This window comes from Sabethes cyaneus, chromosome 3 (assembly GCF_943734655.1).
Source record: "Sabethes cyaneus chromosome 3, idSabCyanKW18_F2, whole genome shotgun sequence".
NCBI classification, from domain to species: Eukaryota; Metazoa; Arthropoda; class Insecta; order Diptera; family Culicidae; genus Sabethes; species Sabethes cyaneus.
In genome coordinates, this window is record NC_071355.1 from 79,602,815 (window position 1) to 79,663,762 (window position 60,948).

Genomic DNA, 60,948 nt, shown 5'->3' on the forward strand with positions numbered 1-60,948 from the left:
AAAGTAAAGTAAAGTAAAGTAAAGTAAAGTAAAGTAAAGTAAAGTAAAGTAAAGTAAAGTAAAGTAAAGTAAAGTAAAGTAAAGTAAAGTAATGTAAAGTATAGTAAAGTAAAGTAAAGTAAAGTAAAGTAAAGTAAAGTAAAGTAAAGTAAAGTAAAGTAAAGTAAAGTAAAGTAAAGTAAAGTAAAGTAAAGTAAAGTAAAGTAAAGTAAAGTAAAGTAAAGTAAAGTAAAGTAAAGTAAAGTAAAGTAAAGTAAAGTAAAGTAAAGTAAAGTAAAGTAAAGTAAAGTAAAGTAAAGTAAAGTAAAGTAAAGTAAAGTAAAGTAAAGTAAAGTAAAGTAAAGTAAAGTAAAGTAAAGTAAAGTAAAGTAAAGTAAAGTAAAGTAAAGTAAAGTAAAGTAAAGTAAAGTAAAGTAAAGTAAAGTAAAGTAAAGTAAAGTAAAGTAAAGTAAAGTAAAGTAAAGTAAAGTAAAGTAAAGTAAAGTAAAGTAAAGTAAAGTAAAGTAAAGTAAAGTAAAGTAAAGTAAAGTAAAGTAAAGTAAAATAAAATAAAATAAAATAAACTAAAGTAAAGAAAAGATAAATTCGCTCGCTAGTTAATGATCTCGTAAGACATCTGTAGTTGAGGAAATTCCTTTAAAAGTTTTCATCATCGGGGCAACCGTATAAATCGACAACTTAACAAGGAGAAGTATCTTCAGAAGACAATTTTGTCATTCATTCGAGCACACAAAGGTTCCGTTTGGTTCTGGCCCGATTTGGTCAGTTACCATTACAACCGGTATATCGTAGAATGGCATTGCATAACAATATTTATTTTATTGAGAAGAAGTAGGGTACGGGAGGCTGTTTTCAGCAGGTTTCTAAATTCAGCCTATTTGCCTTTTCTTTCGCCTATAAAAATACTTTGCCGACACACAAATTTAATATGTTATAACTATTTTCTCAAGACTGTAAGTAATCTACTATTTTTTATTCAAAGAACGTCAAAACCACCTGTTCTTCCACTAAAACTAGGCCATAGGCCGGAAAAATAGATGCCATCGCTTAATGGGCTGTTGGCCACACTGGCCTTTCCGCACCTTCCATCAACCCATTGGTCGCGGATGCTGGAGAAATGTTGACAGTATCTTTCAACGTGCTAACTCTAATCTGTAATCCTAACTAACTGGTAACCTACGCTTACCATAAATTCTATGCTCAAAGCATTCATACAGAAGCCGCTACGACTGGACCTAAACGCTATCTAGATAGTCTATATAGAAACGATAAAGGATTATAAGGCAAACTAAACGTGAGTAAGACATTTAACCTATAAACTGTACAAGATTACTCAGATTATTATACATCTATTGGAAATTATTATTATTACTATAAGTTAAATATGTATATCATTCATAGGCAAATTATATTCTCCCTCTACATTGGATCGTGCGTTTTATTCGCTTCCGGCGGAGAATTATAATTTTGGATATCGCCGTTGAATTAAATTCAACAAAATATAATTTGCGTTTATCGGTGACTATTGGTTCGGTTAATAATGTCCGGTCGCGGTCCGAAGTCAAACGGCAAAGCTAGTAAGAGTGGTCGGTCGGAAGCCAATGATAAGTTGGTTGATAACGGTGTCAATTCTGGTGATAAAAGTGGTGCTGTGGCTATGCGGGATGAACCGGAAGAAATTATCGAAGGGCAATCATGCAAGAGCTGCAGAAATCCAGATACGGAGAATATGGTGCAATGCGATACGTGTGACGGATGGCATCACTACGACTGCGTTGGAGTTACCGATGAAGTTGCGAACGAGAGCTGGAGTTGTACCAACTGCAAAACATCAAAATGGATCCAGCAAACAAAGTCAACATCAAACGATAACTCAACGGCGCATGTTGTCGGCAGGAATCAGCACGTCCGCAATCGTGCTTCCTCGGTAAAGGAGGGCACCGCAACTCAACACCTATCAAAAAAAGAGAGAATCGAATCTGCTCATTCAGACCCGGTAGCAGTATCCGATTCAAAGCGGCAGACGCGGCGGAATTTTCAGAAAGAGCAGCTTCTCGTACCGCAAGTAGAGGGTGTACCAGCCATCGAGTTGGAGAAGGCGCAATCAGAGATCTCGTGTACCTCATCTAAAAGGTCAGCGCGAGCCCGTGCTAAGTTGCAGTTGCAAAAACTACAGGAAGAGCAGGACTTTGAAAAGCAGCAAGCGGAGCGTCGACGTGTGGCAGAGCAACAAGAGGCGGAGAAGCATAAACAATTTTTAAATAAAAAGTATAGGATCCTGGAAGAACTGGCTAGTACCAAAGGATCGAGTCGCTGTTCCAATGGCAGTTTCTCTAAAAGTCGCGTAGAGGATTGGGTGTCCGCGGGGCATGCCCAAATAAATCCTGCCCAGGAGATGCAACCTGAACAATCTCAAATACAACGAGAGCCAGTGCAACAGCAGAATCGCATACGCTTCCAACCCGGGAAACCTCGTCAACGTGAAGAAATGCGTACCCCACTCCCTCCGTTAAATTCGGAAATAGGTTGTCGGTCGACCGAGGAGTGTTCACGATGCTTTAATCCCACCATACAACCACAGTCCACACAAATTCAGCCGAACCGGGCACAAATGCCCCCCATGAATTCAACGGCCCTGGGTAATCGACCCAGTAACACAGTAGGCCACGTCAATAGTACGATGGACGAAGATGCTCTGTTACACCATCTAAGCATTACCGATGAACAGCGGGAGGAGCAAGATCCGTTCCAGCTTTCTCGCTCCCAAATTGCCGCAAGGCAAGCAGTCTCAAGAGACTTACCCACGTTCTCCGGAAACCCGGAAGACTGGCCCATCTTCTTATCCATGCTAAATAGCACGACTGCTATGTGTGGATTTACAGAAGAGGAAAACATTGTGCGACTACAAAAGAGCCTGAAAGGGAAAGCATATGAAGCCGTCAAGTGCAGGTTAATGCATCCCGGGAATTTCAACGGAATAGTCGACACACTAAAAATGTTGTATGGGCAGCCGGAAATCATCGTACATTCGTTGATTGAAAAAATCAGTTGTCTGCCTGCTGTTCGTGAGGAGAAACTCGAGACTCTAGTCGATTTTGCAGTAAATGTACAGAACTTTTGTGCTACGGTCGAGTCGTGCGGCCTTGAGGAATATATGTTCAACGTGAGCCTACTGCATCAGCTCGTCGGCAAATTATCATCGAATATAAGACTTAGCTGGGCCCAATACCGGAGAACACAATCGAAGGTCAATTTAGCAACATTCAGTGCATGGTTATACTCCCTTGCGGAAGCCGCGAGTTCCGTTACGTTTCCTTACCAAGCGACACCAACACGAACTGAGGTTCGTAAAACCACCAAAAAAGAAACATACCTCAACGCGCATTCCGAAGCGAATTCAGAATATGATACTGATCGAAGCGACAGTCTCAAACTACCAGAAGCTACCTTCTCAGCAAATGAAAGATGTCCCGTTTGCAAAGGAATCTGCAAATCAGTTGCCACATGTGAGCGGTTTCAGGAGCTCTCCAGAGATTCCAAGTGGGCCGTAGTTCGAGAGTTTGTACTATGTCGAACTTGTCTCCGCAAACACAAGGGTAGTTGCAAGGCGAAGCCCTGCGGCAAAGACGGTTGCTCATTCCGGCACCACGAGCTGTTACACAATGATGCGACGGAACAGCTGAAAGGCACTGCAGCTAAAACCGAACACGAGCAATCTCCGCAGCCCAGTACTAGCAAGTCCGGCTGCAATACTCATCAAACAACCGCCAGTTCAGTACTGTTCCGTTACCTTCCAGTGGTGCTGTACGGAGACAAACGAGCAGTGCACACATACGCCTTCCTGGACGATGGATCGGCACTTACACTGCTAGACCAGGAGCTTGCCAATGAGCTGCAGCTAGACGGGACCGTTAGCCCTCTGTGTCTTCGGTGGACTGCAGGAACCGAGCGGCATGAAGCCGAATCTCGCATCTGTAATCTCCAAATTGCTGGTGTCACTGATAAAGACAGGAAGTTCCTCATGAATGGCGTCAGAACGGTGAAAGAGCTGTTGCTGCCACAGCAAACATTGAACATGGTTGAATTGTCGCAGTTGTATCCTCACCTTCGGGGTCTGCCGATCGATTCATATAGTAACGCTCGGCCGCGGATTCTCATAGGAATGAAGCACGCCAAGCTCAGTCTTGGCTTGAAGAACCGTGAAGGCGAGAGCGGTCACCCAATTGCCATAAAAACTCGACTCGGTTGGACGGTATGCGGAGGATGGGGCTCTGAAACCAATACGAGTCTACACCACTACACATTCCACATTTGTCCTTGTGATACGAAGACTGATGACGAGCTACACCAAGCCATGAAGGAATACTTCGCACTAGATAGCCTCGGAGTGGCCAAATCTGAGAAGCCGCTTTTGTCCGTGGAAGATGAGCGGGCACTATCAATGCTTCAAGCGTTGACCCGCTATAAACGTGGCCGATATGAGACCGGTTTACTGTGGCGGTACGATGACACCCGACTACCCGACAGTCGTGCAATGGCGTTGCGGCGATTTCAGTGCCTGAAGAAGCGAATGGAGAAGGATCCGGAAATGGCAAGAACACTGCAAGCGAAGATCAGTGACTACGTGGAGAAAGGCTACATTCGAAAGCTCACCACTGAAGAGGTCAACCAGAAAACGCAAAGACGCTGGTACTTGCCGATCTTTCCCGTTACCAACCCAAACAAGCCTGGGAAAGTGCGGATTGTGTGGGATGCCGCGGCTATCGCCTACGGAACATCCCTGAACTCAGCGTTGCTGAAAGGACCAGACCTATTACGCTCACTCCTTGCGATTTTACTTCAGTTCCGAGAGCGGCGCATCGGACTGTCCGGTGATATACGTGAAATGTTTCACCAGGTGCTAATCCGACCCGAAGATCAACCGTGCCAGTGTTTCTTCTGGATGAACGAGAACGGAGAGATGGCGGTGTACGTGATGCGAGTGATGACATTCGGGGCATGCTGCTCTCCAAGCACTGCTCAGTTCGTGAAAAACACGAATGCTGAAAGTTTTGCGGACAAGTACCCCGCTGCTTGCGAAGCTATCATCAAATCCCACTATGTCGATGATATGCTAGTTAGCGTGGATACCGAAGAACAAGCCATCGTGTTGGCAAAGGACGTTAGGTACGTCCATGAGCAGGGCGGCTTCGAAATCAGAAACTGGGTAAGCAACTCGAAGAAGGTGCTCACCGCGCTGCAGGAAATCGACACCGAAGAGAAGTGTCTCGACCTGTCTCCAGAGCTGGTCACAGAGAAGGTATTAGGTATGTGGTGGAACACTACCGACGATGTCCTTACATATAAGGTGGGTTGGAACCGCTACGATGCGCCTCTGCTGGAAGGTCAACGACGCCCCACAAAGCGAGAGGTGCTGCGTGTCCTAATGACCATCTTCAACCCGCTTGGTTTGGTCTCCCACTTTCTTTCGTTCCTGAAGATTCTCCTCCAAGAAATCTGGCGATCCGGCGTGCAGTGGGACGAAGAAATCGACGGCAACGCGTACACAAAGTGGCAACTATGGTTGCAAGTTCTACCCCGGCTTGAACATGTTCGCGTTCCTCGGTGCTACAACTCCGGAAATCCCCCAGAGAAGGCCGACGATGTACAGCTACACACGATGGTCGACGCCAGCGAGAACGGTATGGCCGCCGCCTGCTATCTACGATTCAGCAATTGCGAAACCATAATTTGCTCCATCGTCGCTGCTAAATCGAGAGTCGCACCACTAAAATTTACGTCGATCCCTAGAATGGAACTAGCTGCTGCAGTCCTTGGGGCCCGCTTAGCGCGCACCGTGGAAGAAACACTGTCTTTCCGAATCTACAGAAAAGTATACTGGTTCGATTCCAGAGATGTTCTTTGCTGGATCAATTCTGACCATCGTCGCTACAGTCCATACGTGGGCCATCGGATTAGTGAGATCATCGAAATATCAGAACCGCGCGAATGGAGGTGGGTGCCGAGCAAGTTAAACTGCGCCGACGATGCCACTAAGTGGAGTAGTTTACCAGACATGTCTTCCGATCATCGCTGGTTTAAAAGAGCCGACTTTCTCTGGCGCGCGGAAGAAAATTGGCCACCAATACCAACCATGAGTGGATCAACTGATATCGAACTGCGCCCTTCGTTTCTGGCTGTTCATACACTGTCAGAGCCTGTCATCGATGTCAGCAATTATTCAAACTGGCAGAGACTCGTTAAAATTACTGCCCTTCTTCATCGCTTCGTTTACAACTGCCGCCTTAAACATGCCAAGATATTGATTCGCACGGGACCACTTACAGCAAGTGAACTGCTCATCGCCGAGCGCTCGCTTATACGGCTCGGTCAACGGGAAATGTACCCTGACGAGATCGCTGCCCTCCAGAAAATCCAAAATTCGGACTAAAGCACAAACACCGTTTTGAAAACAAGCCCACTCTACCAACTAACACCATGGTTAGACGAATACGGAGTTATGCGCATGCGGACGCGTATTGCTGCCTGTCAGTACGCCACTAATGACGCAAAGCAGCCGGTTATTCTGCACCAAAAACATCACACCACCACTCTACTAATAGCACACTACCACCTCAAATACCATCACCAAAACCATGAAACCGTCATAAACGAAATACGGCAGAAGTACCACATCGCTCATCTCCGCGCCCGTTACCAGCAAGTCAGGAAGGCCTGCCAACGGTGCAAGAACCAGCACGTTTCGCCTAGTCCACCGTTCATGGCCGATCTTCCACCAGCTCGCCTTGCTGCCTTCTCACGACCGTTCACTCATACGGGGATGGACTACTTCGGGCCGATCGAGGTCGTCGTGGGGCGAAGAATCGAAAAGCGTTGGGGAATGTTAGCCACCTGCCTGACGGTGCGAGCAATCCACATCGAGGTTGTGTATTCGCTAAGCACAAGCTCATGCATAATGGCGATTCGCAATTTCATTAACCGCCGCGGCACCCCGCAAAGAATATACAGTGACCGTGGCACAAACTTCGTGGGTGCAAATCGAGAGCTGAGGCAGCTCAACGACGCACTCAATCAACAGGAGCTGATGAAAGAGTTTGCTAGGAATGGTATAGAATGGACGTTCAACCCACCACTATCGCCGCACATGGGCGGCAGCTGGGAGCGACTCATCCGCACCGTTAAAAATAACCTGGTGACAGTCTGCTCCGTGAAAAGACCATCCGACGAAGTCCTTCGCAACCTGCTATCGGAAGTAGAAAACACCGTTAACTCACGTCCACTGACACACGTGCCGATAGACGAGGATTCGGGCCCGGCGCTTACGCCGAATGATTTCTTGCTCGGCTCGTCCAATGGCTCGAAACCGCTTAGTATTCTCGACGACAGCGGTGCCATCCTTCGGCAGAATTGGTGCACGTCGCAGGTTCTAGCGAACCAGTTCTGGAAACGCTGGGTATCGGATTACCTGCCTGAGATTACTCGCCGCACTAAGTGGTTTCGTCACTCGAAACCGATCGCTGTGGGCGACATAGTTGTCATCACCGATAATAGCATGCCCCGTAACTGCTGGCCGAAAGGAAAGATCATCAATACTAAGGTTAGCAAGGATGGTCAGGTTCGTTGTGCAACAGTGAGAACAGCCAATGGAGTTTACGAGCGTCCGACATCGAAGCTCGCCGTGCTAGACGTCCGGTGCGACGGAGAGTAAGCCAACCTGGGGTTGGCGTACCCTGGGGGGAGTGTTGGCCACACTGGCCTTTCCGCACCTTCCATCAACCCATTGGTCGCGGATGCTGGAGAAATGTTGACAGTATCTTTCAACGTGCTAACTCTAATCTGTAATCCTAACTAACTGGTAACCTACGCTTACCATAAATTCTATGCTCAAAGCATTCATACAGAAGCCGCTACGACTGGACCTAAACGCTATCTAGATAGTCTATATAGAAACGATAAAGGATTATAAGGCAAACTAAACGTGAGTAAGACATTTAACCTATAAACTGTACAAGATTACTCAGATTATTATACATCTATTGGAAATTATTATTATTACTATAAGTTAAATATGTATATCATTCATAGGCAAATTATATTCTCCCTCTACATTGGATCGTGCGTTTTATTCGCTTCCGGCGGAGAATTATAATTTTGGATATCGCCGTTGAATTAAATTCAACAATGGGCTGAAAATACCCTCCCGTGCTCTATGTTTGTAAGTTCAATTTCACAGCAAATCCTGTTCCGGACAAGAGAGTGTTCGTGAGCTGCTAGCATCAGCTGTAGTTTAGGTGCAAATGTATTAGTTTATGCATTGTGTAAAGTATTTAGAAAGCGGATTACGATTCTTGCTACTAAAACATGATGTCCTGTCAGTGGACTGGTTTTCGTTACAGACAACATTAGGCGCTTATAGTACTAGATTGTCAAGTAAATTAAAGAAGTGCGCAAAACAATCCAAATGCCATCTAATGTGGAAAGGCTGTAGAATAAGATGGCAGTTACGGTTGACAATGTCACTGTGCAGAAAATGTTGGGAAGCATTCAGCGAAAATTAATCAGAAAAGACACCAAATATTTTTTTCCCAAAGCTTAATAAAAAAACTTACACAAGTATATTTTAGCAAACTTTATACTTTATTATCTTATACTTAAATTTGAAACTTTGTGCGGGTAACTTCTAAATGGAACAGGTTCTATGTTTTTACATGGGACTTCCATTTGGAGCCTTTTTCATTTTAAATCGAATAAATTTGGGTTATGTGTGCCAAATCTTACGCTACCCTCCCACAAATCGCCTCACGTGTGGTCTTGATCGCCGATAGTGAGATGGTGGAATTTGAAACCAATTTCACAATGCATCATTTACCTCTCGCTGACAACTTGGATTTTTGGATTTATTGGCTTTACTCGTTCCCTTTCTCATCCAAAGTATGTTCTGGACACTTGATTTATTGAACACTTATTTTTGACAGTTTCAACGAGCGCACGATCTTCATTATGATGTAAGAAAGATTAGCATTTTTCTCGTTTTTCAGATAGTTTAGTATCTAAAAAAAAGTAATTCGGATTTGTGAAACAAACCTGCTCAGCGTTCGTATTTTCAATTTTTCAAATCAGTTAAGTTAAACGTAAAGCGGAAGAAGGATACTCGCTCAAGTGGAATGATATTTTGTGTCCCATGACGTATTATATCCTATGTTCTTGTACATTTTTGTGTGGCTTACGAATCATGTCACGCCCGCCCGGTAGTACCTGCGATTTTTTACTGCCCACCGTAGATTAGCAGTGGGCCGAACTCAGCGGCTGTATGAAACCAAAGAGTACTAAAATGAAAGCAGATCGTTTATCAAGTTGACTTTCGTTGGATAATATAAATTATGGAGACGTGCCACGATTCTTGATGCCGAATCATTCAGAAAAGATTTTCCAGCAGAACAATCGTAATATTTTAGGATGAGCTACGATGCGTGATGTTACTGGAAATGGCAAATGACTAGCTTATTATTTCAGAAATGATGCGTAGAATGGTATACAAAAATAAAAATAATTCTTGAGTGCTCAATTTACATGTCAATCTGATTGACAACGTACTCCCGTCGCGAAGATTCAGTTTGAAATTGAACGCAAATAACTCCTTCCCAAACTGAACTGCAATTGAATTAAAGGTTATTTGCATGTTCACTTTGCACGGAAGCCCAATTTGAAAGTGAACTTCTATAGCAAGTGGAAAGTCGCGTGCGTACATTGATTACCCCAATTACCGATAATGGAAGGTACATTAGCGAGATACATTTTCCAATTACCGACAATCTTTCATCGTTGTCGTTTTACAGAGCGCACAAAATGCTCTCTTTCTCGGGATCAAAAACTTATTAGTACGATCGTAATTATTCATTCTCGTTATTAATGACTGCAGTATGTTCACAGCATGTCGAATATCATAAATTTAAGCGTACCAAGCAAGACCGTACCCAATATGATGATAAAATTTACTAAAAGCAATTTTTCGGTAAAATAAACAAGGGACTAAAAATTTAACTTTCCTAAACTATGCATTTATTGCTCTTCTCTGGAAAATTACCTATAGTAGCAGCTTCGCAAGCAAAACCGCGATGACGATGTGCTGTATGCTGTGCCAAGCACCTTTGTGGACCGACGCACCGGATGTTTCTTCGTGGATTGTAGTTGGTTTGCAGAATGTTTCAGATTGCTCTGTTGTGCGCCACTTGTAATGCTCGTGATTGAAATGATCATACTGGAATTGATTGATGATATCGGCAGCGTGTTTCGGAATCGCAGGATGACGCGAAAGGACCCATGCCAATTCTGAAGCAATTGTAAATGTTAGATAATTATGCTATTAATAAAAAGATGAAATCGACATATGAGTAGACTACGTACCTGAAGAGGTTGTTGTGTTGATAGAGTTACATGCGTACAAAATTGCAAAGTTCAGGTAATCGGTTTTGACGATATCTATTTTGATATCTGTAAAAAACGAGGGAAATTTAAAACAATAAAAAACATTATTTTTAGGTAATTTTATTATAAAAACAATGTTTACTTCACAATGAATTTGCGATACTTGTATTCAGCAATTTCATGAAAAAGTTTTTTTATTTTGTAAGTGTCCCAGCGGTTTTGTTCAAAATATGCGTAGGTACATTTTTCTTTTCAGAAAAATTAAGACCCGTATTTTTTTATTTGGTCACCACCGGGTGCCACCAAAGCCAGGAAAATGGAAGGTACTTTGATGTAACTTTGAGGTAACTTTTCATGAAAAATATTGGGTGAAAACATAACATTTGTCGTGATTGTTAAAATATGTCTGCATGTCTGCCACATATTTTTATGTTTCGATACCTAGCTAGCGCAAGTCCTGTTGTCGTTCTCAATACCATCTAGTGTATCAACGTTAACAAACTACAGAAACGAAAAAGTTACGTTTTTCGATAGAGAATGGAAGTCATACAACAAAATTTGAATGAATTATCTTCAGTCCATGGCTATGTTATTGTTTTTAACAAATATACGGTTTCCCGAATTTGTTAGCTTTATCAAGTTTTAGATTATTGTTTGCCACTATGGAAGCGGCAACGATAGTGAATTCCCGGAAAATTATGCGGCTTTCCTGACTCCTTTGTTCATTCAAGTGCTAGAGCAACGCTTGCCGTTAGAAAGTGGAGACGCTCAAAATATTGAATTCATACCAAACATACCATGTTTGAATGTTCGAATAACGAACTCAAAACAAATATTATTGACTTGTTATCGTATATAATAAAGCCTGAAATGAATACCATTTTATCAAAGTAATAATGGCTTATGATTATTTTAACTTGATATAAAAATGTTAATAATGAAACAATATCAATCACCAAGTTATGCTTTTATCTTTCGTATGAAACGGTTCAGGTTTGATTTTTTTAAAATTTTTCTAACAACGTTCATGTAAATAGATTTAATTAACTTAAATTAGGATGTGAATGAGCTACGTTCGTGATACATTCATGGGCAGTAAAGTGATAATTTTTTGCACAATTTCGCATTACGCAATGATTTCTATACATATCTTTGAACCGTTTGAGGTCTTTTTACCTTTGTTATACTATAAACAACAAAGCTTTATAAATTGGTCGAGAAACACGAAATTGATCCAAGGCCCAGAAAGTCAAGTCTTATATATCTATCGAAAGCATTCGACGAACTGAGCAGTATCAGTGTGTGTATGTGCAGCTAATTTTTAGTCGTCTGTTTCTCAGAGATGGCTGAACCGATTCGCCCGGTATAGTATAATTTTGTTTGAAAGCTATTATTGTCTAGTATATTACTATCGAATTACTGTGTGGCCCGACATTTTGTTTAAAAGTTATAAGCAAATATGTGAAAACTACCTGGTATCATTTTCTCTGGAACCACACAACCGATTTCAACTGTCTTAATTCCTAATGAAAGCTCCTCCTATCATTAAATTTTCTACGTAGTTTAAATGAAAACAAATAGGTATTTTAAAGCTATCATCGCCTGTTTCTCATAGATAGTCGAGTCGATTTTGCGGTATTTGTGTCAGTTGAAAGGAAATATAGCCTCATAGCAAAGCCTTGGGACTTAAACGTCGTAAACGACTTGACTTTTCTTTATCGACAGATTTCGCAGATGGCTGTTAGAGTAGGATAGTTACGGGGCTAGTGCAATAATCCTATTGACTCTATCTAGCAGCACCGCCTAACCGAGATTCGTACATACGACGACCAGTATCGCACCTCGAAGCTAACTGGGCGGTGTAGGGGAACTGGGGGGAAAATGAACACCCTTAGCAATTTCGCCATTTTCTCCCCCAGGAACCAATCAAATGCTGATCGCACCATATGAATTGAAAGCTGGATTCATATTCCACGTAGCAATATATAAAGATGTTTGAAATTCCTCTTTTTCGAAAGCATCACATTCGAGCCTGATTTTTTTCATGTGGGTAAAATGAACATGCAGTGAGGGCAAAATGAACATGTCATGGAAAACTAAAGTTAGCATGCAGCTTGGATGAATTAAACATTATTTTACCTTATCATTGTTCTACATAAGCTGTAGATATTCAACAAGGCTGCTGGAATTAAAATAGGACTCCACAAACTTAACATAATGTATCTTCGCCACGTTCATACAATTCTTGACTTTCAACTCGCTTCATCGGTCATTTTTCGTCATTTTTCGAGAGACTCAATCATTTTTATTGATTGAATTGTAATTAGGTCCTATCTGCTGCCCTAATAGGACCTAATTACAATTCAATCAATAAAAATGATTGAGTCTCTCGAAAAATGACGAAAAATGACCGATGAAGCGAGTTGAAAGTCAAGAATTGTATGAACGTGGCGAAGATACATTATGTTAAGTTTGTGGAGTCCTATTTTAATTCCAGCAGCCTTGTTGAATATCTACAGCTTATGTAGAACAATGATAAGGTAAAATAATGTTTAATTCATCCAAGCTGCATGCTAACTTTAGTTTTCCATGACATGTTCATTTTGCCCTCACTGCATGTTCATTTTACCCACACGAAAAAAATCAGGCTCGAATGTGACGCTTTCGAAAATTTTTTCGAATTTTTCATGACAAATCGTCCTTTTTCAAACATCTTTATATTTTGCTACATGGAATATGAATCCAGCTTTCAATTCATGTAGTGCGTTCAGCATTTGGTTGCTTCCAGGGGAAGCAAATGGCGAAATTGCTAAGGGTGTTCATTTTCCCCCCAGTTCCCCTAGTGGAAATTACCATCGGCGTCAGATTTCTGCAAATATTTTTTACTTTTTCCATTTTTTGCACATTGGAAAGATTATGATCACCACATATTGTCTCAAACAGCTTGAAATACTTTTAGGAGAAGATACCTATTGATCTGGAACAGATTTTAATCGGTTTACTGGGAATTTGGCTGCCTGTTCATTTTACCCCCCCTGTTCATTTTACCCACAGTTCCCCTATAACCTCATAGATTACTATTGAATTGTTTTTTTAGTTTGAAAATTATGAGCAATCGTGTTCCTATACTTATGCTTATGCTAGTTTGAAAGTTATGAGCAATCGTGTACATATATTAAAATTTGCAAAAAATAATAACAATTTTAACCAAGATAGCGAAATTGTTTAGTTTAAATTATTTATTTCCATAATAACGAAACGGTTAGACGGGACGAAAACGTCCACTGATGAAGACTTTCTTTATAAATGATAATTACTACTCATTTATAGTATCTTGGAATTTCTAGTAATTTCGAAAATTAGTAATAGAGACTGCGCTTCTCTTGCCTAAGAGTGGGGAGGAGTCTGGAAAAGAGAGGGGTGTGTCAATAAGGTAGAATGCCAAAATAGGAAATAAGGCTTTGTTTCTCTTTCACTATAGGAATTTACAGGGTGTTAGGTAACTCGGTGCAAATATTTCTGGGGGTGATTGAGGACCACATTTGATGAAAAAAAATCTTTCTACGCATTTAGTTTTCGGTTCTATTGAACTAATAAGTTCTAGTACAAAAAGCATGCTACTTAGCTCAATTCTACAGGGATACCTCGATATAAGACAGCCTCGTTATAAAACAACCTCGATATAAGACAATTTTTGTCTTATATCGAACAAATCCTTTTGACATAGTTGGCAACGATACCAGAGCTAATTTTCCATTCCAAAGTCGGCACCATAAAGATATTCATTATTTCAAAATAACCCAAAAAATTGTAAAAAACAAATAGTTCAAACAATAATAAATAGTTCAAAAAACGTAAACACACAACACAGAGCAAAATTGGCGATCGCAGAGGCAATTTTTTTTTTGAAAAAAATCATGTTTCAACTTTTCGAAATAATAAATTGTCTTATATCGAGGTATCCCTGTATTACTTTTATTCGAAAACTGAGAAAATTTTGTACTAATGATCGTCCCTAAATTTTCTACTTCATGAAATTTAGTAAAATTTCAGAAGCAAAACGCTTTGAAATATGTATTTCTTAAGTTCTTTCATAAGTTGATTGCTTTTGTTTACCAATTTGAAGCTCTGATACCGTTCTACAATTCGTTGTTTCACATGAAACGCCTATCTCTTTTAGTTTCGTTGCAATTTAATTTTAAACGTATCGTGTTGAGTGTTAAATTAGTATTTGAAAACTGCAAGAATTTAAATTTTCCGACCGAGCCAAATGTGTAAACACAAATCCAGAAGTGTTCGTTTTGTTACGCTATGATTTTAATTCTGGAATTTTTACGACAACGCACCGTCGCTTCTGAAAAGGAGCATGTTTTTTTCAACGAGGTTTCGAGGCTTCCTTTCTACACCACCGCACAGTGGGGAATCGCTGGCCAGCAGCCAAAAAATGAAAGTTCATTTCGACTCTCCGTTGTATTTTTCCTGTGATTCTATACTATTGAAGTATTCAAATCCAAAATTTTAGATCAATATGACAAAATTTGAATTTTCTATGAATCTTGAAAGTATGCTATCTTAGCATGTTTTAGCGTTTTTTTGAAAAATAACCCAATGTTTCAAAACATGCTAGAGGTCTAATGGTAGCTCGGATTTCAACGGTGTCTAAGAAAAAGTTCTTCAAAAAATAGTGCAGAATAAAGCCCATTAATTGAGTATGCAGTAATTTTATCATAGTATGCCACTATTTTAATTTTCATTAAAAAAGTGCCATATTTTCGCGTAAAACACGCTTAAAAGTTTTGAAGCCACTGTTCGCCACTATTGACACTACCGGTAAAAGTTAGCGTAAAATATGAGCTTTCAAATAGATATAGTCTCATTTAGCGCAGAGTAGCGCAGAGCACAGATGTTACGCTTGTAAGGTTACTATATCAGAATTCAACAATATAGACAAAATGCAAACACTCAAAGTAAACGTAGGATATCTGAATTAGAGGATATTTCCTTTACATGGTTGGATAAGCTGCTTCGAATGTATGGTCCATAGTGGATATTGACTAGATTTTAGAGACGGGAGGAAATCCGGAGGATACAGCGATAGTAATGACGGAAATACAGCTCGAAGATCTTATGCCAATCCTGGTATTAGTTCTAAAATCACGGGTATAGATATGAAATTAATTAAAAGGTTGAGAAATTTTCTTATAGCAAGTTCTTGAACACATTATTTCAGAAAAATTCGAAACTTATTGTTTGTATACCAAAAACCTTTATGTCAGGGTATAGTCTTCATATAATACGTCCACTGCAATGCAAAGAATTTGAATTCGCGGTCATAAATGAATCTAGACAACTATATTGCTGATAGGACGAATGACAGGAGAAGCACAAAAATAAGTTTTTTTGTTTAATTATAGTCACTTTAACAACTCGGGTCCTCCGTGACTTCTGCGGGGTTGGGAATTCAGCCCAGGTCTTCGGTGTGAGAGGCGTGAATGCTAACCATTACACCGGTATTGACCCTCACGAAAATAAGATTATTGCCTTATGCTAAAAATAGTGATAAAAATACAAGACAATATTTTACATGGAAAAATAAGTGTAAAAATATAAATCCTGATAGAATTATCCGTCTTCTTATTTCTCCGGATAAAGCTTATAGTTTCTTCGAAACGGAAAAATGTAATTAGAAAAATCTTTCTGAGAACGCTATATTACTATTGAAGACGAAACGTGAAACGAGTGATTCTGCAGAAGGAGAAAAAGAAAAAGAAGATGGAGATGGAGATAAAGAAGATTAAGAAAATTATTAAGGAGAAAAGTTTTCATTTTTGATTAATCTTAACTTATATGGATTTTGTGTTGATTATGAAAGCTCATACTTGCTTTGTATTGTTTTAGATAATGTTTTATCCTATAAAAATCCATCTGCAATAGTTTTCCAAATGATCCTCATTTTTTATACGTCATTATACTTAAAAAATACTTGAAAAATAGTTAAAAATTCTCCCTAACACAAAAAATATTCGTTCTAATGCAAAATAAACCTGAAATTCGGGCTCAGCATCCCAAAATTACTTAAGAACCACAAATTATCCTTGATTTGATTGCTTGGCCAGCATTTGTATGGAGTCGCCCCACTGTGCACCGGTTTATTAGCTGCTGTCTGCGGATAAACCTAAGCGGCTTAAGTTTTGCAATATTATGCAAGCGAAAGTAGAGAGTCAAACCCTCAATTTATGAAAAGCATTATTGTTTTCCATACGTGTCCGTCGCACGCGGTGATCTAGTGTGCTTTGCGTGATGTATGAATTCATGTTGTGTCCAGATACTAATTCTGCAGCCAAATACGATATCTGTTATTTGTTTTATATTTGTTATATGTTTTTGCTTCTAAAAAGTTTCTAAATTTCATGTAGCAAAAAGTTTATGGACTATTTTCAGTACAAAATTTTCTCTACTTTCGAATGAAAGTAACAGAATTGAACTATCTAGTATATTTTTTGTACTAAAGCTAATTTAAGGCAAACCGAACCGAAAACTAAAAATGTTTCAGATTCAAATTTTACCATATGTGAAGAAGGATGTTTTTCGTCCAATGTCACATTTTTGGTCTGGATTTTACATGAGAATTGCTTCAAAACGAACGGAACGGCGTAGAATATTTGTGGCGATATGATAAGTAACAATTTTCATGTTAATAGTTTGGTGGATCATAATTTTTTTAATAATTGAAGTTTTTGAGATAAAATTATACCAAGAAAAATGCGAATTCAATTCAAAAACTTAAAAGAAAGCGGCCCTGACGGATTCTTCGTATAATTTCCTTTAAAATGTAGCAAATAGTTTCTACATGAAATATTTTTGTAGATATTTGCACAAAAACAATAATGAGAAGGATTTGACAAAAATGGACACAATAGTGTTACGGAATACAATTAGTAATCAATTTGGCTGTGGCCTAATTTTACGATTACTTGTCTGGGATTTAGTGAAATAGGAGTTCATTCACATAGTAGGGATGGTATCCCGTAACGTTGAAATGAGCTTTTCTTTAAAGAGGATAATCGTATTTGATTCAAATTCAAGAAAGTAGATTCAAGAATTCAAGAAAGTAGATTATGCAGATTACGACTGTTCATCGACAATTGCTAGAATGCTACTAGCTCTAACATTCGAACATGCGTCGACTGGTTTATTAGGCCAGTATCATAAATAAAAGCTAAGCCAGAGGGGGGCTAAAAAGTTTTAGAATTAAAGGATTTATTTTTATTTTTCATTATGATGAATATATTTAACATATGTTTATATTAAATTTTAACGAATTACGAATAAGCAGAATAACAATAAAACAAATAGATTTTCAAATAAGCATAAGCATAAGCATAAACATAAGATACCGCCCGTATGCTGCTACTCCGTTATTGACCAGGATCGATGAAAATTGCAAAATGATGGCTGGAAAAAGCATACTTGGGACAGCACGCTATTCCTCATTGTGCAACCATATCAGGTCCGTGCAAGCTGATCAATACGGACGCCGGCCACGTCCGAATGCGGGTCCTGGTGGGATGGGAAGGAATGTTAGTCCAATACTTGTTTGCTACTAAAGACCAGGGAATCCTCTGCATCTTCACAAGTATTTCGGAAAAGGAATTGTTGTTAGTAGATGGGGGGAGCTAGATGGATAATGTAAGTATGTAAGCACCAGCTATATGAGACTAACCTGTATATTCAAAAATTTTCTTGTAAAGCCAGTAATAACGAAAATTAAGATATAAAAAATACCTTTTTAACAAATTTAATATAATGAAAATGGTGCTCATATACAACCATAATTTAATTAATATCGAAAGATACTATGCACATGCGAGATTTACGGCTCGAAAACTACGTGACAAATCAAATAGAGTTTCAAATAAAACATTAATGAGGCACATTATATCCAGGTCGAAGTTTTCATATGCGACAATGTGTGTACAATAATGTCTTGATAAATTATTGATAATTGACTATAAGCCATTGGGCATCATTTTCCACGTATAGTGGACCCATTGTTAGCTCTTGACTCAATGAATGGTAACTTGATAGCGCAACAATGTTGCTTGCTTATAATCTGGAAACGTTCAGCCAATACAAATTATGATAGGCATTTCTCTTCTTCCACAATACAACCCGCACTACACACTGCGTTATATGCTAATTTCATCCAACAGTAGTCAAATTGATTATGAGAAAAACGATTTAAGAGGACATGACCATCGAATAAAAAAAATCAATATAACTTTATTTCAGATTTCAATTAAGTGGACTTTTCTGCTAATTTTTTTACTTATTTTTTTAACGATGCCTGGGAACCTGGGAAAGGTTTTTGCTTGAAGGTTTAAACTGATCCAATGTGCTAGTCGAACCTAGCATAGCTCTATGAATTTTGCCATTTAAGCGCGATGTCGCAATAATACATCGCATCAATTATTCAGTTAGGAATCTTGAAATTGTGTGATGCCCGGGAATATACGATAATAAAAAATCCCCATGAATCGAATACTTAATGTGCGTTTACTAGGTGGTTATTGTTGAAATCAGAATATTAGAAAAATGCTGCAAGTGGAATCTATAAACCGTATGTGGATATAAGAATTGATTTACTCTTCTCTTTGATTGTCAGATTGTTTGCAGAATTGTGACACTGACATGTGCTAGCCAATAGAATAAACACACGTGGAGCACCGTGTGAATACAATAATTATTGACTTACCTGGATCGGCAGCACTAGTTGTGTTGTAACGTAGGAAGAACTGTGGTACCTTCGAGTTTTCATACGACCTGGGACTTATGGTACCAACCGAGTATGTAGGCAAACCAGAAGCCGTTTTCTGAACAGATCGAATAACCTCGAAATCCAACATGTTACTACTGCGTGTATACTTTTCCTGAACGCAATCCTCCGGCTCAACATCGTCCGGATCATACAGACGACGAATCTCGTACCATTTACCGTTGTACTGAAACAAACAAAATTATTTTTGGTTTTGTTCGGTAGACCATTAAAACCCCTCTTTAATCGCTCGTCGCACAATAAACATGTGCATATATCATTTTAAGCAACAGATTTTTTATTGAGTCATCAGGTTATCTTGTTGGAAATCCCTGCTTATGGCGTACTTACCTGATCTTCTTTAAAGTTGTACGATTCTTCGAAAATTAGACAATTTTTTTCGTAGAGCACTGCCATTCCTAACGAAAATGACGCCAAAAACAATAAAAAGCTTACAACTGTCGTCGACGCTGACATTTTGAACGCCCACTTTCAACAGACTTGTTTGGTGCTTTCGGCGATAAGTTGATAGTGAAAATGTGAACGCTTATGCAAATTCGTCAGAGCAAAACCGGTATACTCTGCTGGACAATCGTGCGTTTACTAACTGCACCGGACACGTACTGACTTATATTCGCATGCATTCGGTTTAGGCGGTCTGCTGCGGCGTTGATGTTAGTAGTTTTGCGTCGCTCTATTGTATGGTTACTAAGGAGTAAAGAGAAGAGCTGAGAACATTCTGCTTGCTCAGTACTCGCAGTGACACTGAGACGAATCAAACGAGATTTGTTAAATCTAGAACAAAAAGTCATCGCAGAAAGCAGGTTTGACGACAAAAGAAATTATCGTCAAGTTAGTTAGAACTCGGGGAATGCGTTTTAAATGTAAAGGTTACATGCATGTGAGAACAGTATGTCTGTTTATTGCGGTAATTTTATTTTATTTAATTAAATTGTTTCATGATTCCCACAATCAATGCTTTCTAAAAATATGCAAAAATTAGAATAATTCCGCTTGATTAACTAAAGTGCATGTATCATGCCATATATTGATATTTTGAAATGAATATTTTTCATTAAAATTGTTAATCGTTCGTTAATAGAAATATTATGGCAATAAATAAATCAATAAATTGCAAGCTTTTTTCAGTTCGTCCTTACCAAAATAATTGAACTTCATATATTGAGGCGAGTACAGCGAAATATTCAGTTGAAACCCTGATTAACTAATTTAGTTAGTGGCTGATTTGTATATTAAGAGTTGCCTATGCGGAATCATGAGTGCACCTTTATTCCGAACCTCTTCAGTTTCACAGCTAGGCGCGCTTCGATTAGCTCGCAATTATTCTAGGCCCAGCTATGAAGGTTTTGTAACGCGAGAAAATTCTATGTTAATTTACAGTTCTTGAGTCGAAACTTAAAAAGCTGAGGTTTGATAAATATCCACGAGCCATAGTAAGTAGTTTTAATTCAATTGCAGTTGTTATAGGACACTTTTGTGAGGTAATATTACGATTCTGAAACGGTAGGGTATATTGCTGCTTCGTCGTAATTGCCTATTCCCGTCATATCGAACACAAATTATTAAAAATATCAGCATTTTTATGACAAACAATGCAAAACTAGTGATTTCCTAATATTTTAGTTTGTTGTCTATCATACGCGATCGATCAAAGTGAGCTGAGATCTATTTAAATGCTTTTTATCATTAAAGAAATGCTACCAGCCAAATTTCCTACGTTTTTTCGTGCGACGAAGAAGAAAATGCACGGATCGGAAGGTAAGTGTGTTTTAGTCAAATCAGCACAAGAACTTTTAAAGTATTCCTTAAATCCATCCAACAAATGATGAAAATTAGAATGGCTTTACTTACTACGACGGGAATTAGAAATAAACCCTACACAGATATGAAAATAAAGCAAAAGTATAGTGTGTAAAATAAATTAACTATGCACATATTTTAATTTTTACTTTTTTTTAGGAAAGCTCATTTCAAACATTAAGACTATATATTAACGAAAGGTATAAAACGAATCATTCAAAATAATTTGAAAATAGGTTTATTTCTAATTCCCGTCGTAGGAAGTAAAGCCGCTCTAATTTTGATCATTTCTTGGATGGATATAATGAATACTCCAAAAGTTCTTATGCTGATTTGACTCAAACATACTTACTTTCCGATCGTGACATCGCGTATGATAGTCAACAAATTAAAATATTGGGGAATAACTAATTTTACGTTGTGTGTCATAAAAAACACTGATATTTTTAATAATTTGTGTTGGATAGGACGGAAATACGCAATTACGACGAAGCAGCAACATACCTTATTACATCGCGAATTGCAGCAAACAGAAGTTTTCCCACTTGTTTGGCAGCCGGTGGGGTTCTTGAAGAGCACTGATTTCGACTGATTGCGACGTGATCAGTTTACCGTAAACTCTCAACTTTCGCCAGGTGTAGGTGTAGATGGGAAGCAGTCTCCAAGTAGAGCCTGCAGCGTTTGGTTCACACACGTGTGCCACTCTCCGCATTCCGTTTATATTCTAGCATGCGTCGTTGAATCTTCTTACTCATATTACTGTGGGCGGTGACCGGAGATCCCAAATATATGGACTCATCGACCACTTCCAGTTCATCGCCGTTAATAGTCACTGTCCGTGGGAACTTTGTTTCCTCTTGCTGCCATATATTTGGTTTTCGACGCATTGATTTGTAACCCAATACTCTTAGCCTACGTTTTTAGTCTGGGCTAGATTGTCTTTCGCCGTTCTGTTACCGTTCGTCGGTAACTTTATTTTGTGTGGCAATGTAGGGCCCCAATTATGTACAGATAGCTTAAAATCGGATTGTATGGGGTGGTGAATACGGCACGTTCGGCATTTCGATATACAGATGGCGCGACGGTGAGCCATTCCATTGAACTGTCTAATTGAGCCAGGAAGTCGGCTGTGTGGAGAGTTTTACCGAAAAGCCGATCCCGAGCTGGCGAACCGAGGCTCAGCACGGCAGTGTTGATCGAGACATCGAAGCGAACGCACCTCCCAAGTAACATTTTGGGTTTTATAACACTCTTATGATGGCATTTAAGACCAAAATTGTTCTTGAAGACCACCTTAAGAGTACAATAAAACTCGCATTGCTGCTTGGGCTTTTTCGCTTGGGCGAGCGTTATTAAGTGAGTGGCTTGGCACGTTAGAACAAGCCCGGCTTCTTCAAGTTTCTTCGACGAGCCGGAACGTCATCACTCAACCTCCGGTACTGGACTATTTCACCTGGAGGGCCCAATCAGCACAGCGGACAACCAGTCCGTTAAAACGGGATCGCGGCAGACGTTACCAAAGCCGCTAATCTCATCCTCGTTACGCACACACCAGCGACTCGGAGATTGACCAGCATCGTGGACTATCCGGTCCATAACGAAAGCAGTTTGGGAGACTCCTGGGCCGCAGGCACTCCCTTTATTCAACACCGTAAACATCGATCTCGTGAAAACGGGATCACGGTGATCGTTATCCAGTCAGTAGCTTTAAACATAACCTCACCGAACCTCAGCGAAGCGTCGAGTGACCCGCTTTGCGACACACTAGACGTTCTCAGACCATCGTAACACCTGGTCACGCCAAATACAACAAATCAACGTGTAGCCAACGGCAGCCACCCCCTCCGTTTACGTTGAATAAACTAACCAGAAAAGGTACGTTTTGTGATAGGTCAGTCCACACATCCGAAATCTCCTCCGTAACCACAACGCCCTGGGACTCGGAAGCAAAAGAGGCCTTCCGTGCCCACTCCACGACTCCCAGACCAGGAGTCGGAGCTTTTGCAGCTCCCCCTTCTGGGTTGCTGTGCCTTTCCGAGGCAAGAGCTTATAGTTCCAAGGACTCTAGTAACGTAGTCGTCTGCGAAGGCATGGAGTTTGCTAGTTTTGCCGAAGTTCGTTCCTCTCGTTTCAATGCCCACTCACTGGGTCACACCTTCAATAGTGATGTTGAATAACAGGACAGGACAGTCCACCGTCTTGCTGCAACCCTCTGTGTGATTCGAAAAGATCGAGTGTTCCCAAAACACGTACATTGCACATCACTCCCTCTAGGCTAGCTTTAATCAGCCGCATCAGTTTGTCCGGAAAGCCGTTCTCGTCCATTATCTGCCGCAGCTTTTCGCGCTCAACTATATCGTATGCTGCGCTGAAATCCACGAACATATGATGCGAGGGTACGTTGTACTCCCGACATTTCTGGAGGATTTGCCAGAGAGTGAAAATTTAATCCTTAGCAGCACGGGGCCCTGTAAAGCCCGCCCCCCCAATACCTTCTTACGAATACCCCCTTGCGAATTCTCTTACTATTTGGGATAGATGACGTAACAAAATCTAGGCGACGCTGATCAACGTAATGCCACGATAATTACAGCAATTGAGCCGATCGCCTTTTTATCCACTTTTTTATCTGTCATCCACTCCTCCGGTAGTTTATCCTCCCAAATCTTTGAAATTACCCAGCGAAGTGCCGTTACTAGTGATTCTACGCAATTTTTATAGAGTTCTGTTCTCCTTCTGGCGAATTTGCTTCCTCAGGATCGTGGTTAACTCATTCCGCGCTCATCGATTCTTGGCCAAATTCTACCAATGTTGGCAATGCTTTTTTCCAAGATTTATTTTCCTCTCGTACGCTATGTTCATATGGGCAGTGAAGGCTTATTATGGTGTACCGTAAGCTCGCATAATTTTGCGCATGTTTCCTATTTCTGCGCACCAAATAGTTTAATTAAAAGTTGTAGTTTGTTGGATACTGGAACACAGTATTATTTTTCACCCACCCATCACGGGATCCTTATAAAATCAATATTTTAATAAGCGTAAAAGTTTATGAAATCAAAATAAAAAATAAAAAATATTGACCTTTTAAAACATTCGTCGTTTATGTCCCTTTAAAAACTAAACACTATTGTTAAGGCCCAGACACAATGAATACGGATTTTACTACGTTGCGGAAATTTGACAGAAAACCCATGGAAAAACTGCCAAATTGCCGCAACGTAGTAAAATCCGTATGCATTGTGTTTGGGGCTTTAGGTAATGTTGAATTCAGATCAGTTGAAGAGGCAAGCCAATCTACATTATTGTCTTTCGAAATGTTTTCAATGAGACGCGTGATTAATTTGTGGATTATCTCGAGTACTGATTTTGGGTTACTTGGTTGTTGCCTTCGGTTTTTACAAGTGTCAATAATATTTTATTACGTGTTTTTTGTTGTTATTTGCATTAAAATTAACCATGCTGTCATTACACCGAATAGTGAATGGACAATCGTAGCAGCACTGTTACACACTTTAGTATCCTGCTCTGTAATTCTGAATGAATCAGTTTCCAGATACAGTGTAATAAAGTTGTTTGCAAGGACCAGCTCGGTAGATGTTAGAGTAGGTTTGCGCGATAGCAGCCATGCAGATTCTGAAAGTAAAGGTCATCAGCAAAATATTTTTCAAAATCAAGATTCCTACGGTTTAGAGCATACCAATAGAATTCGCACCGTTCGCCCGGCAGGACCAAACAACGGCGTAGTTGCGATAATCAGTTGTCAGTATCCAATAATCTAATTCTGCAAAAGTTGACTGTGGGCTGTCGTAGCGAATTCGAAATTTTGCCTGTCCATTTTCGGTAGCAAGTGTTCCGCGACCACGTGCTACGACTAGATCCTGGATGGGTAGTTTTTTCATGGAATTGACTATGGACATTTCCATGGTGGCGGTGTTGAGTGAATACTCGGCTGTTACACAATCACCGTCGCGTTGGTTAACGTTTTCGTAGCGCTTTATTTCGTACCAGGTTCCCAAGTACTGCAAATGTAATTAAGTATTTAATTGTAATACATACATATATTCGATTAAAAAGGTTCATAATAGTTTTTATGGCGGGATCTATTTTCAAATTCACCTCCTTTCACTTCATTTACTGGGCTATTCTGACAGTCACTTCACCTCACCATTTGATTTGTTCAGTCACTCAGGTGACCATAGTGTCCTAGGTAAATTATTCTCTTGCCTAAAAAAATCAGAGGTCAGCGCTGGACTGGAGAGTGGAGTTTAAAATTGAAATTAGAGAAAATATATTCTCTATTGACATTTGATTCAATATATGTAATGCTACCCTGCCAGCAACGCTTCAGCAGACGGGCTTGCCGAAATGATGAATTTTGTTCGGAAATAATATGTCAATTTCAATCAAACTGATTATTTTGCAGCGCCCTGCCTTATAAAAACTGAGTAATGCCTATTAGCGCCTTTTATCAGTAAATCATTAGTTGGTCGGTAAGGCGTGGTGCACAAATTACGTAACGCAAAAATTGTAGTTTTTTACCCCCTCCCTCCCCTATGTAACAATTAGTAATGCTTGGCATAGCCCCCCTTAAAATTACGTAACATTAACTAAACCTCCCCCCTACCATTGGATAAAAATCACACAATTCGTTTAATTTTTTTTTTATTTTTACGAAGTCAAGAAAAGCATCAATTCTGTATTCCTATCAAAACCACTCTAATCAGAATGTCAATTCTGAATTCTGATCAAACTGTATGATATAACAAAACCAGGTCTGAGTTGAGAACAGACATTTTGGCATCGAGGCCAAAATCATAAAGAGTTTCTTGGGCTCAAATGGTCTTTAGCTGCTCAGATTTCAACAAAAAAAATTTTAATTTGATAAATTTGTTACGTAACCCTTCTCAAGACTCCCCCTCCCCCCTGCGTAACAAAAAGTAACGTAAGCTCATCCTAAGCCTAAGGTATGAATAAGCTTGGCTTTGCGGAGATTTTGATTGAAATGATTATGAATAAATATGGTTCAGTTTAATATATATTATACACTTAAACTGCTGCAAAAAAATGATTTCTGCGGGCCCGGATAATATTTCTCTCTGTCGTCATCAGTAAATGTGCACACGTTTTGGCTGAATCTTTGCTTTGCATGTTATATTCAACAAATAATTCGTTCAAGGTAAATTCCCTGCAATTTCTCTGCAACTAGTCTCTCGGCGACAGCCTCAAAGCTATTCGAAATTGTGGTAAGCACTTTTATTCTGTCTCGTGCGAAAAATTATATTTCCTCGGATCAACATGGATTTATGCCTGGACGGTCTGCTAGAACGAATCTTCTTACTTTTACGTCTACATGCATTTTGCGCATGGAACAAAAGGCTTAAGTTGATGCAATCTACGCAGATTTGAAAGTTCGATTCGTTTAGATCATGGCATACTATTATGGTAAAATTTCACGACTTGGAGCTTCACGGAACTTCTGTACTCTATGGCTGAGTTCATACCTGCGTGACAGAAGTTTGCGTTTAAATTTTCACAGTTTACAAACAACTCTGGTGTGCTCCAAGGCAGTAATATGGGGCCTTTGCTATTTACACAGCTCTTTAATAACGTAATCTTATTGCTGTTTGTTGGTGTAAAGTTAGTATATGCTGATGATCTAAAACTGTACCTTGTTGCAAGATCGATCGATGACTGTCATCGATTACAAGAACTCTTGGATATATTTGTGAGTTGGTGCCGTAGAAACTTGACACTTGTTACCATTGCTAAATATCACGCTATGACGTTTCACCATTCAGTGAATCCTGTAACACATTCCATACTTTATTTCGAGTTCCTAACAGAATTCTAGATAGAATTAACAAAATGGCGAATGTCGCAAATGTAAACAAAACGGGTGAGAGTTATTTTTTGCTGGACCAGCATAGGAAAATCAACCCTCACTCGGTTTGTTTACGCTTGCGACATTCGCCCTTTTGTTAATTCTATCTTCAATTATATCTGCAGCTGCATAGTTTTTGGCACAAGACGAATCTGACACTTCTTACCTACATATTGCCATTTTGTCGTGATTCTGTTTTTCCTGGCAGCATGTGCATCGCATGTCTGTTCCTCACAAATATCGTTAACTAAGAATTAACTCCGAGAAAGGTCTTTTGGTCATAGATGCCAGAATGACAGATTTTTCCACACGCATAAATCTGGGACTCACCAATTATGTTCTGTGAGTTTTGGTTTTACCAATGTATATTACAGAAAAAATATACTAGAAAAATTAAATATTGCGGAGGAAATGATAGGGTCCCAAATTTATGCGTGTGCTAAATCTGTGAAAATGGCATCTGTGCTTTGGGTGCGACACATATATGTACACCCATTCAGACAGACATAATATTAAGAACCTACATTTCTTAGTAAAACAAACCTTCATGTTCCAGCGGCAGTTCGTCATACGGAAACTGCACTTTGACATATGCAAGATTTGTTTCGTCTATCATGAACAAACAGCAACCATTTACGAAAATCTATTTATGTATGCGTTGAGTCGTGTGCACGAACTATCCAACTTTCACAAAAATGTGGAAATAATTTGAATTGCAGCTCGAAATGTAAAGTATTTACTCCAAATGATCATTAGATTTTTTTCGTCATATTCAAAGCAGGTAGGAAAAACAAGACAACTTTTATTTTTTGAAAAAACCGAGAAAAATAATAGCTTTCTTACATTATCTTCTCGTCAATAACGAAAAGACAATCCATAAATAATAATGCCAAGTAACAGTTCGAATGTAATTCGCATCAAAATTGGGTTTAATACTGTTTTTCCCTCTCTATGTTTTGTTTTGTGTGTTTTGTCAGTAAAATAAAATCAAAACATGAGCTTTAAAATCAACAAACGTTAATTACTACTCTAAGTTGTTTATGGTATGCGTCGTAGCTGTGCCAATTACTGAGTAACGGAAGAACATCGTCTCAAATGGCCAAATGGTAACCGAAAACGTGACCTTTTATGCTTCCAATTTTACTAAGCATATATCCCTACGCCTAGTAATCAAAGGGATTGAAATTCGGTGATGAATCAGACTATTCTTGTGATGCTACGAAATGTGGTAAATTCTGACGATACCACTCTTGTGTTGCCTCTGACGGATGAGTAGAACCCGAATGCTTTAAACGCGGTAGTTTCTAAATTCATATCAATTATTAGTAAATAATTCTTCACTAAAAGTTTTATGTTTTTACCTCCGCTTCGGTGAAAAGTAGCGTAGATTTGACAGTTCTTGCAATTAAACTGCAAACCATCTCTCTCGATAACTGAAAAAAAAACTGGAAACAGCTATGGCTATGGCGTCGTTTGTAGCAGGCCCAGAATGCATCCCATTTGTAATCTTGAAAAAGTGTTGTTCCGAGTTATCGAAACCGCTTTCCGTGAGTTTCAACAAGTCGGTGTTCAGTGGATTTTTTCCTACTCATTGGAAACAATATTTCATGTTCCCTGTATTCAAAAAAGGCGAGAAGCGAAACATGGGCAACTATCGAGGAATTACGTCGCTATGAGGTGCTTCCAAATTGTTAGAGCTGATCGTCTATGACTACTTGTTCTTTAAGAGCAAGCGATATATCTCGGTCGATCGGCACGGTTTCTACGCCAGTTGCTCAACTCTACTGCTGTTTACTTTAAAATGCCTTAAAGCCATGGAGAACCACCAACAAATTGACACTATCTGCACGGATTTAAAAGCAGCATTTGATAGAATCGATTGCGATTTGTTCTTGGCTAAAATCTCTGAGGTCGGAGCCGATACATGCCTGACACAATAGCTGCGATCTTATCTGTTTGATCGAACGCTTCGAGTTAAGCTCGGCAGTGTTGAATCCTGGGCCTTCACGAACTTATCTGGAGTTCCGCAAGGCAGTAACCTTGGACCTTTAATATTTTTGTTATACGTGAATGATGTTTGTTTTCTGCTTCCCGATGGATGCCGCTTGCTGTATGCTGACGACCAGAAAATTTTCTTTGTTGTTAGAAACACTGAAAATTGCCGTGAGCTCCAGAAAATTCTACATCTTTTTGTTCAGTGGTGCAAGTGGAACCGTGTCATCATAAGTGTCGAGAAATGCTGTGTTGTATCATTCATGCGTAGCAAAAATCCAATACTTCACGACTATTACATCGAAGGAAGTAGTTTGGCAAGAGTTCATGAAGTAAAATTAACTTTCGTTACGCATCGATCGATCATCGCACAAAAATGAAACTGCCAACTAGGGTTTATCAAAAAGGTTGTGATCCATTGTGCTTTCGATCGTTGTACTGCGCTTTTGTAAGACATCTTCTAGAAACCATTTGCATTATCTGGGGCTCGTACCGGGAGTCTGGGACGACCGTATAGAACAAATACAAAAGCGAATCGTTCGGTTTGCTCTACAACGATTACCTTGGAGAGATGCCAACAACCTGCCCTTGTATCCAGATCGGTGTTCACTGTTCAATTTAAGCACACTACTTACACGTCGTAAAATTGCCCAGGCCACATTTGCAGGCAAAATTCTAAAAGGCGAAATTGATAGCCCCGCCCTGCTGTCACGTTTCCAGTTCAATACGTCCGAATAGCCGTTACGTCAACGTAGGTTAATCAATTTACCATTCCACAGAAGCCAATACGGCAGTAACGAACCAATCACCAGGCTCAGACGCACACTTGCCGAGGTTGTCGAACTATTCGACTTTCACGAAACTACTGGATTCTTCAAAAACAACCTGAAGATGACAAGAATTTTGAACTAGTGGGGTAGTTAATCGCCTTGTAGTGATTTTGTAAGATACCTGCTTTAGCAGAATTACTTTCTCATCAAAATTGGTTACCTCATTTGATATTAATTTATGGAGTTTTAGTTGATTTGTTGACCATGGAAGGTTGGAGTTTTTTGATGATTCTACAAGCTTTGCAAACACTAGACGATTGCGCAATGAAAGGATCCTGTTCACCGTAAGCGTTTTTTAATTGATTCAATTTGTTATTTGTATTAATCGGAACTATCATAAAAAGCGGGACGTGCGGAGAAAGCAATAATCGCTACCCAAAGGGACCATATACCAAGAAAAAATGCAGTTGAAAGAAATTAGCTGCTGCTGACTGCAAACATCAAAGCGACAGCACATCAATTAAAAAAATATCAACGTGACTCATGCAGCCTTTGATATCAATATCGATGTTTTATGCTACTGTCCGAACTGAAAATTGATACAAAAAATAAACACAGTAACGTGATATCAACTGACGGCAGCGAAAATAATTAATTGTATGGCAACGCTCATTGACGGACTCGGCAGAATGACACAATTATCGTGAAAATTTACGAGTCGGATAAATATGTTTAAAAAAATGCTGTAATTCTATCTGAACAATACCAAGTCAAGTCGTAAAAAAAAAATTAAAATTGAAGCATTGAAGGTACATGCTAACAGAATTGGTGCATAAGATTAAATGCAAAAGTAATTTTCGAATGAACCGAAAAAACTGTAAGGGCTAAAAAACAAACCGAAACGTTTGGATTCTTTTTATATCGCACCGCATTTACCTATTTTACCTGCGAGTTTGCTTAGCCTTGACGCATTGAGTATATAGTTTGTCAATAAATAACCATTAACGGTCTTGCCAAACGCTAGACATATTCGGGCTACAAGATCCTTGACGATCGATCAGCAATACATGTCGCGTATGATTTATAAGATAAGAAAAGACGTAAATTCTTGTTGGGCTGAAATGCAATTGAATGGCCAATGCTGTTCAAGCCATTTACCTATATTCAATCTACTGTATGCACTATATGAAGTACAGTGCACCGTTGTTAATAGTAAGCAGAAAATTAACAACAACTTCAGGAATTTGTGAATACATTTAGAAGAACGAACGAAAAATTACTTTGATGTGTCAATCAGCATCGCTGCGATCATATTAAGATGTGACCAAAACCTATTCTTGACTGTAACTAACTGTAACTAACTTGATTCACTACCTACAGTATCATTCATCTTAGGTTGTATAAAAATAAGATATCAAATTGTGTACTAGCCTGTGCAATATCAAATTCGGTTTGAACTGGTAGATTTTGTCGGCAGGGACCTATCTTGTCCAACGCCTCAAGGCCATCTAATAAACCAACGCCCAAAATCACTAGCACTAGCAGTTTCATTTTGAACTTTTCGAATTATACCAGTAAGCACTTTATTCGTAATGGTTTGAGCTATATTCTATCCAAAAGTGAACTTTCATATCGCAGTCAACACTTAGTACTGAATGAAAAAACTAAATGGTTTCTAATATATGTATGCATAAGCCCCAAAAACCATATCGTTGCATTAGATAATTTGATAAGAACGTATAGATAACAGGTTTATGTTTGATATACGATACGATAATTTTTTTTACTGAAGGCCCGCCCATAGTTGCAATTGATCACTTCCAATTATGTTTTTTTGTTTCACCTGAACCTTTGTTTCATTCTGTCCAAAGCGGTTTCTTTGTTTATTCTCCGCTACCGGGGAATCAATTTGATAAAAGTATCCTGTTGGGACAAGTGGGAATAAGGGGTAAGTGAGAATGGAGGACATAACTCGCTTCAACCTCATATTCTCCAATTGAGCTTTTATAGAAAGGGAAGATACAGCTCCAACACATGAATAAACAATTTTAGATTATTTATATTTGGCACTCCAAACACCAAACTTGAGTTTTAATTTTAAACGTCATTTTTAACTTGCTTTCAATTTTGTAGGAATGATGTTTGGTTTACAACAGTTTGCTAAAGTGTACGTTTTATGATACGATGTATTAGGTTAACATAATTAGTGTATTGGCAAGTTAAACACGAAAAATGGTTGCACATACAATTCTATAAATTATATTAGATATGTGGGTCGAGGTGAAAGCGACATTACTAGGCGTCCGGAGCGTAGTTTTGCTATGGTGCTGAACTTTTCCAGCTGAAATACGTAATATTTAAATTGCTGTGAAATCATAACTGAACTGCCATATCAGGGAGCTCGATATCATGAATAATAATTTTGTGTGTTGTACCGCAAGAAATTCGTCGTATTCTAACTATTATTCTTAAAATCGTGAGTCATTTTGCTCATTTTAGAGATTGAATTTCTATCCGTGCTGCACTGCATCTAATTTGCCCCGGTGTACCTATTCTGATAAGGATCAATTAGATTTGCCTTCCGTATTACGTCTTATATATTTTACACGCTAGTGCATTTTAATTTACCACATACAGTGCTTTTACTTACGTCCTATTTGTTGCTATTGTTAACAAAGGAAGAAACAGTTTCAACGAAATTTATACTGCATTTCTCGATACAATTGAGTTGTCGTGTCCTTCTTTTTCAATTTTCATCCGAATCCGAAACTGCAAATGACTAAGACTCCATAAACAAGAAAAAATTTTATTAGCAGGAAAAGTTTATCGTTCTTTTCGATTGGGAGGGAATTGGTTCGAAAACTCTGCGGTGTCTTTGCAAAGCTGTTAAAAACAAGAATGCTTCTTTCTTCAGCTGGAATGTGCTCCTCCCAGGCAATCACCAACGAGTCTTCGATCCTCTTCTTTGCGCTGCTTGCTGTTGATGATAAGATTCTCCACAGTTGAAAGTTTTCCCGATCAATTAAGACTAGTTTGGCTCAGTGCGCTGCTATTTGCATCTGGTGCACAAGTATGCAAAAGAAATACGAAAAAGATAAGAAAATTGAAGAGATTTCATTAAAATAGTTTAAACTTCTAGTGGAAAAAATGAACAAGGACAAACTTTGATTGGCTTTGCTCTGTGATTCGCATATCGGACCGGGACAGATATTGATCTACCAAGCGGTCCACGACGGGGCGCACCTCCGGAGAAATAGTTCTTTGCTTGGATAGAACCCAGGCAGCTTCTGCTGATTTACTATGCGAGATGTTTTTGCATGAGTAAATAATAGCATAATTGTCGTAATCGGTGTCCATTATCCAGTAGTTGGAACTGATAGGAGCTGCAAAATTGTTCACCGTTCTGAAATATTTGTTTAAAGGCATTTCACTTTATCATACTTACGACCGCCGAAGGTTACGTTCAGTTTTCCTTGCAAAGGAATCTCATTCGGGAAGCTGACCACAGCCAGTCCAATGGAGCAGTGTATCGTCGTATTAGGTAACCGTTCGCAACAATTTTCAACTCTAATGGAACCATTTTTTCTCCGGCTGTATGTGGCATAACCGCAGTCACAATCTCGTTCAAAATACTGCTCATATCGAAGAATTTCAAACCACTTGCCTGTGATGTACTAAAATTAAAAGTTTCAGCGATGTCAGCTTTCGAAAGGAATGCAATTGCATTTCAAATTGGCTTTTAATTCATTTTGATGGTTGAAGTACGCAAGAATTATTTTTTATAAAAAATCAGTAACTAGTTACTGTATACTGGTAGAGTACAGCTTATTTGAACCCCCAATAAGACTTTACTATGATAGATGTGAAATTCTTCAAAATTAGTTATTGAAAACACAGGTTAAACCAATTCACGCAACAGCTCCAAGTAACCATTGTTGTCACTTAAGTTTCAACTTACTCGCTCCAAGTCGAAGTTGGTCACAATCGGTCTGCTGTCCGGATCCGGGCACGGTTGGTCAACGATTCGTTGGCTTACGGCCAGCATCAAAATTGACGGCACTAGCAGCAGTGCTGTCACTTTAATCATGGAACATGTCATCGCGACGAGTCGGTATCGATTAAGTGAAGATTCGGCAGCCAGAGATGATGCAGTACGAATTAAGATTCCTACTATACTGAAGCTTTCGCATGTATAATTTGATGAGCGCACAGAGAACTTTGTTTTTAATCAGCTGTATTTATTTACATAATTAAAAATTATCTCAGTATACACTGGTATAGAAATAATTCCGATCAGTGAGAGTAGAAAGAACTTGAGCGAGATTCAGCGCTGTGGCGGATGAAAGTAGAAGTAACTTGTCGGAGGATGAAGTTTTAATTAATATTGTTGGCTGGGAATGCGACGATGGTACTCGTTAATGTTGATGATGAAAACCCAACTGTCAATCAGTGATTATCTTACGAAGATGATTTTAGCTCTAGGATAATTTAGATCGTTAGCAGCTGCTATCGGCAATGATCGTCGTGTTGCGTCATATCATACGTTATGGTGTTACATCACACATATTACTGCTCGAGCCACAGTGAGCATCTGATTCTTTGCTGGCCTTCCTCTAAGAATGTTTGTAAGTGGATCAAACTGTTATAATATTCTTATTGATAGGTTGCTTTTCATTATTGCGGCATTAGGTATTATGTTGTAAGAATTAAGCTCACAAATGTTAGCATTAGGCAATGGGTGGAAGAAGCAATGTTGCTGGACGTAATGCTTCCTCAGATCGCTTTCCGCACCTACGGTGTAAACAAGATTATATAAGATGTATTAGGGCATTTCTCGTATTTTCTGTCAAATTTGCAGAGTTATTCTGGCTTACAGAAGTATGTATAAACTGTAAGAGTACAAACATTTGGTTTATGTATTAGAATTCTGTGAAATTCTCTGGATTTACACATTGTACTCGAAATTGCTATTATGTAGTGCAGGAAGATGACATCCCGTTAGGCATACGGACGTTAGGCATATGGACGTTAGGCATACGGACGTTAGGCATACGGACGCGAGGCATAGTACGCTAGGCATAATGGATATAAGGCATACGGATACAAGGCATATAGAAGCGAGGCCGAATGGACACGAGGCCGAATAGACGCGAGGCCGAATAGACGCAAGGCCGAATGGATGCGAGGCCGAATGGACACGAGACCGAATGCATGCTAGGCAGAACAGATACGATGGCCTAAAGATGTACAGAGCAAGAGCAAAGCATATAGCATACGACGAGCCAGGCGGTTATTCCAAAATTGATCCAATTACCGATTGGTTCAATGTAATATGCCAACCGTTTGTTTACAAAAACAAAAAACATTGATAAAACACAGAGTCACTTAAAACACTGAAAACAATCAGTGGTGCTATTTTCGATTTTTTTGTGTTTAGCGGTGCTGGGTATTAATGTTCTAATATCCAATTTTTTTTTATTAAGTAAGAAGTAACCCTCCGCACTTCATAAGAAGTTCAATACCGGACTGGGAGAAGAGGTATGAATTGACAATGACAAATACTTCCATCAATAGTGTTATGTCGGCAAATAATACCTACACAAAAGAAGTATACCACAATAGATCAAAATAATGGTCGTAGTGGTCAAATATTCCGACAAAAAAAACCCTCCGCAACAATTTCATGCCATTAGCCCAAAGTCCACTAGCCCGAAAGCAACTACAGGGATACCTCGATATAAGACAATTAATTTTTTCAAAAAGCTGTCCTATATCGAAATTGTTTTATATCGAAACATGATTTTTTCAAACAATTTTTGGATTAGCAGTCGCCAATTTTGCTCTGTGTTGTGTATTTACGTTTTTGGCACTATTTATGATTGGTTGAGCTATTAGTTTATTACAATTTTTAGGATTATTTTGAAATATTGAACATTTTTATGGTGCCGCTTTTGGAATGGAAAATTAGCTCTGGTGTCGATACCAACTATGTTAAAGGAATTTGTCTTAAATCGAGGGAAAAATTGTCTTATTTCGAGGTTGCTTAATAACGAGGTTGTCTTATATTGAGGTATCACTGTAGCCCGAATAACAAGTCCGAATGTAACATAAGGGGCTTCGTAACCGCAAGGTTGCAGAACCTACTTGATGAGCGAATCTTAGAAGAAACAAAACCATTTTACTTAAGGATGGGATTATTTTCAGGTCACTCATTACCGATCCTTCGTGCTGAATTTTATATTATCCAAATGATGACTTCTTATAGAGTTAATCTACAGGTAAAAGGAGCTATTGAGAACGCACCAACCAAGGATCATAACCTCATGCGGCCTCGCCAGAGTTATACAACTGCGCATTTAGATGTAATAATTTTATTGAAGACTAATTCTAAACAGAAATGATTCCTTTGAAAGTATCATATATGCGCAGTCCTCTAGGACAACTTGTTATCTATAATGTCGCAGTATAAATTTTATCGTATACTTCGTCATTAAGTCAAAAATTTACTTTTTACCTTTGTTATACAATATAACAAAGGTTTAGGAATTGGTCGAAAAACACGAAGTCGATCTGAGGCCCGGAGGGCCGTGTCACATATACCAATCGATCAGGTTCGACGAATGAGCAATGTCTGTGTGTGTGTGTGTGTGTGTGTGTGTGTGTGTGTGTGTGTGTGTGTGTGTGTGTGTGTGTGTGTGTGTGTGTGTGTGTGTGTGTGTGTGTGTGTGTATGTGTGTATGTGCGTGCGCTTCAATTTTCAATCGCCTATTTCTCGGAGATGGCTGAACCGATTCGTCTGCTATAACTTTTATTTGAAAGGTATTTTTACCTAGTATATCACTAATAAATGGTTTCGTGGTCTGACTTTTAGTTTAAAAGTTATAAGCAAAAATGTGAAAATTACGTGACACGACTTTCTCCGGAACCACATAACCAATTTCATCGATCTTAGTACCAAATAAAAGCTCTTACTATTGCTAAACTTCACGCCAATTTTTATTGAAAACAAACAAGTGGTTTAAATGTTATGCTTAAAAAACCAGTTTTGACAAGGTTCAAATGATCGCCTGTTTCTCAGAGATGGCCAAACCGATTTACGTGCTATTAGTTTCATTTGGCAGGTAATATAGCCGGATAGATCACTATTGAATGGTTTTTTGATTGGACGTTTAATTTGAAAGTTATGTGTAATTCAATACACCACACCAAAATTAACAATAATTTATAATGATTTTAACCAAAAAAAATAACCTGATTTCAATTATTTTAATATCAAACGAGAGGTTTTCACACTACGAATATATATGCAAAATTTCATAAGAATTGGTTTTGCCGGTCAAAAGATATTAACCCTTGAATATACGCGCCAACTTTTGTAACACGGTTACTTGCGCGCACAATAGCCCAAAACCAAAGAAAACGTGCGCACTAGAGTTTTGACTAGGAAAACTTGGTTTTAAGTTTATCGAACCTTTGGAAGAGTTTCTTGAAATTGAAAGCTCTATCGTCTGGTAGAATTTGAATATTGATTAATCCCCCTAAAAGTGAAATAAAAAAATTATTTTCCTTCAGTTTCAATATAACACATTGATGTGTTCTGCAAAGTTTTAGAGCATATTATTACAAGAAATTTTGCTCAAGACAGTAACCTTCTATCTCTTCAACGAAGAGATCTTATTTATTGTATATGAATTTGAAAAATCAGTTTTTCTATTTTAGCTCTTTTTGTAATTGTTGTATGACTTTTTCATGTATTACAAAGTTGTATAAATAATAAAAATACACAACTTTGCTGAATATAGTATACCTCTATGTTTCCTTGTTTACGAACTGTAGAACTTTGATTATAAAAAATACCCTGATTTTGACCCCGAATTACTCGACTACCAACAGACTGATACATTTTAAACATTTTACATTTGCTGGTAGTTTTGCTGCACACAGACACCATTTTCCATATGAAGAAACGAAAGAAAATTTCAGTTGGGGTCAATTGCGGTACACCTCACATGCTACTTGCTTCGTTTCTGTGATGTCGGTTTATGCTAATCTATTTTCCTAACAATTTAAAGTAATAATGCATTGAATAATTCTGACATTTTGCTTATAACAAGTTTATTGAAGAATATACGTTAGTATATACGTAATATACGATTTGTAACTAAATAACAATATGGCATTCAAAAACCTACATATGGTGTACAAAATACAACAACGTGAGTAACTGAAGGTTCATAAAAATTGATGAAATTTATTCAAGAAAACTTTATTGTTGTGAATCAAATAGAATGGCGTTACAGGAAATTATGCATAGTTCAAAAACCTATAAACTAGACCTTTACTACGCAATGTATATGTTAAAGGATAATATTTCAGCTTACAACTTACTTTTACTTGCACTTACCCTCATCAGTAACAACTTACTCAGCAATTTCATGAGAAAAGAAACTATCAAAATTTATAAGTGCTTCTATTTGTTTCAAATTTTGTAAAGTTATTCAATTTCCAAAAATTTCATTTAAACCAAACGTGTCGATTTCTATCTCTAATTGCAAGTAAGACGGTATAACAAAGGTTCCTTTCACCACTAGGTGGATTAAATCAGGTTTTTTTTATAAAAATATATCTGATTTCGTGAATGTTACTATTAGAAACGCAATTATTAACTTTTAGCTGATGGCTGTAAAGTCTGTTGTATAAAAACGGTCATATTGTTGATATGCCGGTTATATTGTTATTGCTTTCTATGCTTTCTACCTTCCAAAAGAAAGACAAAATCGAAAGAGGCTTTGTTACCACTTTTTGATCGCCGCGTGGTTCGGAATGCCACTTTTGTTCTATGACACCGTAAATCCATTGTAATGACCGTAGTGTGGCATGTTGCACCATCGTGGTGGAAAAAAGATCCCCGCTATTAATTTCTTCAGCTTTTACAAAGAAAAAGTTGGTAACATGTATGCACGTATAATGCCACCAAACTGTAAACCACACATAAGCGTCTAGGTTGACAGCGAAGATTCGTAGATATCCACAAAACCGCCAGGAGATCGACTGGAAAATGTACAATGAACTAGATTGACCACGTGCTCATGGATGACCGGTTCTTCTTTAACATCATGAATATACGTTTTCTACGGGGTGTGGATATTGACCCTGTAGTTACAGCATAAATTTGTTCACAACAATACGGTTGTCTGATACGCCAAAACCGTTCTTTGTGGTTGAATATTAGGCAGCTAGATAATCCGCAACTATTTCTACTATTTCTAACTATTTCCAGTTAATGACGCACAAGTTTTACAGGAAGGAGAACCAATCATGTAAGGGCTGAAAATTGGCTATTTATCACTTCTGTCCACCTCCACGTTGTCGTGCGCAGCTTCCGCCCACTGTAAGATGACAGTCCCATCAGCGGCAAAAATAAGGCATCAAAATCTTCCACATGATTGTGAGGAACGTGCTGCTCGAGTCAAATATGCTGATCAGCGGGACCTTAGGGTAACAACCTACGGTACCCGAAAGTTAATGATGTTATAACAAATGAAAGAAGAAATCGATCTGGATTATTAACTACGACTTTTAACATGAAAACTCGGACACGGATCGGACCAAGGAATATATTGACTTGTCCAACAGGGCAAGCTGACTCAACTTACAAATGTAGTTTGTCACCTAAAGCATAAAATCTAAGGCTGAGTGCGGTCCGTTCCTCGGATACACAAAACCTTGGTCTACTGTGGCCGCCGCCCAGTTAGCTTCGAGGTACGATGCTAGTCTAACAAGTCAGTAGGGGTCATAATTCCCCTTCTAAAGAGAGGAGGGGTCTCAATTCACCATAGAAAAAAAATTGCCTACAAAAACATCGACATGCTAAATTTGGTTCCATTTGCTTGATTAGTTCTGGAGTTATAAGGAAATTTGTATTTCATTTGTATGGGAGCCCCCCTCCTAAAAAGGTAAGGGGTCCTAATTCATCATAGAAAAAATTCTTGCCTCCAAAAACACCCACATGCTAAATTTAGTTCCATTTGCTTGATTAGTTCTCGAGTTATGAGGAAATTTATATTTCATTTGTATGGAAGCCCCCCCTCTTAAAGGGGAGAGGGATCATAATTCCCCTCCTATAGAGGGGAGTGGTCTCAATTCACCATAGAAAAAAAAAATGCATACAAAAACACCGACATGCTAAATTTGATTTCATTTGCTTGATTAGTTCTGGAGTTATGAGGAAACCTGTATTTCATTTGTATGGTACCCCCCCTCTTAAAAAGGTAAGGTAAGGCTCCTAATTCATCATACAAAAAATGCTTGCCTCCAAAAACACCCACATGCCTAATTTGGGTCCATTTGATTAATTAGTTCTCAAGTTATGCAGAAATTTGTGTTTCATTTGTATGGGAGCCCTCCCTCTTAGTGGGGGGAGGGGTCTCTAACTATCATAAGAACCTTCCCTGGCACCAAAAACTCCTATATGCAAATTTTCACGCCGATCGGTTCAGTAGTTTTCGATACTATAAGGAACATACGGGCAGACAGACAGAAATCCATTTTTATAGGTATAGACGGGAAATTAGCAGTCATTGATTTTTCGTTGGAGAGCCCAGTTTTGGATGTAGTTTTTGGGCCCAAAAACGGAGTTCTGTTTTAAAAATGTAAATTCTGCATTCTTCATGTCAATCTGAACACAGCGAATATATTTTCATGAGCAAAATTTCTGATTCAAACAAAAAAAAACTGCTTTTGAAATTGGCAGAATCGATGACGACTAATTTCACCTTAAATATGCATCTTAGTGAAAAATAGTTTTCACTGGATTAACCAATAGTAAGTTGATCTATTGTAGCACTGATCCAAAACCAAGGACTACAATCTTGTTAAATAAGAAACCAGTGGGATTGCGGTATTCGAAATCAACTGATAGAATTTGTGTTAGTTCAAACAATCCGGTTAGTACATTCTCTTCTGTACTATTTGGGCTAATAAGTTTTCCAAAGTTTGGATATCATAATTTATCAGTGATTAGTTAATATATTGAATACAAGATAGGTACTTACAAAGATTCACTTTGGTTGGTCGCCCTAATATGATCAGGTATGAAATAGGCGTTTTGTAGAACTTTTAATTTTTCCACCGTTTGTGTATCCTCTGATAGTTTGGGCGTTCTCGACAGTAACCAGTACCCCTCAATTACTGATGAAGCATCAACAAACGGCGTACAGGAGTAGATGACAGCAAAGTTTGTGTAATCAGTTTCCATTACCCAATAATCGGAATAACCACCAACTAGGAAGAAAGATTCTATTTTATGACAATATATCTAAATTATCCAAGTAGGAAACAACTTACATTTGGCTCCAAAGCTTACATTTAATTTTCCTTCTAATGAATTAGACGTGGGATCCGAGAGCTGGGCTGTTTGACTGAATGACTCTGAGGCATTCTTTTCCGGCAGTAATCCTTTGACTTTTAATTCGATTGATTGATTTTCTACCCCTTGACCGTACTCTATCGTGACACATTCCAGGTTGCGCAGGTAATCTTGCTCGTACCGCTCGATTTCGAACCATTTGCCAAGAAACTAAAATAGTTTCGAATGTAAGTTTATTTTAATTGAAAACATAGAATAGCGTTATTGTAAATACTTTTACGGTTAGGCAGATTTATAAGAATTAGTTTTTTTTCTAGTGGCGTAGTAATTTATCCCGGCAGTTAAAAATATAGCATTTAGATAGCCATATGATTTTTCACTTTTCAATTATAAAAGGTCATTTTTTGAGCGCAGATGGCAAAAATGGTTAAGCTTTTCACCTTTTGTATTCGATACCATATGCAAAAGTCGCGAAATTTGAATTTGGAAAATTCTATACATTGATATACAGTGGTATGGAAAATAGATTTCAACTTGCACTGTAGCTGTTTTTTCACATCTTTTTATACTAGCTGTCTTGTGTATACTTCGATCGAAACTACATCGTCTCGTAACTGGACAGTATCATCTGTAATTACTTTTTAACGGTTTTCACCTCAACTCGTTTCGAAGCTGTTGCGGTAGGTTAAGGATCGACGCTAATTTACTACCGAATAGGAATACTAGATTCTGCGAGTATATTAGTAACTATCTAGCTGTTCTGCCAATTAACCCATCGATTCGCATAACGCGCATAAATAAATAATATTAATAGATAACTGGTTGATGGCACCGAATAGACCAGTGATGGCATCGTTGTCCTTGAAAGATATGCCGTGTTTGACGGATCTTTTACCAGTTTGCAACAGCACAACGTGGCGCGCTTGATTGAGACTGTGTGATCTTTGACTTCGGCGGCGAGCCTTTAGTAATGTAGTTGGCGCGTTTTTCTCCGTCCAAGTTTTTAATGAGCCCGTCGAAGACAAATTGAAATGGATTTGAAAATAGGTTTGCGTAATTTATGAATACTTATTTGAAGTAGTAAACTTTGTGTTGCACAGTAAACTGCATGTGTTGGTAATTAGGTCAATGCGAATATTTCACATAGTTACTGGACATCTGCTGTGATGAGAATAATATAGAGGAATCGCGATTCGTAACACATTTCTAAAACTAAACTAACTTCTGTTCTTCTGGACAAACCTTTTGTAGGTCAAAATCCTTCACAACACTAAGGTTAGCTGTAACCAGTGAGCAGTTCCCATCCTTTACGATAAATCCGTTACACGTTACAGCAAGGATTAGTTGCAGAATGAACAGTCGAATGTACATGTTTTATTATGTTAACTTGTGTCAAATTCCTTCTGCGCACTCTAACGAATAGAAAAATTTAACCGCTCAAAACGAAGATCCGCTTTGAACTGACCGCCCGAAGGGTACTGCTTCTGAACATAAAGCTTCATGCTGGCCGATCAAACAAACAATTTTTGATGTGCTGGTGTCACGCGGGATGCATACCCATCGGGCTGATTGCGGATCCCATGGAAGCAAACCTCTCAATTGGCCTCTAGTAGGTACGACCATCTTGCATACTAGTTTTGTTTCTTACCCTAAGTAATCGATTACCGGCTATGAGCCTATAATTTCTTGAAATGTTTATAAAAATGTCATTAATCTATACCTATAAAGAAGGATTTCTGTCTGTCTGTCTGTCTGTATGTTCCTTATAGAATCGAAAACTACTGAACCAATCGGCATGAAAATATGCATGTAGAGGTTTTTTGAGGCCAGGAAAGGTTTTAGTGATGGTTAGAAACCCCTCCCCCCACTAAGAGGGGGGGCTCCCATACAAATAAAACACAAATTTCTGCATAACTCGACAACTAATCAAGCAAATAGAACAAAATTTGGCATGTGGGTGTTTTCGGTGACAAGAATTTATTCTATGGTAAATTGAGACCCCTCCCCTCTTTATAAGGGGAATTATAACTCCTCTCCTCTTTAAGAGGGGGGGCTTCCATACAAATTTCCTCATAACTCGAGAACTAATCAACCAAATGGAACCAAATTTGACATGTGGATGTTTTTGGAGACAAAATTTTTTTCTATGATGAACTGAGACCCCTCCTCACTTTAGGAGGGGGGGCTCCTATACAAATGAAATACAAACTTCCTCATAACTCGAGAGCTAATCAAGCAAATGAAACCAAATTTTGCATGTGAAAGTTTTTGAGGGCTAGAATATTTTATATGGTGAATTAGGACCCCTCCCAACTTTAAGAGGGGGGGGTTCCTATACAAACGAAATACAAATTTCCTCATAACTCGAGAACTAATCAAGCAAATGGAACCAAATTTGGCACGTGGGTGTTTTTGGAGACAAAATTTTTTTCTATGATGAATTGGGACCCCTACCCACTTTAGGAGGGGGGGATCCTATACAAATGAAATTCAAATTTCCTCATAACTCGAGAACTAATCAAGCAAATAGAACCAAATTTGGCATATGGAGGTTTCTGGAGGCAAAAATATTTTCTATGGTGAATTAAGACCCCTCCCAACTTTAAGAGGGGGTGCTTCTACACAAATGAAATACAAATTTCCTCATAATTCGAGAACTAATCAAGCAAATGGAACCATATTTGGCATGTGGGTGTTTTTGGAGGCAACCATTTTTTCTATGATGAATTAGGACCCCTTACCTTTTTAAGAGGGGGGCTCTCATACAAACGAAATACAAATTTCCTCATAACTTGAGAACTAATCAAGCAAATAGAACCAAATTTGGCATGTGGGAGATTTTGGAGTCTTGAATTTATTTTACGATAGTTAGAGACCTCTCACCCCTGTTGTAGGGGGATATGGACTCTCATACAAATAAAACAGAAATTTTTGCAAAACTCAAAAACTAATCGAACTCGAGAAATTCGAGACTCTTCCATAAAACATTAGTCAATACAAGACCACAAAAACTATCTATAGTAAAACTAGATCATTCAGGACGAGACGGTCGCGAGTGTTGCCGGTGACCCGCCGTCGGAAGCGCCGCCCACCGGGGGGCTTGCAAAACTCGAGATTGTGACAAAGATCATCCGAGATTCATGATTTATGTACAACACAGGTTAATTTGTGGCAATACGAAGTTTGTCGGGTCAGCTAGTAGTTCATATTTGTATGTAAAGCATAATTTACATTAAAATTGATCTGGTTCTGGATGTGAAAGCAGTCGAAAAACCCGATTTAATCCACCTAGTGGTGAAAGGAACCTTTGTTATACGGTCTTACTTGGTATTTGAGATAGAAATCGACACGTTTTCGGAACATAATTCATCTATTGGTTAACGTTGCGTAATGCGTTGGTTTACATAAAATTTTTGAAAATTGAATAAGTTTACAAATTTTGAACAAAATAGGAACACTTTTAAATTTTGATAGATCCTTTTTTCATGTAATTGCTGAGTAAGGATAAGTAAGTTGTTATTAATTTGAGTAAGTGCAAATAAAAGTAAGTTGTAAGAGGAAATCTTACGTGCTGCTCGAGCCAAAGATGCTGAAGAGGAAATCTTATTCTTTAACATATACATTGCCTAGTAAAGGTCTAGTTTATAGGTTTTTGAACTATGCATAATTTCCTGTAATGCCATTCTATTTGATTCACATCAATAGAGTTTTCTTGAATAATTTTAATCAATTTTTATTAACCTTCGGTTACTCACGCTGTTGTATTTTGTACAACACGTGTAGGTTTTTCAACGCCATATTGTTATAAAGTTACAAATCGTTGTTTAACTAACGAATATTCTTCAATAAACTTATTCTGAGCAAAATGTCATAATTATTCAATGCATTAATAATTTAAATTGTTTGAAAAATAGATCAGCATAAATCACAAAAAATCGCCATCACAGAAACGAAACAATCAACATGCGAGGTGTACCGCAATTGACCCCAACTGGAATTTTCTCTCGTTTCTTCATATGGAAAAATGGTGTCTGTATGCAGCAAAACTAGCCAATGTAAAATGTTTAAAATGTATCCGTCTGCTGGTAGTCGAGTAATTCGTAGTCAAAATTAAGGTATTTTTTTATAATCAAAGTTCTACAGTTCCTAAACAAACAAACATAGAGGTATACTATATTCAGCAAAGTTGTGTATTTTTATCATTTGTACAATTTTGTAATAGATGAAAAAGTCATACAACAATTACAAAAAGAGTAAAAATATAAAAACTGAGTTTACAAATTCATATACAATAAATAAGATTTTTCTATCATAGCTGTAGAGATGGAAGGTTACTGTCTCTAGCAAAATTTCTTGTAATAATATGCTCTATAACTTTGCAGAGCACATCAATGTGTTATATTGACAATGAAGAAAAATATTTTTTTTTATTTCACTTTTAGGGGGATTAGTCAAAATTTAGATTCCACCAGACGATAGAGCTTTTAATTTCAAGAAACTATTCTAAAGGTTCGATAAACCTAAAACCAAGTTTTCCCAGTCAAACCTCTAGTGCGCACGTTTTCTTTGGTTTGGGGTTATAGTGCGCGCGAGTAACTGTGTTGCAAAAGTTGGCGCGAGTGTTCGAGGGTTAATATCTTTTGACCGGTACAACCAATTCTTATGAAATTTTGCATATATATTCGTAGTGTCAAAACCTCTCGTTTGATATTAAAATAATTGAAATTAGGTAAATTATCTTGGTTAAAATCATTATAAATTATTGTTAATTTTGGTGTGGTGTATACGGTTGCTCATAACTTTCAAATTAAACGTCCAATCAAAAAACCATTCAATAGTGATCTATTAGCATATATTATCTTTCAAATGAGACTAATAGCGCATAAATCGGTTTGGCCATCTCTAAGAAACAGGCGATAATTATTACCTTGTCAAAACAGGTTTTTTAAGCATAACTTTTAAACTACTTGTTTGTTTTCAATTAAAAATTTCTGAATAATTTAGCTTTAATAAGGGCTTTCATTTGATACTAAGATCGTTGAAATCGGTCATGTAGTTCTAGAGAAACCCGTGTCACGTATTTTTCACATTTTTATTTATAACTTTTAAACGAAACGTCGTGTCACGAAGCAACTCAATAGTGATCTACTAGACAATAATACCTTTCAAACAAAAGTAATAGCAAACGATTCGGTTCAGCCATCTCTGAGAAACAGGCGATAGAAAAAATCATTACATACATACACACACACACACACACACAGACATTGCTCAAATCGTCGAACCCTATCGATTGGTATATGTGACTTGGCCCTCCGGGCCTCGGATCAATTTCGTGTTTTTCGACCAATTTTTAAACCTTTGTTATAGTATAACAAAGGTAAAACGTAAAATCCATGGATTAACGGAAGCAACAAAACAAAAACGGCAGGAAAGATAAAAACTGTTGCTCCGTCGGCACGGTGATTCCGAAGTGATCTTTTCTAATAAGAAGTTGTTTGATCTTCAAACCCCCCATCATGCTCAAAATGATCGGTTGTGGTCGGTTTCGATCATCGACGTTACATAGCACAAACGGATTGTACAGTCAGTCTACAATCATGGGTCACACACAATTATGGGTCATTTTAGTTTTATCTGCCGATTAATGCGTGAATATTATACTAACTACTTGATAAAATTGTTGCTCATACGTAGCACTAATAAATTGAACATTCATTAGGTGATTTTGAAACGGAAATTAGCAGCTAAAGCTAAAATGACCCACAATTGTGTGTGACCCATGATTGTGGACTGACTGTACCACGATGCAAAGATTTACCAGTGGTCATGGTATGAGGAGCCATTTCAAAGAAAGGCAACTTCCTCTTGTATTCATTGAAATGGATGTGAAAGTTAATGCAAAATACTATCTAGAAAAGGTCTTAGAACCAAATTTGATGCCTTACGTTCGGGGAATGTATGGTGGAGAATATTACTGCTTTCAACAGGATGGAGCTCCTGCCCACACTGCATATCTTGTGCAGACGTAGTGCAAGGCCAACCTGAGTTCTTCCGATTTAAAACTCTGAATTTTTGTATATGGGGGTACATGCAGCAGAAGCTCAAGGATTATAGATATTATAATTTGGATGAATTTGAGTTAGTTATCAACAAGATATGGGATGGCATTCCGATGGAAGTAGTGCGTGCCGCATGTAACGACTTCAAAAAGCGTTTGAAGCGATTTAATAGAGCAATGATTGTTTGTTGCATTCTGTATCTATGGGTAAATGGGTACATACTGGAGCAGCGAAGTTAGGTGTTGTGAACTTGAGCGCCTACTCCCCAGGTCTGGGGCGGCTCAAACAGCGGCTGTCTCGGTACGATTGGCTGAATATGAAATATGTATTGTAGAATTGTTTACATACATTTTATTTGATGCATATTCAGCTATGGCTGAATAATAATGGATTCAAAAATGTTTAATCAGCGCATAAATGTTTCTCGGGTAACTCCACCTGCAAGTGACGGATCTGTGTAGAGACATGTTCGAATGAACCTACTGAGACCCAGAGCAGAGAGTCCAAAATCCCCTAAAAGAAGGATGGTTTCAATAGCTGTTATCCAAAGCTTGATTGGCTATTACGCAAAGACTTGATTGGATAAACCCCTAATCCATAGATGCCAAAATCACAGATTTTTGTTCATGCATAAATTTGGGATCTACCAATTATTTCAGTTCCTGTGAGTACTGGTGCTACCAATGTATCTGATGATCTGACGATTAAATCGGAATCTTCACGGACTGCCAGGCTGCACTGCTGGCTCTCAAGTCCACCAAATGTGCATCCAAATTAGTTTGGGAGTGCAGCTCAACCTTGAGGGAGCTCTCCCGCCAGAACAAAGTTTCATTATTCTGGGTGCCTGGACACTGCGGAATCGAGGGCAATGAGCTTGCCGACAGCCTAGCGAGACAAGGATCTGCTCATCAGTTCATTGACCCCGAACCGTTCTCGGGCACTTCCATATCTGCTGTCAAAAGCGAATTACTGACCTGGGAAAAGCTAGAAACAGCATCCAGTTGGTATAAAGCGCAGGGCTGTAGACAAGCGAAACAGTTTATCTACCCAGGCCCTGCAGTAGCTAAAAAACTACTTACCTTAACGCGTAGGGAACTGCGCACAATCACGGGACTCCTCACTGCCCAGCAAACCACAAATCGTATAATAATGTGTGAAAATCACCTTAAATATCGCTAAATAAACTCGAAATCGTACATAAAGCTTAATAAAGCGCGCCCTAGTTAACATTTATTCGTACAAAACGATAGTAACTGATTTGTTTGTTTGTATTTCGAATATAGGCTTTAAGCCCTTTCTTAAATATATACTACAACCCATTCTTAAATATATACTACAACATAGGCTTACAAATAAATAAATTTCAATACGCACAAAATTACAATTGTCTTAAAAATTAAAAGTATTCGATTTATCGTAATTGTCCTCTAAAGTATAAACTGAGTCTATGTCTTATCACATCCGAGCTCATGCCAATGGTTATAACATGTTGCAATGCATTGAAGGCGTTCATGAATCGGGAAGTCGGTTCGTGCTGTGAGTAATTTCTAGACCTAAAAGGTGGGTCAAAAATCCTACGTCGTCGGAGCGTGACTGCACTGTCATTAAATATCAATCGACTGGTCAGAGCTTGGCTGTTTGTTCGTTCTGAGAGAATGTTTGTGAAGAATATGATATCGGCAATCTTGTGCCTCGAATGGACCGTATCAATATCCACCAAAGAACAGAGATCGTGGTAAGGCGGTAGTTGTTCTCCGTTCCATCCGAGATTCCTGAGAGCGAATCTTACAAAATCTCTTTTGAATTCCTTCGATGCGGTGTATGTGGGTTATATACAGCGGGCGCCAAATAACGCAAGCGAAATCGAGCTTGCTTCTGACGAGGCCTTTGTAGATCGCTAGTACTGCATGAGGGTCATCGAGATCACGGCCAAATCTTCGGACAAGTGCGTAAAGCTTCAGACTCTCATTGATGACATTGTCAATGTGCCTATTGAAGGAGAGTGAGCGATCAAAAGTTACCGCGGAACTACATTGCCTCGGTATGCGTAGTCAAAAATCACAGGATTAGCTTTTCTGGTGAAAGTCATAACAGAGCACTTACTCGTGTTTACTTTCAAACCACGGTTTTCGCAGTACGTTCCTACATGACCTAAGTCGAGCTGTAATTTCACGCAATCATCAATAGATTTGATCGGAAACAAGATTTTCACATCATCTGAATAAATCAGCATAGTTGCATGGGAGAGAACATCTGGCAATTTGTTCATCAGAAGCACGAATAGCAATGGTCCTAAGTGACTGCCTTGTGGTACTCCTGAGTGCACAGTAAACGAACGAGATTTGTAGCCACGAATTTTTACAAATTGTACTCTATACTTGAGATAAGATTTTAGCCAGTTGTACAACGAGCCACGAATGCCGAAATCTTTAACAGCCTCCAAGATACTATTAATGTCGACTGCATCAAATGCTTTGCTCATATCTGTATATATGCAATCCACCTGAAATCCCTTAGAAATGTGATCTGTAACTGTAGAGCTGAATTCACAGAGGTTTGTAACAACTGATTTTTTCTTCAGGAATCCATGTTGCACAGGAGAAATACGGTTGACTACATTGTCGTAAAGGCGACTGATTCACATACGATTTTCGTCACAGAATTGTATAGCATTGTGGAACTAATCATGTTGAGTCGAATTTCATCGTATACAAATACTTATGATTGTGAATTGTTTTCATATAATTTGCAGTACGTATATCGCCTTCAAAACAGTACGCATATGCTGGTTTCGTGCATCGAATGCGATTTTTCTAGATATACATCGGTACATATATCATATTTGTTACTTTGATATACGTACGAAAATGTTTGCTGGGTGGACATTGTCCCACTCTTTACTATTTAAAGAGAATTGGCATGGTCTTAACCGACACTTGCCGCTTTTGCAATTTAGAACTAGAAAGTTCAGTGCACTTGCTCTGCTCCTGTGGAGCACTTGCGTCTTCCAGGTTCAGCTTCTTCGGAAGCTACCTACTAACTCCATACTCAGTATGCAAACTTCATACCAAGAAGGTAGTTGGTTTTATTAGCCATGTAATACCTAATTGGGGCACAGTCTTACAACCCAGCTCAACTCCATCAATGGGTATGAGCAATCCGTAAACTGTGTACAGATCGGGGCCAGCTACAAAAGACAATCTTCGTGACTGTCGCAGTGGCATTTTTGAACCCCTGTGCCCTTCTGGCATACAAAAAAAATTCTGATGATAAAAGTACTTCATAAATTATGTATATTACAGAAAAAATTATACTGGCAAAATTAAATATTGCAAAGAAAACGATAGGGTCCCAAATTTATGCATGCACAAAAACCTGATTCTGGCATCTACGCTCTAATCCGAGGTGTGATGCGACCTGTGCCAAGGGACGAATGGTGGAGTGGGTTCTATAAATACTCAGCCGCAGCCTGTGGAGTACCAGGGCGCCCTCAACAGTCATTTGCCCTTGCTGCATTAAGCCTTTCACTGATGCAGTTGACCATTTCTTACCGAGCAGCCTCTCTCTGCCGGAAAACCAAAAAAACGAACAGGGCGGAGATGCGAATAGGGGAGGAACAGGGCCTGAATGATGCGTTAGCAGAAGAAGTTCAGTCCTGCTCCTCGTCTATCCTCAACACGCTGACTGTTGTGAGTCGACGGAGGATGCAGCTCTAACTCTCCATTCACGGGTCCAGATTCACTCTACCGAATCTCTGACTGTGTGCTGAAGGGTGAACTGAAACAATAGGATAGTCGAACAGTCATGGACAATTGGATGGCCGTACAATCGCTCAAACAATAAAAAAATATAACCCGAGTATTAAGGTTACTCAAAAGTTGCTGAGTCTCAATAAGAGAGATCTCAGCACACTTACCGGTCTTGTGACAAGACATTGTTCGAGAAAATATTACCTTCGGAATCTCGTACAAGATGATATTTGTCGCCTGTGTAATGCCCAGAGCGAAACCTCGGAACACTTACTCTGCAAATGTGGAGCACTGCAGTATCTCGAAAAGGGCCAACTAGAGCCTAGGGAGATCTGGTTTGCATCGCCGATCAGGGTAGCAAGGTTCATAAACCAAGTCATCCCTGATTGGCACCTGTCTCGCTCCAGATACCAGCCTATCACTTCCTCAATAAGTGGTTTTTGGTTTATCCAGAAATGTTTCGTTCGGAATATTTGCCGTAGATTACCATGGAGAAATCCAGATAATTTGCCTTCATATGAGGATCTGTGGCACATTGATCGGTATCACCCCACTCGAACTACGAAGGAAAAATATTATTGCTACTATGGCACATAAGATTTTAGCGGGAATGTATGACTGCCCAACTATTCTTTCCTTGCTTCAAATATATTGCCCATTCCGACCTCAGCGGCACCAACACCTTCTGCGTGCGGGAACACGGCGTACCAACTGTGGCTTACATGAACCGGTCCGGCATTTAGCAGTCACATACATTTGACGAATTGAATATAACTTTTTCGTTCAGATATGATTTCGTATATCTCAGTTGCAGTCGATGTATACAAACCAAATGGTTTACTGGGGTAAGAGTACCCAACAGAAGAGGAAGATTTGCGTAAGGTTGTCGAGCGCCGCGAAGGCTCGCATTGAGAGGACACTGCGTTTCAACATCATTAACGTCAGATGGTGTGGTATCGGAATATGCCAGAAAGATCGATCAACAAATCGTAGAACAGCAATGAAATGGCCTCATTTGGAAGAGGAACAGGCCTTCACGCCTTTTAAATTGAAAGCAGCGAGATTGGGACTTACTAAATTACCGCCAAATACTTACTAGCCCCCAAAATGAAATAGGATACGGGAGGGTATATTCTGCAGCTTTCTAAATTCAGCCTGTTTGCCTTTTCTTTCGCCAATAAAAATACTTTGCCGACATACAATTTTAATATGTTATAACTATTTTCTCAAGACTGTAAGTAATCTACTATTTTTTATTCAAAGAACGTTTAAACCACCTGTTCTTCCACTAGAACTAGGCCTTAGGCCGAAAAAATAGATGCCATCGCTTAATGGGCTGACCCTCCCGTACCCTACATGGTTGCTAGCAGAGATCGTGTGGGAGACCAAATGCCGAGGTGGAGCTGGATGGGGAACGATATGAAGTAGTGAAGGAATTCGTATACCTTGGTACACTGGTAACATGTGACCAAGATGTAAACTGCGAAATGAAACGACGAATTGCAGCCGCGAATCGGGTTTTCTACGGATTAGATAGTTAGCTAAAGTACCGTAGTTTGCAAATTCGCTCAAACTCTTCAGAACACTTACCCTAAAGGAAGTTGAGCGACGACCGTTTGGGGTTTGTAGAGCGTAAAGTTCTGCGATCAATATTTGGTGGCAAAATGCAAAATGGAGTGTAACGTAGGTGCATGAACCACGAGCTGTCTTAAGTAGATATACAAATCTGGCGGTAGTACAATGTGGGAGGCTGCGATGGGTTGGTCACGTGGCTACTGGCCAGAATGCCAGATGAAAGACTAGCCTAACTAGGAAAAGGCCACAGATTTCAAGGTAGACCTTGCACCCGATGGATGTGCGCTGTCGAGGCCGGTGCACGTGCCGCTGGTGTTCAAGGTGAGTGAAGAAGTGAAGCCCATGACCGACGGTACTGGATTATTGTTTAAGAGTAGCTTATTCAAATATTGCGCAGCCAATACCCGTGGAATAAGCGGCTGATAAGCTATTGTACAACGAAAATGTTCCGATGTTCTACCAATCAACTGTTTGCAAATCGTGGCTCTCCGGTTATTTTTGTACACCAAGGAACTCAAAATCCCGAAGAAATCTTCAATTGGGCGCACTGAGACAGATTTTTTGGGTCGTGATTTTTGGGTAAAAATTGGATCGAATGGGTATTCAGGAACGATTGTGGTTTTTTGGCGTAATGCGATGATGCTCTATCCGGCCAAAACACGTATTGTCCATCTGCAACTGCATGATGTTTTTGAAGAAACGGGATCAACATTTTCTTCAAACAGTCGTCTGGTGCATCTTGATTGATAGCCAAACCAGAGGGCTTGTTGTTGAAGAAACGAGAAAGAGAACGATGTTCTTCTGCGTCTATAATTTTGGCTGGTCTTCCACTACCTTGTTTGCGAATAGTTATTGGGCATCTTAGGACATGGTAAAAAGTTAAAGCCGCAACATATTTGCTTTTTAAATGTTGTACCGTATACTTTTTGCTGAGATTTCTGTTGCAGTTCGTAGAAGTGTACAACGCGCTCCCGAAATGCTTCGTGTTTCGGCGCCATTTTTAGCAAAACTGAGCAAGCATAAACAAAACAAAAAATATTAAAAAGCGGAGAGAGAGAGCTAATACATACATACTCTCATTTCTCTCTGAGCTTGTTTGTTGTTGAGCATAAAAGCCGCGAAAAAATTCCCAAATTTTAGTTACCACCCGTTATTCCATTTTAAAATTTAATTCATGATATATTTTAATTATATTTTTAATCATAAATTAATTTTTTAGAACTCAGGTGACAAATTTAATTTATTTTAACATTTGTAATACAATTTTGTACTATTTCTGATGATTCATTTGATCGGGACATTATTTATCCCCGAAATGTGATATAATATATAAGAGAAACACAATTGATGATATATTTATACCTTTCGTTTCCTTCGTCAAAATTTCTGCTCATTTGAAACGATTATAAACAGTGTACGATTTACGATAAGCAGGTTGACCGTAACAAAGTAACACGTAGGTACACTAAGTGATAGGGGCCTAAGAAATTACCAAATGATATCAATTGTATAATGGACGTGCAATAACTTACGCCAATGATAAGCAGCACGAGACAAACGACTGCGGGAGTAAGCAGAATGTTACACTCATTAGTTATTGTTTGTAAAATAATAAAGAAAGAGAAAAGTGACAGAATATTCTAACAATATTTCTCATATTAAATATGAAATTTTGGACTAAAGGGCAATATAAGAGGTACTAATCTATTGTTATAAGACTACAGTAAAAAAACTTTTACGGCTCGTGGCGCGCTTTAAAATTAGTTCCCTTTTCCCTGATTGTCAGTTGTGAATTTTAAATTACTCGAAATAAAGTCTACGTCATGTCAAGTTTTCAACGAACTTGAAGTCGTTAGAAAGAAATATAGACTTCTAACATACTTCGTTTGCTTTGATCGCTGGAGGTGGTGATAAAGTTTTTGGACATCCCGGACTGTTTACTACGTAGGACTGAGTTGTTTGGTGACGTCGTCTAATCTGATCGTATCAAATACATGGTGTCGGACATTTCTTCTGATACAATCGCTCCGGGATTGCAAGCATTCGTTCTCGATTACAATTCGTTAATCTCATATAAGCATGGTGTAACTGGCCATTTTCTGTTATTTGTAATCTGCTGGCTGTGCAACAACATCAACGGAAAAATGAACTGGTTTCCGATCGCAGTTGTCATTCTTTCTCTAGGTAGCCGGTCGCTCGGTCAGATAATAGCCATTGGACAGTGTCCGGAACATCCAGTAGTGCAGAATTTCGACCTTCAGGCTTACGTTGGCTACTGGTACGAAATTAGCCGTTATGAAAGGGATACACAACGCGGTGCGGAATGCGTTCAAGTGAACTATACTCTAAACGCTGACAATTCAGTACGTGTTGAAAATCGGCAGTTGATACCGCCCAGCGGTGAATTCGACGTGATTGTTGGCCGATCTGTTTTATCGTTTCCCGATGAAAATCCGCTTCAGGGAAAATTCAACCTGACTTTTGGAGCTATGCGTAAGTCTAAATAATAAAATTTATCGTAGAAATTTGCTTAAATCATACTTTATTTAACTCTTTGTAGCTCCAATCTTGTCCAACTATTGGGTTCTAGATACAGACTATACCAGTTTTTCATTCGTCTGGGGCTGCTTCCCAGTTAGTGATACTATTCGAGGAGGTACGTATTAGATCAAACAGAATGATGATGGTTTTTTCTAAAACTGTTTTCTTACGACAGAGAACTTTTGGCTGCTATCGAGAACGGTTGAAGTCCCGCAAGCTGTTCAAGCTCGAATTGACGCGCTGATCGATCTTTATTTAGTTCGAGAACACATTCGGACGACAAGCCATGATTTGCACTAGTGAGTACCAAATTTAATTGTTGTTGAAACAACTTGACCACAAACGATGAATATTTCAGCTGTGTAAACCAAGATAATCTAGGAACGAAATTGAAGAAGAGAAATATCAACAGCCTATAAAAATATCTGCACAATTCCGTTCATGACTATGGTGGTAAAACATGGATAGATAATTGATTTTAAGTGACATTTGACCTGTAAATATTAAGTTTCAATTGATTGGGTTATTGTATGGCTTTTCTCCATATTTTAAACAGCGCTTTCAGGCTTCTGACACAGACACACAGACACACAGACATCGCACTCACTGTCTGTTTCTTCACAAGCTGTAACAATCATAGAAAATTTTGTATATTATGCTGATATTTGAAAATATTGATCATAGATGATGTTAGTGTTGAAGCAAGAATTGCTTAACGATATTGTTTGTGGGATATTTTTCAAAGAATTATATGCTTCAGGTTTTTTATTTTATTTTTACATTGTGAATAATTTTTTTTTTCAAATACATTTTTTATATGAACTCAATAGATTCAATATCAGCACATCATCAGCAATAGAGCAGAAAAGAAATAAAAAACTTTGATATTACGGTTTTTGAGATATGTTAAGGTACACAATAAATAGGCATCTGGTCCACTCATCATTATAGATTTTGAACGCATTGGTAATCAGTATCGAAATAGGACCGTAAAAGTGCGTATATATTTTATGGCTACCTGGGGCAACCCCGGCTGACCACATTCTTAATTGCGGGCAATAAAAGTAAAATTATCTGCAGTTATTCACACACAATTGATGCTGCTTTCGTGAGTTGCCAAAAAGACATCTTATCAATGTAATGATAAGTAATGGTTGCTGTTTGCAGTTCATTTGTTTAGTGGCATTGTACTTGGAGGCGAGAGAGAGTTCTAGAACGATATTTTATTTGCAATTGGATTTAAATAATTCCGCAAGTTTAGTGAAATGCTTAATGTAGATTATTCCAAAATAGTCCATTCGAAAAGCTTCAACAATGTAGGTTCAATTTCAAATTGAATGAACCCGAATATTTTTACCATAATTCTTTTCGAGTAAAACTCAAATCCATAGGATTCGAATACCAATATTTTTTTAGTGTTAAAACCGGAAATTCGATCATCTTGAACTAGGACAGGACGGGCCATCTGGTTTTTTACTCTTCTTTTCATTATGGCTGCCATCCCGATTGAAAATTATTTATACACTCTGCGCTATGGTTGGCTGCACATATTATTTTAAGAATCACTTTGTTCGCCGAACAAAAGCTGCGGAATACGCCGCAGTTTATGCGAGTAAAATCATGTTTTGCATTTCATTTTGAAAATCAAAATTCGTTTGCAAACAAAACTAACATACAACTATGTTGATGTTAGTACAAGGGTTGATTTTGCTTGTTAATAATATCTCATGCTTAGAAATGAAGATTTAACCGGCAAACGTGAACATCAACCAAATTAGCAGCAGCCAGGCATGAAATAAATTTCGGTATGATTATTTATACTGCCACTGCTAAACAATTTACGATGGGCACCCCCTGTGCGGGGCACTTCTTGCACTCTCACCAGCATATTTTACGTATTCAATCTGCCAATGGTCAAAAATGGCCAGTGATCACTGTTATGGCGATTTACAATTACAATACCTGTCCATCTTACCCCCACACATTGTGGCATTGTATTGTCCGTTTCACTCGTAGCACTGAAAAAGTTCACTTTTTCGGTCCATTTTTAGTTATCAAAATACACATTGAAAAACAATTTTTGTTAAATATTTCACTAGCTGCTTTTGAAATCAATATATTGAAATGAAGTAAACTCTATTTAGGTTTCAGAAATCATAAGTTCCCTGTACAGTATTAGACGTTCTTCTTAACCTGTTCGTCTTACCCACAGTTTCCCTACAAGGTTAGTAAAAATGAATTTTTTTGAAATTAAAGTTATCAATATTTGAATCGTACTTTTTTGTAGACTTATATGCCATACTTTATTACAACATTTCGTTGCAGTTAAGAATGAGTTTTCACTGCATATTCGAAATTAATTTTTTTTAAAGAAATTGTATCGCAAAAAGAAGAAAAATTGATTTTTAATATATATTAAGTCAACGTAATTGATCCCAGCTTTAAAAATCCATAATACTGCAAAGAAAAAACTAGAAACTAGTATTTTCAATGATTTTACAATTATTAACAAACGTTGAGCTTTAATATTTTTTCTCATGATAGTTCATTGAAATGCCTTTTATTTGATATCGAAATCTATGAAATAGCTCTATTGAAGTTGCATAGTTTATGAATGTGTAATCCAGTCTGTCTTTATTTTATGGAAATACTGAATTTTGGTTTTTGTGATTCAATTTGCTAAAGAGTGCCCCACATCAAATTGCACCACCGAAGAAACGCCGTAGAAAATGACCCATTGGGTATTTTCTCTTGCAAATTTGGGTAGAATTAGTTTAGAGTGTATTATTTACACTGTATTTGTATCGTGGTTAGTTTTCGAAAATTGGAAAAAAGGCGTCACCTGAAAAGCAACGTCGCGAATTTATTTTGCGCAAGCACCTTGAAAATCCTCAACTCCCTCATTGGGATATAGAAAAACAACTCGGAACCGTGGCAGTCAACGGTGAGTCGTATGATTAAACATTACTATGAAACTCTGAGAATCAAATGGAAGGAGAAATGCGGTCAGAATAGATGTTCTAGTAGTGATCTAGATCTCAAGCGTAGCGTGGAAGCGTTTAGACGAAATCCCAATGCTTCGGTCAGGGATGTGGCTAAATAGTTGAATCTGTCCAAGTCTTTCGTTTAGAGAGCCAAGAACTGGGAGGGACTGCATACGTACAAATTGTAGAAGGCTCCAAATCATGGTGAACGGCAAAATACGGTGGGAATGTCACGGGTCCGAAAACTGTACACCGAGATGCTGACGAAACCTCATTGTCTCATCATGGATGAAGAGACTTACGTCAATGTGAACTTCCGACAGATTCCGGAGCTACTATAGTTCTCCGCCCTGCACAAGTTTGATGTTCCGGAGGAAGTAAGGAGGCTAAAACTATCAAAGTTTACCACGAAATATATGATTTGACAAGCGATCTGCTCATGTGGTAAACCGAGTGCGGCGTTCGTGACTATCGGAACTATAAACGGGCAGATCTGCCTCAAGGAGTGTCTACAGAAGCGTCTGCTTCCTTTGTTGAGCAACACAAGGGCCCAACGATATTCTGGTATTTTTTTCGTGCCACTATTCAAAGGATGTCCTGGTGTGGTACAAAGTTAACGGGTTCACTTTCGTACCCAAGGACATGAACCCCCCAACGCACCGGAACTAAGGCCCATCGAAAAATACTGGGCTATTCTAAAGCAGGCACTACGGAAGCATCTCAAGGAGGTCAAATTTGAGGAAGACATGAAGAAAAAGTGAATTTCCGTACAGAAGAAACTGCAGCCGGATGTTGTACAGAACCTTATGAGTGGAGTTAAGCGTAACATGCGAGCATACGGTTTTACTAGTGGGTTATATTTTATTGGCTGAAAGTTTGAAAAGGATTGGTCAATTAGGTAATTTTCTACAGTGTTTCTTCCGTGGATGCAATTTGATGTGGGACACCCTTTATTTGTACATTTTTGTTTAATTTGTGATCATTTTGGTCATCATTTTCATTGCATTGAATCTAGTTATTTTTATTATGATTCAATACGGCTTACCATATCGACTTGCACACAAGTTGAGTAATATATTAATGCGCCTTCTACATATGCAATGGATAACATACGTGAAGGTAGCTGACAGGGTGTTTCGTTCGCACTTGCGAATATTTTTACCACGGATTAGAGGATCTTCAGTCAGAGAAAAATCAGAGGGGTTGTGTACAAGACACGACCGCATATATAGGTGACGCAGGACTACGTAAGTCTCTTTATAATGATAGAAGCATGTATTCATGCTTGTAATCATTCGATTCTTCATGTATACATGCTATATGCAACATATATACATGCTACATGCATTGTATGTAACATTTATCAAAGTAGTAACATTGCATACGTTCAATTCTCAAAAGATTGTGCATTTGAAAACAATTTAACAAAATCAAGAACACAAACTATTGCTTTCCTGCTACCTTACTGAAATTAAAGATTGTTTTTATTACCCATGGTTCCCACGTTGAAGGGATTTTACCAATTCAATCCTATTTTATCAACAGCACATCTTTTCACTGCACTTCTAATGAAACGGCAAGCATGCGTATTCACAGAGTCGTATTATAAATAACCGAACACTTCAGCTGTAGCACATTTTTCCAGGTTTAATCGTCTAGCAGTAAAGAATTTGCGTTCTGTTGAGAGAGACAACGATCTTGTGTCATTTTTTCTGGCACACTTTCCTAACACAGACATCACATTGGGCTAGGTTTAATCGCGTTCGTAAGAAATCTGTTGGCACGAGGGGGTTTTGTCACTCTTTCTGGCGTACTTCCCAAACAAGGACATCAAAATGGTCTAGGTTTAACCGCGGTGTTAAGAAATCTTGTTGAAATGACGAAACTTGGTCACTTGTTTTGGCTTACTTCCTAAGCACAGATATCAAATTGGTATAGGTTTACACACTTAACAAAAAGCACCGAATTCGGTAAAATTTTACCGAATTCTAAACAGCTGAACGTTCGGTAAAAATTTCGATGGTGCCAATCGACGTTTACAGATCATTAGTAATGTTTGGTGCAATAAAAAATTTTACCGAACGTTCAGCTGTTTAGATTTCGGTAAATTTTACCGAATCGTTTAAGTGTGTAGATCATCACAATGAATCTTCCAACCACTCACGAAGCGAGAATTTTGATAAAGCATTGGTTCATTATTTTCAATTTTTAAATAGTTCAACATCAAGAATCCATACTTTTCTTCATTTGGGTCAATTCTTAGAAGATTTTCCGATCGATTGGTGTAAGAATATTGAAAATCGATCGGAAAACCGCTGAGCTATTAGCGCTCAAAACCTTTCATTTTTCGTGACGCTCGTATTTTTCGATTTTTTGGAATGACACCCTATCTCAAAACTTGCCGTAAGACGTAGTCCTACGTCAAAAAGGGTTGCAGGATTACGTTTGATGGAAAGCTGAGAAGGTGATCGAATGTGTACAAATATTGTATGGAAAATAAAAGAAAAAGTTCTTTCTATTCAAAACTTCTCATGATACCATAAACCCCCACTCATGTGACCCTTTAATCTGAACTACGATAACTTGAATGCGTTTACGCGTGAATTCACATTAAAATATCAAGCAGCATACAAAATTGCTAGTTAAGTTGACCGGAAAAACTGGAAAAGTGCAAGAAAGGTAATGCGTTTCCTCTCTCCGAGCAGCACCCAAAATAGACCGTTTTAGTCCAAATTACCGAACACATTTCTTATCTTTTACAATCCGGACTCTGAGTCTTCGCACACATTCAATAGGGTGACGGAGCCACCTCGTCATACGATTCACACTTCATTTCGAGTTTTATCCACATATCCACAAGTGGGGTACGGGAGGGTATTCCCATCACGTTACTAATTTCGGCATACATTACCTTTTTTGGCTACACTTTCCCAAATAAAAACTTTGCCGCTATATAACAATACTG

At 38.6% G+C, this 60,948-nt stretch overlaps 5 protein-coding genes across 5 annotated transcripts; 3 read left to right on the forward strand and 2 right to left on the reverse strand.

The window, feature by feature from the left end:
* The first annotated feature begins 1,836 nt into the window (after positions 1 to 1,836).
* Positions 1,837 to 6,430, forward strand: LOC128739767 (uncharacterized). The gene is made up of 2 exons (XM_053835271.1): positions 1,837 to 1,854; positions 1,934 to 6,430. Exons 1-2 carry the CDS (start codon positions 1,837 to 1,839, stop codon positions 6,428 to 6,430), a joined length of 4,515 nt encoding a protein of 1,504 aa, XP_053691246.1.
* Positions 6,431 to 6,499: 69 nt separating this feature from the next.
* On the forward strand, positions 6,500 to 7,708 carry LOC128739769 (uncharacterized). Its single transcript, XM_053835272.1, has one exon. It carries the CDS (start codon positions 6,500 to 6,502, stop codon positions 7,706 to 7,708), a length of 1,209 nt encoding a protein of 402 aa, XP_053691247.1.
* A 2,310-nt stretch (positions 7,709 to 10,018) lies between these two features.
* Positions 10,019 to 19,870, reverse strand: LOC128742549 (apolipoprotein D-like). The gene is made up of 4 exons (XM_053838947.1): positions 19,592 to 19,870; positions 19,181 to 19,427; positions 10,405 to 10,491; positions 10,019 to 10,329 (listed from the first exon to the last, which is right to left on the reverse strand). Exons 1-4 carry the CDS (start codon positions 19,715 to 19,717, stop codon positions 10,085 to 10,087), a joined length of 705 nt encoding a protein of 234 aa, XP_053694922.1. The 5' UTR covers positions 19,718 to 19,870; the 3' UTR covers positions 10,019 to 10,084.
* A 12,625-nt stretch (positions 19,871 to 32,495) lies between these two features.
* Positions 32,496 to 54,385, reverse strand: LOC128739770 (uncharacterized). Its single transcript, XM_053835273.1, has 10 exons — positions 54,340 to 54,385; positions 53,991 to 54,019; positions 51,031 to 51,120; positions 41,051 to 41,282; positions 40,759 to 40,987; positions 40,572 to 40,680; positions 33,663 to 33,920; positions 33,150 to 33,378; positions 32,868 to 33,087; positions 32,496 to 32,763 (listed from the first exon to the last, which is right to left on the reverse strand). Exons 1-10 carry the CDS (start codon positions 54,383 to 54,385, stop codon positions 32,754 to 32,756), a joined length of 1,452 nt encoding a protein of 483 aa, XP_053691248.1. The 3' UTR covers positions 32,496 to 32,753.
* Positions 54,386 to 54,452: 67 nt separating this feature from the next.
* Positions 54,453 to 55,418, forward strand: LOC128739771 (apolipoprotein D-like). Its single transcript, XM_053835274.1, has 4 exons — positions 54,453 to 54,951; positions 55,019 to 55,114; positions 55,175 to 55,298; positions 55,358 to 55,418. The coding sequence occupies exons 1-4, from the start codon at positions 54,453 to 54,455 to the stop codon at positions 55,416 to 55,418; spliced, it is 780 nt and encodes a 259-aa protein (XP_053691249.1).
* The last annotated feature ends 5,530 nt before the right edge of the window (positions 55,419 to 60,948 follow it).

What these genes read in the sequence shown, in the direction of transcription:
- LOC128739769 (XM_053835272.1), top strand. Translation starts at nt 6,500, where the DNA reads ATGCGCATGCGGACGCGTATTGCTGCCTGTCAGTACGCCACTAATGAC.
- LOC128742549 (XM_053838947.1), bottom strand. Translation starts at nt 19,717, where the DNA reads ATGTCAGCGTCGACGACAGTTGTAAGCTTTTTATTGTTTTTGGCGTCA. An exon ending in ACAACTTTAAAGAAGATCAG is followed by an intron (nt 19,428 to 19,591) that starts GTAAGTACGCCA and finishes TGTTTGTTTCAG; the next exon opens with TACAACGGTAAATGGTACGA. An exon ending in AACTAGTGCTGCCGATCCAG is followed by an intron (nt 10,492 to 19,180) that starts GTAAGTCAATAA and finishes CGTTTTTTACAG; the next exon opens with ATATCAAAATAGATATCGTC.
- LOC128739770 (XM_053835273.1), bottom strand. Translation starts at nt 54,385, where the DNA reads ATGTCCAAAAACTTTATCACCACCTCCAGCGATCAAAGCAAACGAA. An exon ending in GTTTCTTATTTAACAAGATT is followed by an intron (nt 33,921 to 40,571) that starts GTAGTCCTTGGT and finishes TTAAAAACAAAG; the next exon opens with TTCTCTGTGCGCTCATCAAA. An exon ending in GAACGTAACCTTCGGCGGTC is followed by an intron (nt 33,088 to 33,149) that starts GTAAGTATGATA and finishes ACAATTTTGCAG; the next exon opens with CTCCTATCAGTTCCAACTAC.
- LOC128739771 (XM_053835274.1), top strand. Translation starts at nt 54,453, where the DNA reads ATGGTGTCGGACATTTCTTCTGATACAATCGCTCCGGGATTGCAAGCA. An exon ending in CCTGACTTTTGGAGCTATGC is followed by an intron (nt 54,952 to 55,018) that starts GTAAGTCTAAAT and finishes AACTCTTTGTAG; the next exon opens with CTCCAATCTTGTCCAACTAT. An exon ending in ACAAGCCATGATTTGCACTA is followed by an intron (nt 55,299 to 55,357) that starts GTGAGTACCAAA and finishes TGAATATTTCAG; the next exon opens with CTGTGTAAACCAAGATAATC.